Source organism: Ischnura elegans, chromosome 12 (genome assembly GCF_921293095.1).
Source record: "Ischnura elegans chromosome 12, ioIscEleg1.1, whole genome shotgun sequence".
NCBI classification, from domain to species: domain Eukaryota; kingdom Metazoa; phylum Arthropoda; class Insecta; order Odonata; family Coenagrionidae; genus Ischnura; species Ischnura elegans.
Window position 1 is genome coordinate 74645314 of NC_060257.1, and position 72089 is coordinate 74717402.

Below are 72089 nucleotides of genomic sequence, written 5' to 3' on the forward strand. Positions count from 1 at the left end.
CTTGCTTGGCTATAGAGGAAACAATTTGTATTGAATTCCACATGATATATATTGCGTTTATGATGTACATAAATATTCCATTAAACGTTTGTGGTGAATCATGTTTGTTCGGAAACTTTATTGGTGTTCGGAGAAATCCTTTGTTTTCAAGCAAGTAATGCAAGTCGACTGCCCCTGTTATAATTTAGTAAATTTTAAGTTTTAATTGCAGAAGGTAGCGAATAGTGGGGGAAATAATTTCGACTCGTTGCATGTATTTGTATATACTGTCCAATTGAGGAAATGAACGGCTGATCAAAGTATATGGTAATATATGGTTTTCATTGATAGCTATAACTATTATTATATTTGGCGAGTTAGTGTGTTAACACAAGCATAAAATTTTTCAAGAATCGACCTCATAGCCTACATTGAGGATATTTTTAGTAGCAAGTCAAGTGATGAAATAAAATTATGAGTTGTAAATATGAATAAAACACGGAAAATTTGGGCTTATCGTAGTAATTCTTTGCATTAATTGTTATTGTTTTCGTACTGTCGATGAAGCAAGCTTGTGCTTCATATATTAAGCTCGCATGTTAATTTCTAACCAATTCACCTAACTAGTTCAATATTCATCACTTATGCTTATATTATTTAATTAAAATAAAGCAGGTATCATTTTATTTTTGGCTATTATTCCATTTTCCAATACTTGATTATGCTACTTTAGCCTCAGAAAAACAATTCGACATCGCAATGCGCACGTTTTCAGGGTTGCAATACCGAATAGCTCGGCCTCAAAGACCGCGTAATATTATAGCAAGCCTACCGGTTGCAATTCGCCGTTCAGAATAGTGAATTGCTACGGGCCTATGCTATTCTGAGAATTACGTCTTCCGGTGTAGTAAAAACACGAATTGCAACCGTTCTGAATACCAAATAGCATAGGCGTTGCAATACGCTATATTATAGCAACATCGGTTGCAATAACGGAGAATAGCATAATGCTATTCCATCCAGAATAGCAGCCGTTATGTACACTGCATTCACAAACTGACATCCAATATATATTAAAACCAGTTGAAATATTATTTTCCGAAGATATTATTTCTGCCCCAATTCCAACTTCTACTGAAATTGCCAGCAAATTGTGAAAATTGATAACATTAAAACTCTTTATGACTTTCATTGCAATTTAGGCATTCGTAAAAAATGTACTGAAACACAAATCAATACCTAAATGATAATGATCGGAGAGAGTTAAATTGATGGCTATGTTTTGAACAGCTTATTAATTATTATAATTCTTCGACGTATTTCCAATGGTTATACATTTTCAAGAAAAAACTCTTCGTATACGATTTAATTGAGATTGAGACTGATACTTTAATGCCATAACTAACTGCTAACAAAGTGGATTCTTCTGCTAGAGCCCTGATATTTCCACTTCGGTCTGAATGGATTGTATTTTTACTATGGCCGCGAAAGCAAAGATCATGCTAAATTGTAATTAAACTGTGAACATAGTAATTAATAATCTTAAATACTTATTGGACAGGAATTAGCGGTTCATTAATCGTATTAGTACATACGAAAGATTACATGCACAACCTCGGTGATTTACTAACGAATAGAAAAAATGTTCCATTTTATACTTACATTTACATGGTCAGCTCAGCAGATATGTGTTGATGCTGACAAGGATATATTCTTATATCTCTCTTCGTGCCGCTAGGATCCACTTTACCCGGTAATTCAGTACACAGAAACAGACAGGAACTTAAAACGGCGTCGATTTAAAAAGTCCCTGAAATAGTATTCTACCAATTCCTTTTTGCCAGTCTTCATTGCGAAACACGGATTATTTACTTCTTCCATTGCGTACTTCAACGTAAATTTGCTTGTAAAATAAGATTATACAGCATAGCTTAATTCGCAAAGTCACAAAATACAGTAGCTGCGAATGTTTCAGCGCGACGGCTGTTGGGACATGGTATGCAAGATGGCCGCCGGTCGCTTTGGCGCAAGTTTCAAAATACGATATTTAATCCTTTATATTAAAAAATAATAATTACATAATATAATGGTATCGCGACACAGTGGTAAAACTGTAATGACATTTGTGTCCCCAAAAATAGTGATTGATGTGTTTATATTGAGTACAATTCTGGTGCATGAATAGACTGGTAACTTAGTGGTACAATCTGTGTAACATCTGATGCATCACATTGAGTACGGCTGTGGTATCAATGAAGTACAGGATGTACAGACTGTACGATTTGTGTAACTTTGTGAGTAGAAAAGTGTAGTAAATGTGTAATTTTACATAATGTACCATATTTTTACACATATTTGTTACACAGATTTTTCACCAGGGCCACCATGGTGGAGTTTATTTTTGTCAGGGTATTAAACAATAGTATTCACTAATCATTGATAAAAATAATAAAACAAAATATTTTTATAACAAATCTAATGCAATTAAGCATAGATTAACGTATTTACGCTGAAAATATGTATTTTGAGCAATCCCATGTGAGATTGGAGGGAGGGGGTGGAGGCAAATCTCACGATATCTCTCCAAGCAGGTAGGGGGGACCAAAAATCGTCAAAATCACCTCAGGTAATAAATGGATGTCCCCTTATGCTACTAAGAGCTCTGCCCGGCATGAATTTAAAGCCTGTCGGTGAAATTCAGTCAGTCTTCATAACAGCTGAACAAATGATAACAGACTTTCCTGTTAATAGAAAAAATGTTGACAACTCCAAGTGACTTGCTGGTGGAGATGCAAAGCATGGTATGCAAACCATTATCTTATTGTGGAAAGAATAAAAATAATAACTCTGAAGAGAATGGAACTTGTAACATTGACTATGACAGCCGGCCACACTGTCCACCATGCCACCACTCCAGATACAAGATGGAGGTGTAGGTACCAATTTCAAGTGCACTTATAGTAAAACTATTCACAGTAAGTGCTGTGTGCATGAAATAAACTTACTTCATTCAAGGTCCACACAATCTGACAATTATTAATTATTATTAGTTTTGTTCAAGGAACTCATTAAATAAATTATTGATAATAGAGATTCCTTTCCGGGATTTTTACATCATATGTCACCATTCCTGTGAAAACATGTTTATCTTTTACTACTGTGGTGTCGCCATCTTTTGTAAATGTGAATTACTTTCAAATTATGCCCTTATGTTATTTCTCATCGTTATATAGAAGCATCAAGAATAAAAACATTATTCTTAAACATAATGGCCATCATGAATACTCTGATGATGATAGAATAACAAAAACTCTGGGTAGGTGATGAACGGTAGACTTCCATTTTGTCATCACTCTGGATGTTTGTCTGCGTTGTTATAAGAGACCCATAACAAAAGGCTGAACTGCTTTCTTATGAGAACCTTCCTTGTTTTTTCCTTCCAGCAAATCTCAGTAACCTATACATAATGAGCTGCCTGGCTATGGATTTAGGACTGTGACCACAGCCCGCCCAACCAGACCATACTCTAGTGGTGGCACTTCAAACTAGAAGCTCCGCCAGAGTCTATACCTTGGTGAAACAGAGATTAAAAATCTAGGGGAAAGACTGCAAAATCTACCCAGGAGCAGATGTCAGCATTGACAATCATTTTGTGATGAAACACCAACTAACATTCAAGAAGCTGAAGAGAACTGTGAAGAATATGAGGCAAGTAGAAAAGCTGATGGAGGCTCAACATCAGATGCCATTTCAAGAAGCTGTGCAGTACATATAAAATAAAAGTGAATTTTACCCAGAAATCAGTGTGAGCCCTATTGTAAATCCCTACAGGGAAATTCCCTACGGGGAATTGGCAATGGGGATTTTCCCCGCAGGGAATCATTCCCCGCAGGGAATCAATCTCCGCAGGGAATCAATCCCCGCAGGGAATCATTCCCCATAGGGAATAGGAAATCCTGGGTACATTGTGTACAAATTGTATTCTAAATTTTCATTGCAGATATAACCGAGAGCAATGGATAAATACCCAATACAAGTATAACATTTCACTGACTTCATTGGAAGTTAATTTCCCTTAACATTCAATCACTCAAGCTTTTTTACATTAGAGGCAACACATACCTTAAAGTATGACTAATAGTTGAATAATTACTCCAAAATTAATGGGCCAGAACCTGCAGGGAATCATTGAATTTTATTAATTTTAGGCATATCATTAGATGCCTAGTAAATACAAAAATACAATCAAATAATGAGGGAATTATACTGTAACCTAAACATGGAATCCTCAAAAACAGAGTAGGATTTATTATAATGTAAAATATTGTGTGCTTTACACTGATTTCCTTCACTTCATTTTCTTAATGCTCTGAACAGTCTGAGGAATAACTACAGGCACTCTCTCAAAATGATAAATCCAAGTTTTCACTGGAGGTACTATCACAAACGTCACATTCAAAATTATTGGCAAGGATGGGTAAAGCAAAACACTTATTTTCAACTTTTATTGGAGAAGTTGCAATTGATCGAGAACAACCACTTCTTTTTTCGTGTTTGATCTTATACTTCATCTAAGTTTGTACCCTCTTTTCTGTAAAAGTGGGAGCCTCACTTGTGTTAGGAATAATGTGGTCCTCTAGCATCAATGGATACGAATTTTCTTCATCAGCCTTCTCGTTACCATTTCCGGGGAAAGCATGTTCCTTTTGCACCTCCTTGGGCTCTTCATGCTCCAGCAGGAGAATTTTTCTCTTCCTAATTACGGGACAGTCTGGAGAGACTGGGATGCTCTCATCCGGGCAATCTTATACATGAGGCGTCACTGTTTTCTTTATCATCAAAGGACCTTACATCATTTTCCAGTGCATGTAGTTTTCTGCATTCTCTTCCAACTGTAAGGCATTAGTGAAAATTTTACTAAAGACACAAATCAATACCTAAATGATAATGTTCAGTGAGAATAATACATGGCTATGGTTTGAACTGCTTATTATTAACTATAAGGCTTCGACATATTCTCCATGGCTATTCATTTTCAAGAAAACCCTTCGTGTACGAGTTGAGACTAATTCTTTATTGTCATAAAGAACTGCTAACAAAGAGGATTCTACTGCGAGAACCCTGCTATTTCAACTCAATCGGCCTGAATTGATTGTGCTTTTACTATGCCAGCGAAAGCAATGATAACGCTCAATTGTAATTACAGTGAGAACGTAATAATCAATTCGTAATCTTAAATAATTATTGTATTGAAATTAGTGATTCATTAATCGTATTATTCGTGAAAGAGTACATACACAAATTTGGTGATTTCTATCGAATAAAGAAAATGTTCCATTTACTTACATCTAAACGGTCAGCACTACTATGCTGAAAAAGGCACCTTCCTCAAATCTCATCGTGCTTCTTAGAGCCACTTTTTCCGGCGTTGATTTCATGGTGAATGAGACAGTAATCTTCCAATCCCTTTTCCTAGTCTCCACTGCGAAACACGTATTATTTTCCTCTTCCACAGCGTAATTCGATGTAAATTTGCTTGTAAAAAACAAGATTTTCCAGCACAGATAGTTTCACAAAGTCACAAAATACAGTAACAACGAATGTAAACACAGTTTCGATAGTTTCGATTTTGTTTCGATAGCGATGGCTAGTAAGATGGCCGCCGGCCGTTCTGGCGGAAGTTTCGAAATTCGAATTTTAATCCGTCATATTTAAATAAGTACGTGATATAATAGGCAAAAATTTGTAAATTAGGTGTATTATACGCCAAATATATATTTTCCGTAGTTATCAAAAGTTGTGAAAATACTTGGTTGTCCCTGTTTGCACATTTTGTAGCCTAGAATGATATATGGGTGACCACATACATACGATACATACCATTTTTCGAGTAATTTAATTCAATAATATAAAAATTATACATAAATTACCCATCGTTAAAATTTAAACGGAAAACTCCTTTGACATAGGTAACATTACATCATGGAATATGGATTGAATCCAAATGAATTCCATGGTACATTTCCTTGGTAGTTATGATGGAAACTTCTACATGAAATCCATCTATGATCCATGTGGATTCCATTCCTTATATCCATCATGGATACATCCATCACTTTTCCACCATGGATTCCATGAACGAGTGTTGTCTGGGCAGTAAGGAATTATAATTCCCTGCAGGGATTTCTAATTCCCTGTAGGGAATTCTATTTCCCTGTAGGGAATTCTAATTCCCTGTAGGGAATTCTAATTCCCTATAGGGATTCCACTATATCATACAGGGAATCGATATTCCCTGCAGGGAATTATAATTCCCCATAGGGAACCTCAATTCCCTATAAGGAAAAATAGATCCCTATGGGGAACTAAGAATCCCTGCGGGGAACTACAGGGAATTTCAATTCCCTGCGGGGATCAATGGGGCATTTTCAATAGGGAGATGGTGGGAAAAACGCTAATAGAGGATAACAAAAGGCCACGAAAGAAGTCCTGGAAGAAGAAGAAAAAGTCCATAAATAATGGTTGAAGTCCTAAAACTCATTGAAGAAAGAAGGAAGCACAAAAAAACAAAAACTGAATAAAGGCAAATGAACTTACAAGACATGCGGGGGCGAAGGATAAGTGATCCTAGGGCAGGCTAGCGGGCCTTTGGACTTGCTGCCTGCCAAGACCGTCATGCGTGGTGTAGAGCCACATCCTCCACGAGGTGCCCCTGGTTTTCGAAGAACATGACGGATCTAGACCTGGCTGGTCAATAAACTGCTCCCTTCACTACGGTGGGCCCCTGTGCCAAGGTGACCACGTGAGGTGGGGCGGAGGGTGAGAAGTCTCTAGCAGGGGCGACTCCGGAAACCAGGCGACCTCCGGTTTTATTTAGCCTTACTCATACATGCGGGGCTCTGTATGGGCAGGACCTTTATTTCCCTAGCTACTCGTGGGATTTTCATGGACATCAAACAAAAATCTAAAACCTCATCGGAGGCTGCCGCAAGGCGGTCTCTGTCTCTATCTGGGCAGGAGAAGGAGGCCCTGTTGATGAGCCCCTGTGGGGATCGAGACGGGAGCAACTCAACCGCCCTGACAAAAGGGGGCCCTTCGGGGATCCCCACCAAAGTTGGCCCTACTTCCAACCCCTCGGGGGAGGAGGAGGGCTTATTATCAGACTCCTCGGAGTCAACACTGAAAGAGATGCCTCATACTCCCATGACAGTGGAGTCCGACTCCGGTGCTTCCACCTTAGGGAGTGTGGCCTCTGACATGAGAAGGCTCTTCACAGAGAGCAAGATTTCCGCCAAGAGGAATAAGAGGTTGCGGAAGAGGGAGAGGCAAAGGGCTGCTAAGGCTGCTGGAGGATCTGCGCCCCCCCCTGCGAAAGGGTGTACTGCTGGGGACAATGTACCCAGCAGGGGCCCCGAGCGGGGTGCGGTTGGTGCGGAGACCCCGAAGGCCACGGCAAAACGGAGCCGAACCCCTGGCGACACTCCTTCCGGCGAGGCGAGAGACAATAAGAGGGTTAAACCCTCATATGCTGAGGTCACCAAGGACCTCAAGAGGATGGCCATCGTTCCTCATAACTACCCGACAGGGGTGGTGACGGAGGAATGGATTGCGGAGATCGAGGGGCGACTGGAAAAACTCTGGGACGCTGTCCCAGAGGGCCAGGAGCTCCCGATTTTTATGGGCACCAGGCTCATCAATGGTGCCATGGAGGTTGCCTGCTGCAACGATCTTTCAGCGTCGTGGCTGGTGACCGCCACGGAACAGATGGGACCTGTAGAAGGGATCGTCTGTAAATGTGTTGAGGCGGACACCCTCATAAAGAGGAGGAGACTGATGGTCTGGGTCCCAGGACACAGCAGGCCAGAGGTCAAGCCTCTTCAAGAGCAACTTAAACGCGTCAATCCTGGGCTTAACATCAACCTTTGGAGGACGTATGACAGGCAGGTGCTTGCAAAGGGCACCCGATTCATTTTGGGTGTCGATGAGCCATCTGCTGACATCATATCGGGTCCCAACTTTCAAAGGCATATCGGCCTTAGCAAAGTTGAGGTTGCTTTCCTGGGGGCTGCAGGGGGGACGGATAAACCGAAACCCCCTGATGAAGAAGCTGCCTCAACCAGCAAGGAGGGAGTGGAGAAGTAGTCATGGCAGGCATCACTATGCTCCAGGCCAATCTCCAACACTCCAAGGCCGCCTCAGGGGTCCTGCAAAGGATCCTTTATGAAGGTAAGGTCAATGTTGCTCTGATCCAAGAACCATGGGCTTTCCAAGGGAGGGTCAGAGACTTGAGTACAACATCTGGTAAAATGTCTCATTGTACCAATGCTGATAGACCAAGGACATGTGTCTTTGTTAATGGGTTGAGAGCATGCTCTTACCACAATTTACCTCCAGGGACCAGACGGCAGTCCTGCTGACTCTGGGGACTGGTGCCAACATGAGGAGGATTGTTACCTGTTCCTCCTACCTACCATATGACTCTCCGGAGCTGCCGCCGACTGCGGATTTGGAGAGGTTGGTAAGTTATTGCAGATCTAATGGTCTAGAATTACTAGTGGGGTGTGATGCTAACTCACATCATTTTGTGTGGGGGAGCAGTGACTCCAACGATAGAGGCAGAGCCCTAGTGGAGTACCTCATGACAACTAACCTCCAGGTGCTCAACAGGGGCTCCTTACCCACATTCTCAAACAGTTTGAGGGAGGAGGTGCTAGACATTACTTTTTGCACCAATACACTGGTAAGCTCAGTGGGTGAATGGAGAGTATCCAACGAGGTCTCACTGTCAGACCACAGGCATATTCTCTTCACACTTATGCTCGCCGCTGAAAAGCGAACCACATACCGGAATCCTAGGAGCACGAACTGGGTAATGTACCGAGACTATTTAAGGGATAGCCTGTCACAGACTATTCCTAACAAATTCAACAAAGTGGAGGAGATTGATGCTGCTGCGGAACATCTGCAGAAGTGCATCATCACCTCTTACGAGGTCAGCTGCCCGTTAAGAACCAGGAAAGAGAGTGGTAATCCACCCTGGTGGGGAGCAGAGTTAGAAAGTCTCCGAAAGGAGACAAGAAAACTCTTTAATAAAGCAAAGAGAACCAGGTTGCCGCAAGATTGGGAAACCTTTAAGGACACCCAACGTAGGTACAAATCAGCGATCAAAAGCTCAAAAAAGAAGTCTTGGAGGAGCTTTTGCGAGAATGTGGAGTCAGTTCCACAACTCTCAAGATTTCATAAAGTCATTGCAAAAGACCCGGAAGCCGGAGTAGGGTCTCTTTTGCTTCCCTCGGGAGAATATACGTCTTCTGACAAGGAAGCATTAAAACTTCTGTTGGAGACTCACTTTCCAGGCTCCAAAGAGTCGGAGGAGATGCAACAATGGAAGCCTCCCACCCGTCCGGCTGTGACGGACTGGAGACTGGCCTCCAGCATCGTTATATATGATGTAACAAGATGGGCTATAATGAGTTTTAGCCCTTACAAATCGGCCGGCGAAGATGGAATTTTCCCGGCACTTCTACAAGAGGGACAGGAGCTGGTATTACTCCCCATGGTAAGGATATTCCGCTCCTGTCTTGCATATGGGTATATCCCAAAGAAGTGGAGAGCTACCAAAGTTGTCTTTATCCCAAAACCAGGGAAGACGGACTACACTTTGGCCAGCTCATTTAGGGGCATTAGCCTAATGTCTTTCCTGCTGAAAACGCTGGAGAAGATAGTTGACAGATACATCAGAGATGGTCCCCTTAGGGACCATCCTCTGCATCCGCATCAGCACGCCTACCAGAAGGGCAGGTCTGTGGAAACTGCACTCCACCACCTAGTCTGTAGGATAGAGAACGTACTGGAACATGGTTTGTATGGGTTTGGAGCGTTTCTAGATATAGAAGGAGCCTTCAACAATACATCCTTTGAACAAATCTGCCTGGCAGCGGACAGGCATGGAATCCATACACATATTGTGAGATGGATTAGATACATGCTTGAGCAAAGAACTGTTACCGCCCGTCTTGGAGGGAGTTCGCTGACGGTGACTGTGACAAGAGGGTGTCCACAGGGTGGGGTGTTGTCCCCATTACTATGGAATATGGTAGTCGACAGTCTGCTGTCAAACCTCCACAATACCGGTGTATTCACACAAGGATACGCTGATGATATCGTGATCTTGGTTTCAGGCAGATTCCTAGACACAGTATGTGAGCTTTTGCAGAAAGCCCTGGACAAAACAGCCCAGTGGTGTTCCGAAACAGGACTCTCTGTTAATCCAGAGAAGACCAATCTTGTTCTCTTCACTAAGAAAAGGAAGAGAGAGGGATTCACTTCCCCCTACCTCTTGGGAAAGAGACTAACACCGTCCTCATCGGTCAAATATCTTGGAGTCACTCTAGATTCCACAAGGATACGCTGATGATATCGTGATCTTGGTTTCAGGCAGATTCCTAGACACAGTATGTGAGCTTTTGCAGAAAGCCCTGGACAAAACAGCCCAGTGGTGTTCCGAAACAGGACTCTCTGTTAATCCAGAGAAGACCAATCTTGTTCTCTTCACTAAGAAAAGGAAGAGAGAGGGATTCACTTCCCCCTACCTCTTGGGAAAGAGACTAACACCGTCCTCATCGGTCAAATATCTTGGAGTCACTCTAGATTCCAAGCTCAACTGGAGAGAGCACATGGATAGCAAACTCAAAAAAGCATGTGCCTCATTATGGACATGTAGAAGAGCCCTTGGTAAATCATGGGGCCTTCAACCCAGAGCCATTAGCTGGCTATACAATGTAGTGGTGAAACCTAGTTTCCTCCACTGTTCAATTGTATGGTGGAAAAAGACCAAACAAATTACTGTTAGGAACAAGCTTAACCACCTACAAAGAATGGCCTGTATGGGCATTACAGGAGCAATGAGGACGACTCCAACCTTGGCGATGGAAACTCTGCTGAACCTTCCCCCACTTTATGTGGAAGTAGAGGTTCATGCAAGAGCCACGTTATACAGATTGAGAAATCTAGGTATGTGGTACGACAGAGGAAATTTCTCTGGACACAGACAACTGTGGACGGGACTGAGGGAGTCTAGCACCATTTTTGAGATGGGGTCGGATTCCATGATGGCAACGTTCAATTCTTCACCGCCTCTTTTTAAAACCCATTTCCCAAACAGGGAATGCTGGGCAAAAGAAGAGGGGAAAGCCCTTCATAATGGAGCCCAAGTGTGGTTCACCGATGGCTCCATGAAAGAAGGGAAAGCAGGGGCAGGCGTTTACAGCCAATCCCCCCCTAGGAGCATACATGTTCCCCTAGGAAGATATGCCACAGTGTTTCAGGCAGAAATCTTTGCTATCCTAACCTGTGTGCACGCTATTGAGGAGACAGGTCTCTACAAGAGACCAATCCATATATGCACTGACAGTCAGGCTGCTCTAAAAGCCCTGAACTCACCTTGGTGCAGATCTAAACTATTGGCTGAATGCTACAAGGCTCTCAATATTCTGGGCAGCCGTTGCAAAATAGAACTTTTCTGGGTACCGGGACATTCAGGTATCACCGGAAACGAGAAGGCAGATGAACTGGCAAAGGCCGGCGCTGAACAGAATCCAATTGGCCCAGAACCAATTGTGCCAGTTGCCCCATCAATTGGGATGGCTGCAATCAAAGTGTGGGGAGCAACCCAACACCTAAAGATCTGGCGGGAAACACCGGGTTTACGTCAGGCAAAAACCCTTATAGGAGAGATCTCTCCTAGACTCGAGAGAAGACTTCTTCTTATGAACAGAAGTCAAGTGCGGACGGTAGTAGGCCTGCTTACGGGTCACTATCACGTAATGAGACATATGCACCTGCTGGGGATAACAGACTCAGATAGGTGTAGATGGTGTGAGATGGAAGAAGAAACAACAACTCATCTAATATGCGAGTGTCCCGCAATCATGAGGACTCGATATAGACACCTGGGCTCACCTTTTATAGAGCCCAAGGAAGTAAGAGATCTTCCCATTGGGGACCTTTTGTCCTTCGTTAAGGACATTGGCCTCTATGGGTGATCCATTATCGGTGGTTAGCACAATGGACCTATAGGTCTAAGTGCCCTGGGAGCTGATCCCCCACCGCATAAACTAATCTAATCTAATCTAATCTACAAGACATGCAAAATAAGTCACACAGCAAAGAAAGACAAAGAAATGTGGGTGAAGAATACCTGAAGAGATGTGAAAAATAACCTTTCGGGTAAAGAAGTGGGAGTGGAGACAGTCTGGCCAGATAAGCTGTTCAGCAATCTCTGAGGGCCCCAAGCTTTGGAGGCCCTCCACTATGCTCACATCCATCATGAAACGTATAATAAAAATATGTGTAATAAAAAAAGAGTTAGATTACTTGGACCAAGTTTTTTTCAATTATAAAATTCTAGGTTTTCATTAGTAGCTTTATTTACATTATACTCGTCGCAAAAAGATTAGGTATGTAAAAAATTAATAAATAAAGGTGTCAGAAGATATAGAGAATGGATTATTTGAATAAGCTATATTAGAGGTTTCACAGATTTAAGTGCAGTTTCAAGGAACATATTCACTAAATACATAATAGAACCGTAATGCCTTATTAAATTTTATAAGCTGTGAAATTCTCACTTTTCATTGTATTTTTTCTAACAAAATAGTTATGTACTTTTTTATAAACGTTTACCTAGTTTTTAAGAAACAGAATACCATCAAAATCCATTTCTAGGCAAGAATTTCCTAAAATTTTCCTGCAGAGCACCCCCAAATCCCCCATAAAATTCCCTCCGAAAGCCCCATTCTAAGCCCCAGGTGAGGGCCCCCCATCACCCCAGAACACCCCTGAGTGGAAGCCACTAATCAGATCATGAGGGACCATTCCCAGAAGCAGAGAGCAAGATATAAAGATAAAATAAAGAAATGTTTATTGTAAGATTTCACTTTTTCCCGGCGTATGATGGCGGTGAATTCTTCTCGGGTTTCCATCCGGGTGAGCTCCATCTCCATCGCTGCCGACGTTTCGATAGAATCCTTTTCTATCGTCATCAGGGCCGAGAAATAAATATGATAAAATGTTTATTGTTCTTGGACTCTTGGTCCACTAAGAACATACAAAGGTATTTATTTTATTTTTATTTTATTTTAATAAAGAGATACACATACAGCAATACTGCCAATTTAAAGTGCACTTATAACAACAAATATTAAATAATTTAATAATAATGATTTGATTACAAATTTAAATAGAAATAAAAAGAAAAACAAACATTTATCCGGCTATCTAGTCATTTATGCGATAAATATGTTAATGCCCGATGAGTAAAATTTTTAAGTGTCAGACCAAACGGATCAATATCACTGGGCAGAGTATTTATTAAAAGGGAAAGCCTATGGAAAAGAGAGCGCTTAATTACAGATAGCCTGGGTGTAGGAATGTGGAGTAAAGAAGTAGATCAGGTGTGGCGGGAAGGTACTCTAATGTTGAGGAAGGAAACAATGTCAGGACTGTCGAAGTGGGAGTTAAGGGTATTATAAATGAATTTGATGTCTGATTGAAGTCGGAGAAGGGATAAACTAGGGACGGATAAAGAGGATAAAACTGCACTAGTAGGTGACTCGCGGAGATTTGGGTTTCTAAATTTTACAATTTTTGCAAAAAAAGTTGTAACACTGTTAAGGGTGGCAAGATTAGTGGGGGCAGACATTGACCAAATTGGGGAGCAATAGTTGATCACCGGAAGAACTATGGTTGAGAAGTAGGATTGGAGGGCCTTAGTACTGGAGATATCCGTGAACCGGTAGAGTAGTCCTAAGAGTGACATGGCTTTAGATTTGATCGCATGAATGTGTTCAGAGAACAGAAGTTTTTGGTCCACAATAATTCCAAGATCTTTCATGGATGACACAAGATTAAGAGGCAAGGAGTTAATTGCATAATCAAAAAGGATAGGAGTTTTCTTCGCAGATATTGTCATTGTGGTGCACTTTTTAAAGTTCAATTGCAGCCTCCAGAGAATGCACCACTCTGTGGTCTTTTTTACGGCATCCTGTAGCATATTACAGTCTGCGAGATTATTTATCTTTTTAAATAGTTTGCAGTCATCAGCATAGAGTAATGTGTTGACTTGGGAAGAACGGACAATGGGGGCAAGGTCATCAATAAATAGGTTGAAGAGGTAAGGTCCAAGAACGCTACCTTGAGGCACTCCGGAGGTAACGTTAGACCAGGAAGATGAGATACCAGCGAGTATTACTCTTTGGGATCTGTCACGGAGGAAACTGGACAGGAGACTGAGGAAGTTGCCATGGATATTAAAGCGGGAGGCGAGTTTATACAGGAGAAGTTTATGGTTAAGGGTGTCGAAGGCTTTGGAAAAGTCAAGAAAGATGGCGTCAAGCTGGGACTTTTCGGCCATCGATTGTACGGCATGTTGCTGAAATATGGATAGGTTTGTAAGACAAGAGCGACCCGGAAGAAAGCCGTGCTGATCAGGGGAGAGAAAGGGAGAAGTAAAGTAGTAAAGTCGGCTAAGGATGATCCTTTCACAGACAGAGGAAAGAACAGGAAGTATTGAGATGGGCCGATAATTAGAGACGTCATTTTTAGGGCCAGTTTTATGGATAGGAATAATATTCGCTATTTTCCATTGTGAGGGAAATATGCCATAGTGGAAGCAGCGATTTAAAAGGAGGGCAATGGGAATTGAGAGAGTCTGAGCACAGTTGCGAACGAATATAGGACTGAGACCATCAGGGCCAGGTGAGCGGCAGAGGGGAATCTTCGATAGATATTTTGCAACTTCCTTGGGATCTGTCCGAATTTCTGAGAGGCAGTGGCTGTTGACAGGGGAGAGGGAAAAGTCGTCTGTAAGTGTGAAATTTGACGTCGGTGCTTGACTTCCGGTGAAATATTCAAGGAAGAAGTTTGGTCTGTCTGTTCCTACGGCACAGGAATTTTTGAGTGACACAGCATCAGGAATTCGAGGGATATTACGGCGTTTATTGAGAAAGGTCCAGGATTTTTTTGGATCTGAGGTTATGGAGGAAGACAGTTCAGAGATATTCTCCTTATAGTCACGGCGTATTAGGGATTTAGACAGGCGACGAAGGTCCGAGAACACTTTGTAGGTGTTTTAACTGGGGTACTCTCTATATAGATACCAAGCTCGATTTTTGTTCCCAAGGGTATGAATTGTGTCGGGCTTGAACCACGAAGGGAATCTTTTAGTCCTTGGGGTCACAAAAGGATATACATTAGTACAGTGGCGGCTCGTGAGTCAAGTGCTGGGAGGGGCACACTCCACCGGGGGATCAACATTTCTGAATATTTTGTGTATTTTAGTTAGTTTTTCAGGCAATCTAGAGACCACTAATACACAAAACAATCACTAACACTAAAACACTAACAATCACTAACTCGATTAACTCAACTACAACTTGGCCTATTTACGTTAAAACAAATTACGCATAATAAGTCAACTGGTCACCAAAACAAGGTATTCTGCAACACTGCAACACCAAGATTATACGGCCGACCTATTTTAACTATTAAGTATGTAGTGTTTTTGTCATCAAATGGAAGATTGCAAGAATTATCCATAAATTACACTAAAGAGCTTCCTTCCAATAATTTTTCCTTTGATTAGAGCTATAAATAGTGCCTTTTGTTGATGTAAATCAATCTGTCATTTATGTTTCAAAAAATATCTCATATTATGTAAAGAAAAATTAAATCCATTCTTATGATACAAGGCTAAAATATGATATGCATATGTAATTCATCCTGCTCCGCTAAACATCTTAAGAGTCCTAGAAATATGTACATGAAACTTCGTAATTACTTAACAGCTGATATGAAACAAGAGGACAGATACACTGTGGTTATAAGAATATCATTTAACTTCCTAATCACCAAATATTATCACAGTGCCAATGACTATTTCATGTTGCAAGTAAAACTCACACCTTACTTCCTATGCCTTCATAGGCGGATCCAGGGGGGGGGGGGGGGAGGCACGGGGGCACGTGCCCCCCCAGACCCTCAAAAATATGCAAGATTTTTATTACGGTCCCATTATCATTGCGTTCGTTTTGTATTACGAGATATCCTTGTGCCCTCTCCTGAACAAAATCCTGGATACGGCCTTGCTTGTGCCTCCCCCAGAAAGAAATCCTGGATCCACCCCTGTATGCCTTATACCTTACTTCTTTCTTATTTTACGTGCGGATCCAGGATTTTTTTCTGGGGGCGGGAAGGGGCACAAGGGAATGATAGGCAAACGATCTTCTCATACTTGAGATTATGAGATTATAAACAAGATACAACAATTACTGTACGAAATTTTCTCTTTATTTTAATATGAAAGTTATTAATATGAAATTAAATGATTGAGGCTCTGTAGTACGCGAAACAAAATAAACCTAATGATAACGGTACAAAAACTGTCTATTTTTTGAGCTTCTGGGGGGAGCACGTGCCCCGGTGCCCCCCTAAATCCACCTATGTCCTATTCCTTACACCTTGTTGCCTCATTCTTTATTTAGAGGTGTCCTCAGGAGCAGTCTGAGGCGATTGGGGGCCCTCGGTTGGGGTTCATGATGGGGCCCTCCTTACTGGGGGATTCGGAGGTCCTCCCCTGGAAAACTTTAGGAAATTGCATGCCTTAAAATGGATTTTAACTAGCTCTTAAAAACTAGATTAAAGTTAATACAATATAAAAATTTTGTAAGAAAAAGGCTACGAAAAGAGAGAATTTCGTAGCTTATAAAATTTAAAAATGTTCTATGGCTCTATTATCTATTTAGTGAATTTGTCCCTTAAAATTATACTGAAATCGCAAAAAAACCTCTAAAACAAGAGTCTTCAACCCACCGGCTGATTTCTTGTGGCCCCTTGAGGCTAAATAAAATATAGTATCGCAAACCAAATATCGGTACACAAGTCAAAAATAAACAATGTCAAAAATCACAATGTTTGATTGAACTTTTTAAGCAATAAAGATTATTGCTCTTTGAAATTATGTGTTATTTTAATTTCATGGATGTGGTGGTAAAATGACAAGGAGCATTGTAGCCCTCTGGACAATGATAAATCGATATTTGGCCACTGCATTAAAAAAGATTGATGACCCCTGCTTTAAAATAACCTTTTCAAATAACCCTTTCAAAAAAATTATTCGGTTATCTTTTATCTTCCGACATCTTTATCTTATTTATCATTTTATATAATCTTTTTACACAGAGTATTTTGTATATGAAGCAACTAATGAAAATGTAGAATTTGATAATTGCAGAAAAAACCTTGGTTCAAGTAATCTGAGTCGCTTTTATTGTACCGTTCATATAACGTCTATGATAGAGGTGAGCGTTGTGTGGGCTCCCTAAGTTTGGGACCCTCAGTGATTACCAACCAGGCAAACTGGCCAGACCATCCCTGCATGTCCTATACACTAACTCGGGGCCGGATTTACCGTAAGGCAAAATAGGCACGTGCCTAGGGGCATAGCAGTCCCAGGGGCGCCTTCTGTTAGGCAACCAACAATGATCTGTACTGGAAGCACCTCGAAGTGCACCGCCATCAGCAGGCTTATTATGAGGGTTCCGTCTGCCTGCAGGTACCCTCTTTGCTAGCGCTTTATATGTGCTACGTTAGGATTATAGCAGAACTTGAACTGTGATGCCATACTTAATGAATTAGCCAAAAAAAAGACAAGAAGGAAACTTTTGAAGTAGTTCTCGTTGTGCTTGAGGCAGACCCCATTATGTCTTCATTCATGTTTTTAATCTGCACTTTAATTTCTCTAGAAGATATTGCAGTAAGATATGCAGTTGGTCATATTTGTATTTTACAGGCTTTGTTCAGTTGAAAATGTTGTTCGTACCACTGCTCTTCATCCATTTTAAAATTAGTTAATTTATATTATATTTCGTGCTACCGCAGTTCATTCAGTTACAGTAGCACGTAATGTTTTTATTTTTGAAGTCTACTCTTCTTTTTTGTTGTATGAATTAAGGCTAGGCTTTATTTTTGGAAAGGTTATTCATAAAGTGTTTTAGTTGCATAAAAGTTAAACTGTTTCATATACATAGTTTTACTCCAAGCTGTTTCTTAAAATAGAATTTTATATGTTTTCCCTGCGTTAAAATTCAAGCATAAACTTACGCTAACAGCCATATATCTGTTTATTCCTTTTTTTCAGTACCTTACCTCATGCGAGTAGCTATGTCATATCAAAAAAATCGGGAAGGGGAGCTCAAGTGAGGATGGGTGCTCAAAGGAGAGGTGCCTGTAGGCCAACGGGTAACTTTGGGTAAATCCGGCCCTGCACTTACTTTATACTTATATTTTGTGCAGTGTCTTTTGGAAAAATAAATTATTAATATCATTCCTCCTCCTATGATATTCAATCTTAAGATTGGTTGGCAGCAATTGTTTATTATTATGAAATATAAATTTAATTCATTTTCATAAGTTCATTCAAACATTCACATGATACATATATTTTGATAATTTTGTCTTCACCAAACCACTTTGATCACACAAGCCAGCAGAATTTATTGGTACTGGGATGATAACATCCATGGGCCAGTTCAAAGGGCATAATAGGACATCAATACAGGTCACTGTGTCATGATCATACCCCACTTCTAAAAAAAGATAAGGCATTAAAATGTCACATTTAGAGATATGGCTAGCACATATAAAATCAACTGAGCTCTTAAAGACAAGTTATATAATTTCAAATCATTCGTGCATGCTCATCCAGTTTTCAAATTCTAAACAAAGATACACAAAAATGAAAATTTGGCCTTTCCTTCTGATCTTTTCATTAGCATTCTTGGCAGGCTTTCTGGATGGAATTCAAGTTGTGGAAGGCAAGAACTATGCAGCTACCAACAGAACATTGAAAATTTCTCTGGAAAACAAGAAGAACCAAACGGGACATTCCGTATCTCATTTAACAGTGGACAAGTCATCGATGAACTTACCAGACAATTGGAAAGTGGACATTGAAAACCAATTTACTGAGTATGGCGGAATTAAATCAATTCATCTGTCAGCTATCATCACAGGTAAATATATCAATCACTTCTGGCATGTACCATAGAAACCGATTAGGTAATGATCAGAAGAAGTATTTTGGTGAACAGGAAAGGTCACCATTTATAATTCATACATATTATCAGTAACTGTCATCCTTTGAAATTCTGCGCATGTTCCATTTTCATAACATTGGTAAATGGCCTTGTTCCCGGCAGGTTTTACAATTCTTCTGCCCTTAACCCTACTTGCTACTAGTGGTGGTTCATCATTCACCAAGTCATTGTGTTCAAGAACATTTTGATGGTTAACTCTTTTATAGCGGCTGGTCAATATGTTGACTTTTGCCACTCAGGTGAAAAGTGCTGAGGGCCAATATATCTGCTCTTACATAGTTCATTATTTAGTTTGTTATAGTTTATTACATTGCCATAACTTATTTCCTTAAATGTAAAAATATCTTGTCAATACTAACCAGTTTAACCACATCAATTTTTAAAAATGCATATGGATATGCAAAAAAATAGCTTTGTATTGTTTTTTTTTCCTAGTTGCTACATTTTATGAAAATACCCTCTGCATTTCTCTTAAGTACCCCAGGAAATAGGATAGCTCTAAGAGGGTTAAAAATATATTCAATATCCACATTCTCACATGGTGTGAAGGATTAACACAAATGTTTTGTTGTACATCTTATCGTTGTTCCTTTCCCATCTTGAACTAAATGAGCTTTGGGTGTACAATGCTTCCTTAGAATTATTCCCTTAATCCACTTTTCATGAGGGAGTCATGCTATGTTACTGCTACACTCTCACCTGAACTGTAATCCATTTCCCTCCTTTTACAGCAAATAGTATACCTTTTTTATGTTTTATTTTGTTGCTCTACCAACTATTCATTTGCCTCCTTCTTCACCTTGGGCTATAATGATTCTATTAACCTTTTCCCACCGGATGTCGGGTGGAGCTGATAAGCATTTTCTTACATGGAAGACCTGACATTGGGTATAGCTATCGCAGATTTTTCAACACAAACCACCAAACGTTGGCTATAGCCGACGTGAGGGAAAGGAAGTGACTGCTGAGGTAGCAGTTGTCGGATTCATTCAGGCCTGACCTGAAACCCAGCTTAGCGAGACCTTAGGGCCACTCCTCAGCAATTAAGCCCGACCCTCCCACTCATTTATGATCATCCTCACCGCAAGAGTACGTAATAGGAAGTGGTTATAGAGTCAATAGTTTTTTCAATGATATATTTTGTTGCATACTACAATTTTTTTATATGTACTCTGAAGTGAATTTTTCGTTTTGTTCTGTGCATAAGTAATATTTAAAAGAAATTTTAGTGGTAAAAATAATGGATTTCTGGAAATACAACCTTTTTACCTTGTATTTACTAGCTTTGTTGTTATTAACACTAGAAACCCGTTTAAATTTCCAAAATGATTTAAAAATGCTAGTAGGTCTATTAGAAGAGTAAATAATTGAAAATCAAATCAAATGCAATGTTTTGGTTGAAAAAAGCAATGGTTATGCAATACGTTGACCATGGATTCGTGCTATGATAGGGTTAGAGGATGTAGTCTAGTAGCCTGGGCAAGGTACGGGCACCCTGTTGAGCTGGGTCCCAAATCTGAGGAACAAAAATACCAGGGTAACTCCTCCCCAAAAAAGACCTCCGTACAGAGAGGTTTAAAATATCCTTCTGCTACTTGTAGCACGGAAAACGTTTCCCAATTGTGGGTGCCGAAGGGAAAGGGTTTACAAAGGGAGTTTTCACCATATTTTCCTACCGCTAAGAATCTCTGATGGTTAAGCCCCCATGCTTGGAACAGCAATGTTCCCATACTCCTTTAACCCATGGGCTGCGGGAGTTCAAGCTAGTGCAGAAGAGACTTCAGTGCAGGAGGCACCCCCTGCTATGAGGGCTGGTCTGGTAGAATTAAGCCCCTTAGAAATCCTAGGAATAGGGATAGCGATAGGGAAGGTGCCCAAGTGCAAGACATCCAGGTAGCAATAACAATTTTGCGTAAATGCCACAGTCAACGTGCCAAACATATAAAAAACATTCCCACATTGGATCAGGTTGGTATGGCGGCTAGTGTGTTGGTTTCCTACTTGGTGGACTTGGGTTCAAATCCCGGTGGTGGCAGAGAATTTTCAGAGAATACCCAATCCCTGCTTGAATGTTGTGTGGAGGGCATTTCAAGCGCAATGCTCCATCGGTTGGATGAGACGCTGAGCCGTGGTCCCTTTGGCGCCTCGCGTTTAGAGCCGGGTTTCTCTCCACCCTTCCTTCCATACCCTTCCCTCATGGTGCGAATGACCTTAGCTGTCGGTCGCCTCCTCGAAATACCGTACCATACATTCCCTCTCTCTAAGGGTAAATGCTAGGTGATGGTGTTTTTAATCCATCCATGACTTTTTCAAATTTCTTTTTGTTATGCCTACCCCCTTTCCTGCTGGCCTATTGCTTTGACCGTATCTAGGGCAAGATATTAAAACTTCAGAATACCATACTCTATCTGCATAGCAGGTATATTCATATGAATTTAGTGGCTTAACTATGGGATGAGGGGATAGATATGCCTCAGAAAAAAAATATTTGAAACTATTGTCTAGTTTTGACATTTAATAACTGCATCTACTTAAAGTTAAATTTTTAGCTCTAAAGTTATGTAAAATATTTTTCCACGCATGTCATTTTTCAAATATTTTCTCAGACCCTCCCCCATTGCCTGGGGGGAGGGTCTGAGCCCAGGCCATCCAAACCCCACCCCCCAGAGCATATTCCTAGTTATGTCACTATAAATTTAAAAGGATATTCTCATGAATTATTTGGCATGGAGTACCACAAGATGGAAAAGCAATATCACAAGCCTTAGGTGGTGGGAACGTTTTCGAACGGTCTGCAAACGTTTTTCGACATTTGACCAGATTTTCATACCATTGGCAGCCTTTCCTTAAGGTTTTATTGCCATCCTTTCTGTGGTTGCTTGAACTCTGCCAAACCTAATGGCAGAGAGCACAAAGGCGTCTTTCGAGGACTGGGCACCCTCACCACGAGGATCCCTATCTGGATTATTCCTTCTCCGAGAGAGAGCTTCCTGCTCTCTGTCGGGCATTCATGATGAAAACAACCCACGAATCCCTGTATTTCCTAGGAATTTATTAATCTTGCTGTAGTCCATTAGCCAGGGAAACTTATCTCTCTTTCTTATACTATCGGTGGTGGGTCTTCCATTCCTGCATAATTACCAAGGACATTACATTACATTCATGGTCGTTCGTCAGGGGATAGGGTGGGTAGTCCCAGACAGTGGCGTAGCCAGGGGGGGGGTCCGGGGAGTCCGGACCCTCCCCGAAATATAAAAATACAATTAATTTTTTCCATAAAACATAACAAAATATTGAAAAATCATGAATTTACAAAATATTTTTTTAACAAATGAAGTTTTTTTGATTATGAAAAGCATTAAAATTTGTTTAAAACCCTCTACTTAGTACCCTGTTTTTCAAAACTTTTCCCCCTAATTTTGGACCCCCCTGAACCTAATTCCTGGCTACACCACTAGTTCCGGATTTTGAGGGCCCAGTACCTACAAGACACACGCCTGGGGTCGATGGAAAAATGTCTTCTCAGCTCATGTCCTGCACACAATGGCAGCAATAGTTTGATGCTTCCGCAGCTAAAGGGTTATATAATACCTTTAATGACACAGTTTTTCACTTATTTCATAGAGATGTGATAATGCTCATGCCTTATATCCATATTCAAATCAGATGGGCAATGCAGAGTCTTAACTTGCCATTCAGTTAATAATTAATGACCACATTACTTACCCACAAATTCAGGGTGCTATACCTCAACTCTCACAAAAATCTTGTGTTTTTTCTTATTTATTAAGTGTTGATTTCAATTTTACATTTATTGAATTTGATTTTCTGAGGGCTGGGTGGCATACCTGCTGAGCACCTGGTTAAATATGAATAGAATTGGTGCCAGGGACCTTTGCTACACCAGCATTTTTATTAGCATTTATATTTCAAGTATACCGGGACTAGCCACGGTGATAACTTTACGGGAGTCATCCGCAATGCACAAATTGTGCGAAAAATCCACAGAGAAAAAAATCATTCGCCTTGACCTGGATTCGAACCCGGATCTTTGGACTATACTTTTGGAATTTGTGCCAACTAAACTTGGTACCCGAATTTGTGGACTATACCGGACTGTCCGGTATAGTCCACAAATTTCCACAGGGAAGAATGACGCCTTGGTAGCTTAACTGGCTAAAGCACTCGGCCGGAAATCGAGGGATCCGGGTTCAAATCCTGGTCAAGGCGAATGATTTTTTCTCTGTGGATTTTTCGCACAATTTAGCATTTATATATTCATATTTAGCCACTACACTGTCAACACAAGGCTCACCGACACAACAAATATCAACATTGCTCTCATCGATATCAAATCTAGTCACCAGTCCAAGTTCTTCACATGTAGTAAGATCAAGATAGGATTATCAATATCTTTGGTGATTATAAAAGACAATAGTTTCAAATAGTGGCGTAGCCAGGAATTTCGTTCGGGGGGTAGTGAGGGGGGGGGTCCAAAACCAGGGGGGAAAATTTTTGGAAAACAGGGTACTAAGTAATGGCAAAGAAGCAGGAGCAATTTCCACATTTTTATATTTATTGTACGACCAGTTTCACTTACAGTTAGAGAATCATGAGGTACCTACATATAACAAGGAGTGAAAAGGCTTAAATAGGCTTAAATAAATATTAATAGGCCAATTTAAGCATTTGCACACCTTATTATATGTACCTGATGATGCTTAAAGCGAAACCGGCCATATAATAAATATAAAATTGTGGAAATTGCTCCAGCTTCTTTGTCATGTACCGTTTCCACTCCATCTCACCTAAAACCTCAGCAATTGCATTACTAAGTAATGCATTTTAAACTAATTTTACCTCTTCAAAATCGAAAAAACTTCATTTGTTAGAGAAATATTTTGTAAATTCATGATTTTTCAATATTTTGTTTTCTTTTAACAAGGAAAATTATTGTGTTTTTATATTTTGCGGGAGTCCAGACCCACTGGACCCCCCTTGGCTACGCCACTGGTTTCAGAATTTCACCAATTTTACCATCAACCACAACTTCTTATTCTTTTATGAGACATTGTTTACTCAATGGCTCAAAAGTAGAATCATAGGAGAGAGAGAGAGAGAAAAATAAATGAGACTGCAATGAAAAAACTTTTTTTATTAAACTAAATTTTCAGTTCCACCGGCCATTCCGGTCGACTTCGAGTTATTCCCAGGAATTGGCTACTACAAATTTCACCAAGAAGGTGCTCCAAATTTTGACAGCGCAAATGCAGCATGCTTCAAGGAAGGCGGCCATTTGATAATCATAAATTCAAAAGAAGAGTCACAAGTGACACATCAGTTGTGGAGTCGTTACCCGCACACAGCTAATTTTAAACATAATTTTGCTTATATTGGAATTCATGATAGGTTCAAAGAAGGTGAATTCATTACAATATTTGGTAAGTTATATGATGTTCATTTTTTATATTTCATTTAATTCATATTTATTCATTGTCTCTTTAATGCATAATCAGATTCAAACTAATGCCATTTTAGCAACCATTTCCAATAGCTTCAAAACATACATCTGACCAATTTAGGGGTGTCCATTGATTACCTGAGGCGATTTTCGAGACTTTTGCACCCCTCTTGCCCTTAGTGAGATATTGTGAGATTTGGATTGACACCCTCCCTCTAATCTCACATGAGGTTGTTCGAAATGTATATTTTTGAAATACGATAATCTATGCTTCATTGCAATAGATTTGTAATATAAACATTTTATTTAATTATTTTTATTTATGATTAGCTAGGACTAGTATTCAAGGGCATACCAAGAATCAAAACTAAGGCCCCTATTAGCCGAGGCAACCAGACGCGCCACCGGTGGCACGTCCGGTGGAACTGGTCAGTCGTGGGGCATAGAATCAAATGAGTCCTATTAGCCGAGGCAACCAGACGCGCCACCAGACTTTCCACCGAAACCAGTCCCCTTAGCCCCGCAACCGCACCTTCCACCTTGGGTTGCTCAGGCCCATATTAGCCGAGGCAACCAGACGCGCCACCGGACACGCCACCGGTGGCGCGTCTGGTAGCCTCGGCTAATAGCCGGGGGCAAGCCATGGTTGTTCAAGTTGTAGGTAAGATTTAAGCGTGGAAAAGATGAATGAAATCAACATTTTAAGGTAACTGCGACAGCTCTTTATTACCTAGTTTTCAAACTTATTTGCTTGAAAAAATATTTTTTTTCCTTAAAGAAATTTGCAATTTTTCGCTTCAGGGGGGGAGGCTGCCCTCTCCTGGCCCTCGCTGGGTACGTCCATGCTTGCATTCAATATTACTAAGATTGTACGTTAGAATCACAGTGAAAAAATTGAACAATAATTTTTAAATGAAAACTAATGAAATTGGTTTAAGAATATTTATCCTAATTCAGTCCATGGGGACTCATGCATGGTCTCAAGACTGACTACAGGAACCCAGAGGTGCAACTAGGAATTAAGGCTGAGGGGGGTTTTGGGTGCAACTAATAGTAGGGGCCTGGGGGGTATGGAATACCTGCCAGGGTAAGCAGGAGGTGCGGGGGTCCGCCCCACGAAAATTTTAAGATAAATGGTTCAAAATGGTGAGTTTTATGGCTTCTGAGGGATATTTCATTCATCCTTACACTTTTCTATAAGAAATATAAATCCAATTAAGCAAAATGTATTAAATTTAAAAATTTCTCGGAGCTCTGGAGTGTGTATTATCCCCCATAACCAACCCTTGCTGCGCCATTGCTGGAACCAACATGTCAATGTGACTTTCAATAACTGTTTCCAGTGGAACCTATTACTTCACTGTTTCTTGAGGACAAAATTTATGTGATAGTAGCCAGGACCCTCCCTCTCCTCCACATGAGATTGGTTGAGAATCAGCTTAATCCTATTCCCGCAAACGCCTCACATAATTAATGGATGCCCCATTCGAATTTGGAGCCTATGAGGTGGTGGAAGTGCTCCATAATAGCATGAAGGGACTTTGTGACCTCCACAGGTTATTTAGCGTAGAATGACCGGATTTGACTGTGAAACCATTTTCAAGTACATAAATATATATGTTAAGTATGCCCAGGGGTGGATCCAGGATTTTTTTCTGGGGGGGCTAAGGGTCTGGCAGGCAAGCGATCTTCTCATACTTGAGATAAAAAACAAGATACAATTACAGTACGAAATATTCTCTTTATTTTAATATGAAATTAAATGATTGAGGCACAATAAGTCCGTAATACACAAAGCAAAACTAACATAATGATAACTGTAAAAAAAATTTTGTCTATTTTTGAGCTTCTGGGGGGGGGGGTGCACGTGCCCCCGTGTCCTCCCCCCTCTAAATCTGCCTATGAGTACACCCATTAATGGGGGGCATAAATATACAGACAATTATGAGGTAGGTTAAGCTCAAAAAATAAATAGTATTACAGGAAATGAATGATGGGAGAAAGATATGATGACATTCAGTAACGTGAAATGGATTAGAATTGAGGACTTTCAGTGATATGAAAACAGCATACTATGCAGTGGTGGAAACAAATGCATGTTCTTGAAAATGGATTGACAGCTGATGCCAGTCTTTCCATGATAATAAACTGTGGAAGTCACAAAGTCTCTTCATTGCTGTTATCATTACACCTAGAAAATTTTGAACAAGGTATAAGCTGTAATTCATGGTAGAACAAAAAACACACCACAGTTCCACAAACTTTATAAACCACTTTGAACTGATGACTACTTTTGGATGGCCACAGCGTCAGTGAGTGACTGGGTATCAAGCTGCACTGGCAGGAGTAATCTTTAATTACTCCCCCTTGGGCCACCAATACCAGATAGGTCATAGAGTTGGATCCAGGCAAAAGTTAGACCACATGACAATTTCATGTGTAAAACAAAGCTGAAATGGACATGGGAAATCTCATCGACTATGTACCTATTTTTACCCTAAAGAGAAAATTCAGATTCAAAGAAGCCTCCAGAAACTCATCCAACAAGATTCTTGAAAGTGGGTAACATTTTAGGCATAGAACGAATGCCCTCAAAGCATCTTTCGTGTAAAATCCTGGCAAGTACATATTTGTCTACAATGCCCAAGAAAGAAAATTAGAAGGTAGAGATGAAGCATGCCAATTAATAAGAGACATAAATACATAGACAATAATGAGGTAGATTTCACTAAAAAATATAATAAAGGAAATGAATAATCAAAGATTGATATGATGACATTCAGTGAGGTGGAATGGAAAAGGATTGGAGATTACCTTTGCTTAGAATATAGCGTAATACATAATGTTGGAGACAAAAGCCAACATAGCTTCCATTTTCATTGGAACTGGGTTATAAAATGGCATTCATTATACAGGCAATTGCCTTACTAATGCTATCCAAATTAAGCAACTCTCCATAAGTCATGGCTATGGGTAGAGGGTACCCTTGAACCTATGTGCAATTCATCTATGTGATAAAGTACATAAATAGGTATAAATTGTAACTCTTTTTGAAAAAACTAATGGACATTAAAAATTGACTAGTCCATAGCCCAGGATTCCTAATTCCATTTAAAATCAATGACTAAAATATACTCTATTCATTGAATCGCTAAAAATAAATTTGATAGCAATTGCATATGACCTAATAAAATATTAGAGCTCATGTCATATCAGAATCCAGACCTGTTGACCGTTGGCTTCTCAATATGCACAATGGGACTGAATGATTAAAGGAAGATGCATTAATATAGCAAATACTTTTAACAGGGATAAGGATGCTTCATTTTGTCAATAATTACAGGATCAATATGTCATTACTGGCAAAAGTCAGCAAATCATTTTGATAATATAATTATGGTTATTCATGAAATTAATTCATAATTATCTTAGCAACTGACTGAATAGAGTTTCTCAATTATTTAAATTCTTGTCCTTAAAATGCTCTGAATTTTTCAGAAGCTTGATTGTGCCCTGCCAATAAATTCATGATAAGAAAGCAACAGCAGCATTTAACCCTCTCGCTACTAATGACAAAAAAATGTGGCAGGACATTTCTTGACCTGGGAAACAAAAGCCACAAATTTTCGTCAGAGACTTTTCTATGCAAGAGAACGAATGACCGCTAAAAATATACGTTTCCTTACCTTTTATGACGTTTGCGGGTTTGCGAAGTCTTGGTTTCAGGACCCATCAAAGCGGGACTTAGGCCATACCATCAAAATCCGAGAGCAGGTAACTGGACCCATTGTCTTATATTACCCCTTTGTAATAAGGGACCACAGTCATTCAATTGTTCTTTTAGTCAATTTTCGAAATAAATATTTGTTCCTTTCTCAAAAAATATAAACTAAGATTTGAAGTCTCTGTCTTTTGAGTAGCGTTTACAATTTTTTAACAAAATTCTACAATAAATATTAACTTATATCTTAATTTCAGTATAAGCATTAACACGTGAATTGTTGCTGCATTAAATACGTTAATATTGACAGTAGAGCTTTGTTCAAAATTTGACTATTATGAGAATAAAACAAGGAATGATAGCAATTTTGATAGCAATTGCATATGACCTAATAAAATATTAGAGCTCATGTCATATCAGAATCCAGACCTGTTGACCGTTGGCTTCTCAATACGCACAATGGGACTGAATGATTAAAGGAAGATGCATTAATATAGCAAATACTTTTAACAGGGATAAGAATTTCTCAGAATAAAACGAGGAATTCAATTGGAAGTCTGCAATTTACGTGCAAGCAACAATTATCCATATAGCTAATGCATGTAAACAAAGCATGATTAACTGTGAAGCGATGCCACCGGTAGGGTTATAAACCCCGAAAGGAGGGAGCCCAACTACCCTCGGAGTCCGAGATAATGCGGAGTTCCCACTAGGAAGGGTCAACGCTCCATACAGGGGAGACGGATGAGTCTATTTGGACTCAGGACAGCAGTCAAGCTAAGGAGAGAACTCCACCATATCAAAAGGGTTAATGAATAGGGTGGTTTCCTATTATTTTTTTATTGCCTGAATCAAAATAATATTACTCCTGGATTATGTATTTCACGCTTTCAGATTTTTAAATGAGGATATCTATTTTTGGCAATTACATAAATGAAGTGAAAATTTTCATGCACAGGAAAACGCGACGGCTAAGTATGAATGCTTGGAAAACACCGTGTGACGTCATTCTGGTTTCCGCTGTCGGCGTGTGAGGTGACCTTGGGGCGAGGCTTTGAGCGCTGATATGATGCAAGCTGCTAGCAGGTAGCAGAGTACCCTGCTAGCAGCTTGCATCGTAGCAGTAGTAGTGCTTGGCTTAAATAAGGATTAATGATACCCTATCAAATGAAGGAAACTTTCCGGCCTTAGGCAGTTTTAATAAGTGATTACTAAGACATGTTTCCCTGAGCTCTGTGCCTCATGCATGCATTGGTAATCTCAGACGATATAAAACTCCTATCTGCTCATATAGAAACTATACCTATAGGTCCCTGGGACATCATGTGGAGTGGCATCACATGGGTGCCAATCTGGCCTTTTTCAAATGAGGTTAAAATTGACCATTGCCATTCGTCTGAACTGGCATTTCTAAAACCAAATAATTAGTATATTATGAATACACTAATGGTGGGTAACGGATCGCAATCAATGCCTTTCGTTTTCTTTGATGAAGGAAACTACCCTGTTCAGGCTAAATATTGAAGGGCTGTTTACCAATGCAGTCCACCCAAACTTTAATATCAATCTTCATTTATTACCAAGAAATGCTACTATACATTGTATTTAGATTTCATTTCCTTGTAAAGCACCATTGGGAATCATTGACAGGATATTTATTGCCATACCTATTGAAAATATTTAATTATCTTGACATTACACTTCTCCTTTCCCTACAGGTGAGCCATTAAGTAAAACTGGATATGTAAAATGGGTAACAAATAATCCAGACAACTCTAATGAGGAAGACTGTGGATCTGTTAACCGTGATGGTGAAATGAATGACGTCAGCTGTCAAATATCATTACCCTTCATTTGTGAATATGACCTATAAACATCAAAATTTTATTTGATAAATACATATAAAGGTTGTTTCTCTACCTCACTGTTTCTGTTACTCTACCAAAATCTCACCAAGATTTTGTTCTTGGGGGCACAAGGATACTTCATAATACAAAACGAACGAAATGATAATGGGACCATATTAAAAACCTTTCATATTTTTTAAGGGTCTGGTGGGGCATGTTCCCCCCGTGCCCTCCTCCTCCCCCCTATGATTTGATAAGCATAAATACCCACATAGCTACAAACCTCTCAGAGACGTCTAACTATGGTCTCGAATATGGCATATGTCTCAGAGATGTAATCATGAGACATTCAGGAATTTAAAAAAAACCTGTTCAAACGCCATCAATGCCTTCCATTTATATTTTTCGGTGCAATTCTACGGTTTTGATTATTAAAATCACGACTTTTAGTATGGGTTTCTTATTTTCAAAAGGTCATCCATCACAAAATTTGTCACTAAAAATGATCAAGAAAAGTAGACCATAACTGTATAATTTGCATTTAATTATTTTTTTGCCAAAATTTTAAGCATAACATAGTATTAAGTCTCATGAGACATCTCAGAGACTTATCTGAGACGTCTCATGAGACATCTCAGAGACTTATCTGAGACATCTCATGAGACATCTCAGAGACCATTTTTTTTGGACATAGTGACATCTCAGAGAAGTCTCAGAGATGCCTCTGAAGCTCTCAGAATGTCTCTGAGTCGTAACATGTGATATTCGAGACGCCTCAGAGACGTATCCGAGACGTATTTCTGCTGTGTAGGTAATGAGGGTTAAGGGTGAGGATAGTCATTTGACGTAGCAATGGAATCTGTTCATAATTTTACAATAATTATTCAATTAACAGTTCAAGGTTTTCAACTAACTATTTAAAAAAAATACTTTCCAATCTATTTTTCTACTACTTTTATTTTCAGCAGCTCCAATTTATTAATACCCCAGATGGATAAAGTATGTAATATTCTACAGAGCAATTGAATATTTATATATTTAGGAATTTGTATACAGCAAAAGAGGGAGACACCAGGAAAAATGTTAAACTAGGAATACAAAGACTTGGAGAAGTGAAAGAGCTTGCTAGTAGTGAAAGAGCTTATATGTTATTATGAATATGGGTAATCCGCAATGGATGAAGCAAGAAAGAAATAGCAAGTAGAATAACACACGAAAAGATGGTCTTCCAGGAAAAGAAGAAACCTCTAACTGCTGAGAATACAGTAATTGAAGTTAGGAAGTAATTAAGCATATGATATGTAAATAGCATGTTACTTAATGGGAGCAAGGTATGGATATTGATAGCCGCAGAAAGTCAAAAGTGGAATCCTTGAAAATGATGAGCAACCAAAGAATGATGAAGGTGAAATGGATTGACTGTTTATAAATCAAATGAGGAAGTGCTACAAAGAGTGGGAGAGAAGAGAACCTTCATGACAACCTTATGAAGATGGACCAATGTAATTAGCCACATAATGTGGTATCCAGTGGCATAGCCAGGGGGGTGTCTGGGGGGTGTCTGGGGAAACCCCCCCCTGAAATATGAAAACACAATTATTGTCCTTCATAAAAGAAAACAAAATATTGAAAAATCAGGAATTTACAAAATGTTTCTTTAACAAATTAAGTTTTTTTTATTGTGAAAATTGTAAAAATTAGTTTAAAACCCATTGCATAGTGCCCGGATTTTCAAAAATATTCCCCCCTGGTTTTGGACCCCCTTGAACTAAATTCCTGGCTATGCCAACTGGTGGTATCATGGCCTGATGAAGGCAATCATCAAAGGACAAGTTGACCCTTTCGAGACAGTGGAGTTGTCTCCAGGATCATGACTGCTGGACTGAGCCCCCAAGAGACTCTTCCGTACCCTCTGTATGGACAAGTAAACTCGTTTATTTTGCAGCTAATCTATATACCTAGAGGTTAACCCACCATCTACGACCTGGTGTGCACACTTGATAGCTTTAAGCTAAGCTATGAGAATGTCAGGCCATGAGCTAATGACGGCATAGGGCTGACAAACACCAAATGCAGTTTTGCTGCTTGGGTATGAAATCTTTTAGCTATGATGATGGTGCAAAGAATGTATTCTAATGTGCCTGTGTGTCTGATATAGGTTTTCTGAACACAGCATGTCATGTGTCTCAGCATTAAGATGCCTCAGATTTCTCTCTATGGCATTAATAATCCATGGCCAAATGGGAAAATTAGGTATCTTCTTACAAATATGCAAGGTTATCTTTTTAAATTCTTTATGAAAAAGTCCGGAAAATATCCGGATAATAGTGACACCATAGTTGCCTCCTCCAGGTACTCATAATGGCAGGAGAGCTGGTGATACTGCTGAGTAAACCAATATATTGAAAAATGATTTTCAAGGGAAGTATTTCCCCGAAGCAATTATGAGGAGTAAGATCAACCGATCAGTTTTTTGGAAACAAATTGAGAGCATGCGCATTTAAATGAAAGGTAGTTGCACTTGTTATTTTTCCATGATTATGTAATCCAACAGCTGCCAGTGATTTGTATTGTGTATCTCTAGTTTAACAGTTTTTTGCTTGTCATCATTTCCCCTGTAAGACTCCCTAACAGCACTATCCCACAATTACTTATGCCTTTTGCCACCTGATGGCTCTGGGGCCCAAATGCAAGGCAAGCTGAGACCTCTTGGTCTTCTTTCCGTCTCGACGTCTAGAAGTCAAGCTCCAGAAGAAGTATACAGGTTGCAGATCATCATGATTGGCGTGGCATCTTAATGGGAACAGGTGAGTACCTTTTTTGGCAGGTGGTATATTATACTAAGGGCTGTTATCGGACTTTCACATTACATAATAGTGAGTTGTTTTGGAGATTATTTTAAAAAAATTAATTATGTCATATTTGGCCAGAGTCCCAAAAGACATATTGTGTGAAATCGCATTCAAAGTAGGAGCTGACCTGGGGAGGGAAGCTAGAGCTCTGGAGTATAATCAGGCAAGAGTAAAAAGTAAAGATTATGATGAGGAATTTGTTAACAAGATGCAAAAATTTTTTATAGAAGAGAGAAGATTAGAACATGAACGGTAGGCAGAAGAGAGATGATTGGAACAATAGAATAGAGAAGATTAGAATGGGAAGTCATTGAAAAACAGAGGAGTTTTCAATTAGAAATGGAGAATGTAACATTTTCCCAAATCAACTCAAACTGTGAGTTTGATGGTTTGGAAACAGAGAGCACTCAGAGAATATTTTCAAAAATAGGTTTAATGAATATATGAATAAATTTCACCCTCCCATGGAAAACTTTATTTTAAACCTTGAGCGTTATGAAAGGCAGGCTGATAGAGTGGGTATCCCGGAACATCAATAAGTATTTTATTTGACCCAGGTACTACCAAACAAGATCAATGACATCATATCTCAAGAATCAAAAGATAAAGCTGATATTTATGATTTCGTGATAAATTTACAGCTAAAGAAATAAAAATTGAGTTCAGAAATGTTCAGACAGTTATTTTACAAACAGTGTAAATCAAATGGTATGGCAAGGAGTGATATGGTATATAAATTGACAAATTATTTCCAAGGATTGATTGAATGCATGAATGTGAATTCTTTTATGGAGTATTATGTAATGTATAATAAGTATGATGGTGACTGATCAAATGCAAAGAAAAGTATGTACCTATAGAGGTGCTATTGGATGATTGGGCAAATTTCAAGGATCCGAATTTGTTGGCTGAGAAATTGGATAGCTTTGATGCTATTAGAGAAAGTATGGGACAGAAAACCATGGATCATTAGATTAATGATCAACAAGTTCACAATAAGTTCACAAAGCCAAAGACTGTTTCTATAAATTCTGATGAAGAAAGAAACGAATTGGGTATGGAAAAAACTTCTTAACCTTCATTTTCAGGACTTAATTTCAAAAAAAGGTTTCAACCTAAGTGCTACCAGTGTGGTACCACTCAACGTTTTATTGCAAATTGCCCCAAGAAGAAAACGAAGTGAAAGTGAAGAAAAAGTTCTTTTTTTTATTAAATTATGATAGCAATGAAAAGGTGCTTGGAAAATATGTAGGTACTTGACAAAAGGAATGGTAAATAGATATCTATTCAAGATACTACAAGATACAGGTGCAACAACTGATGCCATGGCTCAGAAATATGTTGCTGCTCCATACATTGTATGGGAGCAGTGGCACAGCAAAGGGGGGGGGGGGGGTTTGGGTAATAAACCCCCCCGAGAGCTCAGAGAAATTTTGAAGTTTAATCCATTTTCTTAATTGTATTGATATTACTAATAGAAAAGTGTAAGGATTAATATAGTATCCCTCAGAAAGCCGTAAAACTCACCATTTTGAACCTTTTATCTTAAAATTCCACAAGTTATTAATCTTGCACCTACCGCTTATCCTGGTGGGTATTCCATACCCACACACCCCGGTATTAGCTGCACCTAAACCCCCCCCCCCCCCCGGCCTTAATTCCTAGCTGCGCCCCTGTTACTTATAGAATAGTGTGAATATCAATAAAACATCCCTCAGAGGGCTGCAAAACTCACCATTTTGAACCATTTATATGAAAATTTTTTTCTAGGGGAGGGCTCCCCCACCTCCTGCCTACCCTGGTGGGTATTCCACACCCTCAGGCACCCCAGAGTTTTGCACCTAAAACCCCCCCTAGCCTTAATTTGTTGCTGCCCCCCTGTATGGGAGAAACTGCGAGGATACAGCAAACTTTAGAAGTACGCAACCATTACCTTCCTGTAGCAGAAGGTAATACAGAATGAGTGTGGTTGTGGTGTATGTATACATTTTGGGAAATAAAACCGCAAGTTTAATTGAAAAATGTTAATTGGATGAAAAAGAAAAACATTGGATAAATACGGTGCAGGCTAGAGCAACAAAGAGAAGAGACGAATTAGAAGCTTTGACGAAAGGCCAGAAGAAGGGCACAAGGAAGATGCCAGAAAATTCATCCAACTGACAGGACGAAGACAGTGAAACAGCTGACCAATGCAGGTCAAAAATCTAAGAGAAAAGCTAGCGGCCACCATCATGAAAATGTTAAAAGAGCAAAATCAATGTCAGGTGCTCTAACTAGATTTGAAATTGGCGGATAAGATTTGTGCCAGTGAAGTAGGGGATGGCACGAAATTGGAGAGTATCAAAGCAACCACGTAAATTTTAACTTCATCTGTAAGTTGTGCTGCACCTCAGGGAGGTAGAGCACAAGAAATGACAGGGAACAAAGGAAAGACATCTGAGCTGCAGAAAAAGTTGAAGAGGGGAGGAGCGATGAGTCTTACCGGTATAAACAGTGTAAGTAATTTTTATGAGCTAGATTGCATGAAGAGGGACTGAAGAAAAGGATGGCTGAAGTAGAAAAGCAAGAGGGTTTTGTTTCAGGAGTCAAAGAAACGGACCAATGAGTGGAAAAGTAAAGCAGAAGTGAGAAGGGCAAGATTAGCATCTAAGCAGACTGTAATAGAGGTTCTCAAAAGTCGTTTGTCCAAACTAATGGCCAAGGGGGAGCATGATGACCGTTTAAATCTATCTTTTAATGAGTGCTTTAAATACATTGCAGGTGACTCCCATAAAGTAATCACCATAAGTGGTGCAACGACGGGGGGGTTTTGGGGGATAAAACCCCCCCCAGAGCTCACAGAAATTTTTAATTTAAAACTATTTTACTTAATTGGATTAATATTACTTATAGAAAGTGTGAGGATTAATAAAATATCCCCAAAAAAGCCGTAAAAATCACCATTTTGAACCATTTATCTTCATTTTTTTTCGGTCGAAGGCCCTCGCACCTCCCGCTTACCCTGGTGGGTATGCAATACCCCAAGCACCCCAGTATTAGTTGCCCCTGAAACCCAACCCTTAATTCCAAGCTGCACCCCTGATCACCGTTGCTAGTCCCGGTATACATAAACTAGTCAAGAGCAAACACCATTATGTGTTCTGAGTGCTTGAAAATCAAATATAGTATTTTTAAGGAGAAAGAATTAGACATAGGCAATGGCAAAGGAACGCAGATGCACTAAGCGTGGCAACAGCTGACACAAGATAGTTTGGAAGTTGGGAACCGTGCTCAACAGTGGTGCTATCAAGCAGAGGGCACTCCAATGGTATGTCAGGGAGATTTTGTCTGATGATGTAAACATCCCTGGACAAAATTCTTCGGAGGGTGGTGGAATACAAAAAGTGGGTTCAAAAGGTCTTTGTCCGCAGAATCAGACACTTTTTCCTTCCACAGCCTATTTTATTTCTTTTCAAATACAATTTATCTCCTCGCCTCCTTCCCTCCAGACAGTGCTGTAGTTGGGAAAAAAATTTTTGGCGGTACTCACAAAAATTTGCTTACAGCTGAACATGTATGATACATTCGGCCACAATTGAAATGTCAAACACAAACTCTTATATTAATTTCAAGTTGTACCATGAGATAACTCTGAACAAGTAAATTATCATTTCCGATTTTTTCTTTTTGAAATCCATTGGACAATTTACAGTAGGGCTACTATTTACAGATTTAAAAAGGCAGTTTAACTGATATGCTTATAATGTCGAGTTTGGATTTTAGGGGGTATGCCGTACTGGCCCAACTACAGCACTGCTTCCAAATCTTTTCTCAATGGCTTTTCTCACAGCAATCCTTCTCTATCTTCTCCCATAACAACCCTTGGCAACCTCCCATCCCTCTTCATTCAACTTAACAACTTCTATTCAGGTATTTACAACTTTTCTTTCCTATTTGTTCAATTTTTTCAGTTGTATTTCCCCACAAAGCCTTCAAATTGAATGACTAAGTACTACCATAAAGTAAGTATGTATACTTACTTTATGGTAGTACTTAGTCATATCTATATACTAGTACATAATATATATACACCAGTCAGGCCGCATTTTTACCCTCTGATTTCTGGCTTTTTCCATCTACCACAGCACCGTTGTCCTTGTCCTTTTTCTATTCCATGTTCCTTTCTTTCCTTACCTGTGGATTTATATGCATAATATACTACTATAATATATAGTAATATATATTATAGTACTTAGCTTAGTATGGTACTACACAATGGATGATTGAGTAATGCCGATAAGCGCCATGTTCTGTAAAGTTAAAAAGGTCAAGAGTGTACTAAAAGCAGCATCCTGGCAGGAAGGATAGTTGCCCAGAAGTAGTGGGAAACTTGGAATTCATGGTCACATGGCAGGATTATTAGGTAAATGAACAAAGCAGGTATGATGATGGTATGCATATGTAACAGCAAACAATGGAAAAAAATGGTTTCCATATGCCGTGCACGGAATCAGCTTATACCCTGCTCCACAACAATGATCATTATATTTGTCCATACGTGTGCAGATCAAAAACGTCGTGTGAACGCATACCCTAGCAAAAGGTTTGCACCAAGAGGATTAACCCTTTTACTGCCAGCCCATTTCACGTGGGATGTACAAGGACTGTCAAGGCTATTTTCCTAAAAATAAGCAACATTTCAGATTTAAAAATTTTTCAGCTAAGTACTTAATTTTATTTAATACGTCTAGATTTTTTTCCCAACTCTTAAGATATATTTACATCTTATAACCATAGATAGATTATGGGGGTGTACATAAATTACAGCCGTTGAAAAGGCCACAATCACGAAAAAATAGTGAAATAATTCGGGCCGAAAAATGGGACCCTGGCAGTTTTCACTCAACCAGCGAGGGCCGATACATCAACCCGGTGGCATTAAAAGGGGTAATATGAAGTTAAGTGCAGAATCCTTTGAGTTATGTTTTCCCTTTGAGCGTGTCAAGAGAAATGCCTATCCGGTAGGATTTCCAAGTACGCATAGGATGCATCGGACATAATCGAAAGTAGTACTATGGGGTTTGGAAGCATGAGACGCAAGGGCGTACCCAGGATCATAACTAGGGGGGGGCAAGCCATGGCCTAGGGGGGAGGGGGCAAGCCATGGCCTAGGGGAGGGCAAGCCAAGTTGTGACATTTTAGCATGGAAAAGATGAATGATACCAACATTTTAAGAAAATTATAACTGCGCTTTATTAGTTTATGAGTTTAGAGAAAATTTGTTTAATACTTTCGTTTCAATTCAGTACTGATTTTGCTTAAGACTTTTGCGATTTCTGCTTGCAGGGGGGGAGCAGCTGCCCCCCCCCTGCCCCTCGCTGGGTACGCCCATGAAGAGATGCACCTAAGTTCTAACTTTAGTCACAATCCTTGCAGCCGTACGGAAACATACCGCTGATAATCAATAGATAGATTAAACAATAACATCAACAATCTTCTTCGTAATAGCAAACGTTCATTTGCTAATGAAAAGTTCTCGGGATCGCCACTGGGTCAGGAACTGCATATCAGCCAGCCAAAGAAGTCCATACGCTGGGAAAGCACTAAATCTTTATTAATTTGTTTAATTGCAATTACTGCATCTCAAAAAACTAGCTTACAGATTTTTTTCTATTTTATGGGTGGGGAGGGGGAGAAAACTGATCTTTGCTCTCCCTAATAAAACTCCTAGTTCCAGCCCTAAGCGGTCGTATTGAGAAAATTAAATGTTGATGAAAAATAAAATGCTGCCAAGCAATGTCAATCTGTCTGTTCCACAACCAGGTCGACTCTGCTGCGCTAGTGGTCGTTGCCTTATCGCCCAGTGGCGCAGCGAGGGGGGTTTGGGGGATAAACCCCCCCCCAGAGCTCAGAAAAATTTTCAGTTTAATCCATTTTACTTAATTGGATTAATATTACCAATACAATAGGGTAAGGATTAATAAAATATCCCTCAGAAAGACGTAAAACTCACCATTTTTAACCATTTATCTTAAAATTCCGCAATTTATTAATCTCGCGACTACCGCTTATCCTGGAAGGTATTCCATACCCCACACAACCCATGCACCTAAACCCGCCCCCCCCCCCAGCCTTAATTCCTAGCTGCGCCCCTTTTGTCGCCTATCACGCGCTGTTGCCTTTCATAGCGCTGCAAACGAAAATCACAAAATTACCCTTGGTGTTGCACCAGTTCATGGTTGCTAGAGTTTAGAATAGGAGAACCACTGCAGTGATGAGACAGGAATTAATTGTAGCTTGCCACCGCTTCTCTCCCGTTTCGTAGGCAGGCTGATTTTGGTCTGTTTTTGTAAGTTTTTTCTTGCCCGCAAATTTACGCAATGTCGAGCTACAACGCTGGGACCAAGTTCAAACCGTGCGTGCAGAGATTCTGTATCGAACGCACCAAACCCCTTCCCAGTAGCCATTGGCACTAATGTAATAGACCCTAAGGTGTGGCTGCGCAAAATACATACAGGTTGACACGCTACAAACTTAATATGTATAGATAATTTTTACATGAGCATAGAAAAATGCATGAAGGAAAAAAGGTAACAGTATAATTTTATCGAATCGCCAATTTTCATCGGATCTTCACCTAAATTATTACATATAACTTATTTCACATTCTAAACAATCCTAGGGGAGGGCGAAAGCGCTTCGAGTACAAATAAAAATTCACTCATACGGTACTTATCCTGGTGTCGGATGGATAACATATACTTTGCAGGAGAGAAAAGACGATCGCATACAATGCCAGATTTTGACGAGGTGCGTTGGGTTTGGGTTGAGATGGGGCATGATGTGTTTTGTAAAGGATGCTAATTCCTTCAAAATGTTGTATAATCCCAGCGAATGAATGGCTTATTCGCAGTGTATGGTCGTCGGACCTCGAGGGGTTAAGGGGGTCGGGAAATGCACGACGGAAGCCGCGCCGAAGGTGCGACTTACTTCTTATTTAAGTGTAGATAGACTCCGAAAGACGGGCTTATGACGGCATTTGCGAAATTATGCTTGCGGGTTTGATTCTGCCGGGGTAGGTTGGGGCATGGTTTTTGTATTAAGGACATTAATTCGTCCTTCGGCATTATATCAAATCCCTCCTAGTTGCCAGAATTGATTCAAACTAAGCGGACAGGCCCGTAACTTTGTTGACCTTGGCAACATTTTGTTTTCGATCGTCTTTTCTCATCTATGATGGCTCCTGCAAAGTATATGTCATCCATCCGACACCAAGATGAATACCGAATTAGGAAATATTTATTTGTACCACTACGATTGTTTAGAGTGCCAAATATGTTATTTATACTAAGTTTGGTGAAGATATGAAGAAAATTGGCGATTCGTTAAAACTATAAGTAGTGTCACCGGAAAAGAGGTGCTCGGATGCACAAAAAAATTACATAAAAATAATCATCTATTTTAGCTGATATCGCTGATATTATTACTCACCCTCTCATCTGGAAATGTAGTTCCACATGTGGTCGCGTGACATTTGAGAGCTTCATCCTACTTGCTCCCAAGGAACTCTAGGCCAAATCCGCAGCTTGTAGACAACCACTCAACGACGTGATGCATGGGATTCCGGCTCGCTAAATCACAGTGGCAATCTGAAGGCGAAAGGCAAAACATTCACCGATTCCGCCCGTTGAATATGTGTAATTTAGCCCACACATCACTGCATCCTGTCCGTCCAAACGTGAAAGGCAAGAAGGGCAAGGGAAGGCCCCAAATGAGTTACATAGGGCAGGTTATTAAGGATGAAAAAGAGGGGGATACCGCCTCCATGAAAAGGCTAGCGGATAGGAGTGCGGAATGGAGAACTGTGTCAAACCAATTCTTCGGTGAAACTTTCGCGGGTGCTCGTCATTATGATTAAAAACTTTTGGGCTATGTCGCCGCGTCAATGCTTTGGGTGGCCCCAACGTTTCCCGACCGATGCTGGTCGCTTTTTCAAGGGATTATGGAGAGATGGGGCCACCCAAAGCATTGACGCGGCGACATAGCCCAAAAGTTTTTAATCATAATGTGTCAAACCAATCTTAGGATTTTTAACTTGTCATGATGATCACTACATCACACTTAGTCACTAGGAAAACTCAGTGCCACCATGAACACAATTTTTCTTATAAATATGAAAGAGTTAACACAAATTGAACTAGGATGTTTTAAGAACAGTATATCGAGTAACAACACTACAATTTGCTTATCTGCGCCACAATTAACACACACAACTTAGGAGATGCCATAAATCCGAAACCTGATTACCACCGTTCCTCACTCAAGCGTTCCGTGTTCACGACTGGCCGGCGACAAGTTTCGCAGGAACTTGTCCAATGAATATACTCCATCGCTAGACTGAGAATATAATGGGGCCAAATAACGAGGGAGGAAGAACGAGACCAGAACCCTATTCGACCGATATTTTGGAATACCTGACGCAAGCCTATCGCTGTGAATTTCACGCCCACTCGCACAAAATATCCTTGAAGGCAGTCTGCTTTCACACGCAAGGATGACATATTTCCGTTGATAACACTAGGGAACGGCAATTTTGTTGTCTTATATCTTTTGTTTGTTTTGTTCTCGACTAACTTTTGGCCTCAGAGTAGTAAAATTACATCAGTTTTTTTCTATCACGTCAACTTTTGAAGCTACAGGATACCTTATTTTCGTCTCTTGCGTCACACAAAATTTGAAAATGAAGGGATTATTTAACAAAATTACGATTAGCGTTTACTAAGGTTATTTTTGGTTCGAAGGAAAAACAAATGCACATATCTAAATTCGGCAAAATATTTCTCTTATTTCATCGCTTCTGTCAGACCTGGAAATAAATTGGGGCTCTTGGTGATGTTCTACGTGTCGCTCTCAAAGATATTTATTCTGCATTATTCAAGCAATCTAAGCCTAGCGCGCAGCCTCCGAGTCTCTAGTGGCTCCCAACCTAATTCGATTAACATCTGGGTAACGCTTTCTGTACGACCATAGATTTTTTTTACGAATACCTCAGCAATCCTTTGTATTTTATTCAGTCACAATTCTCCCACAATTCTCTCACACTCCCACAATTCGCTTGACTAATCATAACTTCTTTAGGGCTTTGCCACACACATTCCTTATATGCGCTCCCCACGATAGGTTCGAAGCTATCGTAGCTCCCAAGTCATTGGAACTTCCAATTAATGAAGCGATTCTTAAAAACTCAGAATCAGCGCTCACGATAATTTCTAGTTCTCACTTAAGAGCAATCGATACACCCTTAGCATCCCAACACAGGGCTATCATAAAAGAACGGTGCTCTTTTGAGCATAGGTTAATTGAAAACAGAGTTAATTACAGATTATGTTTGTTTATTTTTCGAAATTTTCTTCTCAAGCAGTTTTTAGTACAGGAAATAATTAATAAACTTCAATATCTGCGCCCTCAGTCGCTAGACAAGAGAGAAACCCGGCGTCGACATCATTCCACTACTAACAAGGTGCCAAGGCTTAGCTTAACGTCCTATCCGACGGATGGATTGCTGCACATGAAGTGCCCTCCTCAAGGCATTCAAGCAGGGATCGGGCAGACCGGAAAATCTCAGCAACCCTATCCCAACTAACTTCCCATGAATAGGGTAGTTTCCTTCATCAAAGAAAACGTAAGGCATTGATTGCGATTCCTTACCCACCATTAGTGTATTCATAATATACAAATTATTTGGTTTTAGAAATACCGGTTTAGACGAATGGTAAGGGTCAATTTTATCCTCATTTGAAAAAGGCCAGATTGGCGCCCATGCGATGCCACTCCACGTGACGTCACAAGAACCTAGTTTCTATGCGATAGATAGGAGTTTTACATCGTCTGAGGTTACCAATGCATGCATGAGGCACAGAGCTCAGGGACACATGTCTTAATAATCACCTATTAAAACTGGCTAAGATCGGAAAGTTTTCTTCGTTTGATAAGGTATTAATAATCCTTACTTAAGCCAAGCACTACCAGCCAGCATGGTACTCTGCTACCTGCTAGCATCCTGCGTCGTATCAGCGCTCAGAGCCTCGCCCCAAGGTCACCTCAGTTGTGGCAGCGGGAACCAGAACGACGTCACACGGAGTTTTTCCCGGCATTCATACTTACCCGTAGCGTTTTCGCGCGCTTGAAAATTTTCACATTTCATTTAATCGCGAAAAATAGATATCGTCATTTAAAAATCTAAAAGCGTGAAATACGTGCTCCAGGAGTAATAATCTTTCGATTTAGGCAATAAAAAAATATTAGGAAACCACCCTATTCCTGAAACCACACCATTTATTTATGACTAGCGGGCCAAACGGCGTTGTTCGGGAATGACAATGCCCAGAGAATTGGGAAACTTGTGACTTAGAATTCACGATCACATGGCAGGATTTTTAAGTATAGGAACAAGGCAGGTATAATGATTTTCTTGATTGAAGCTTTCGCGGCTCATGATGATTAAAAATAAGTCACATACGGGTGTACTATGCCGCCTGTCGTGATGGAGATTGCCCCGACGTTTCGCGACCGACTGCTGGTCACTTTTTAGGGAATAATGCTGGGATTGGTTTTTGCTGTCTTTTTACATTTCGGGTGGGAGGGGTGAGGAGTTAGGACTGGAGGGGGAAGATAACGAAATGTTGCGGATGGCTGGGTTCCAAGTGCTGCTGATTCTTAATCCGGTATCTCTATTATAGTTGTTCTTGTTCTTAATTTCTATGGCCTCGCGGATGAGTCGGGCTTTAAAATGTTTTATCCTCGCGATGATTCTTGATTTTTCGAAGCCGATCGCATGTCCGGTGGCTTCGTGCTCCGCTACGGCTGACTTTGAAGAGTAACCCAGTCGAATAGCCCCCTTGTGCTCTTCTATACGAGTTTTGACCGTTCGTCCCGTTTCCCCGATGTATTTCTTCTCGCACGGTCGGCAGGGGATTTCGTATACTCCTTCAAATTGAAGTGGCGTCCTATCCTTGGCATTTCCCAGGAGGTGGCGTGTGGTTTAAAAATGACTTTAATGCCAAATTTCCGGAGGATGTTGCCGATCTTATCCGTCGTTCCTTTCACGTAGAAGAGGAATGTTTTCTTTTGGCTAATGACGTCTTCTGTGTCTTGGGAATTGTTCCTGTTGTCCTTGTTGATAATCTTTTTAAAATTGCGGTATATAGCTCCGTTGTCGTTACCATTAAGACGTAGGATGGATTTCAGCTTAATAAATCGTCGAAATACTTCAAGGAGTGATGATGGAGGACAACGACGTCATGGTCAGCTTCGACGTTGAATCTCTTTTTACAGACTTGCCCGAAAACGATTCGTTGGAAATAATACGAGGACTACAAACAAAAGGGTTCCCGGAAGACTACGCCGACTTAGTGAAATTCTGCCTAAGAAAAACTTACTTCACCTGGAACGGACAAATATATGAACAAGCGGAGGGGGCAAGCATGGGTTCTCCACTATCACCAGTGGTGGCTAATTTATTTATGGAGAAATTTGAAGCGGAAGCCATGGACAGCTACAGTAAGAAACCTGAACTGTGGCTAAGATATGTGGATGACATCTTTGTTATTTGGCCGCATGGAAAGCAATGCCTACAAGACTACCTCCGACATCTAAACGCCCAACATCCTGCTATCAAGTTTACGATGGAAGTAGAGGACAACAACCAGCTACCATTTTTGGACGCCCTAGTCAAAAAGAAGAAAAAACGGAAAACTGGGACACGCTGTCTTTAGGAAGAAGACGCACACTCATCGCTATCTTCACGCAGCCTCCCATCATCATCCAGCTCAGAAACACTCAGTGATTTTCTCACTAATGCGACGAGCCTACGATATCTCCGACGCCGAGTCCATATCATTGGAGAAAAAACTCCTCTTAAAAACTCAGACGAAATGACTAAAGTGGAAAATAGATATTATCCCAGGCTAATAAAGGAGGCTATCGAAATTTTCAAGACACCTCAAAACATGAATAGAGTAGACGGCTACCCCCTCCACAACTCGTGGAAGAGGGTCATACGAGAAAAAAGGAGGTGGACCAATCAGCATCCAGCATGAAAAATTGGCGCCAAGAATGTACTATCTGGCCAGATGATGATACGCTGTATCGAAACCGGTCGCAATATATTTTATTTTGTGAAACAGCTAAGTGTTTTCTTAACCTTTGTGCATCAATTTTTGGAAAGTTACAAAATTCTATGGGCCTTCATCCCTCTGTCTTGGCTCTTCTTATTTGTGCCTTTTGAGTACAGCAAATGGGTCCAACAAATCCGTGATTTTTTTACTGTGCATCCCGTGCTCTGATTTCATGATGATATAGTCTAGTCTATATAGCTTGCCCTTAGAACTTTCACTGTACCTCTCGTCATTTTTGGCATTATTGGTCGGTGCATTCTTACCCGTCCAATTTTTCTTGACCATTCAGCATCTTTTTAATGGGCTGTGAAAAGATTTACTTCATTGAACAATGATGCAGCAGCATCAATGAAAATGATGATGATGGGATGGAGAATATTACCAGCAAAATCTATGTACGGAAGATTTTGAAGAAGATGCCTAGGCCTCCAGCAAACTCAGACCATCTCTCTGGATCAGATATGTCATGATTGCAATGACCATGGTCATGGTCTTTCTCCATTCCTCTCCACACCCACATCTCAAAAGCCTCCAGTATTCTCTCGTTCTCCTCTCTAAGTGTCCATTTTTCCACTCCGTAAAGAGGTACACTCCAGATCAGACTCTTCAGTAGACATATATCCTTCAACTATTAAGAAAAGAGCTCCTGTCGTAAGCTCCTTTCTGTTCATAAACGTCTCCTTTACTAACGCAATTCCCTAGCTGAGGTACAAGTAAGTATGTACTCGTTCCATTCAAAACTGGCTAAGTACTCGATCAGTCTAAAACTTCTGTCTTCTCCCTACATCATCTGAAAGCTGCTTCACCTCGCCCACCATGTCCAGCACGTCATTGCCCCTCTTCCTCTCCATACACTTCACCTTATCCATTCTTCTCCAGAACTTAATGAACGCCTATACTATTTTCTAATCCTTCTTCCATCATTTCTAGTTTCATATCTATGAACATTAGACTTTGCAACAAAAATGACCGAATTTCTACGCAACAAATCAACAGTAATGATAAAATCAACTAAATAATATGGCATTACCAACTCATGATATGTGGGTGGCACATTTTTCATCGTTTTTTTAAATTGTAAAATTATGAGAAAATGAATGACTACATAATTTATTTTGTTGTAAGAAATATTTCCCATCCACCTAAATATTTTAATGAAATCTGATCTCGGTTCTGAGAAAACGAACCCATAGTCAACCTTTCCCAAATTACCCTGCAGGAATACTTTCTTTAAATTATGGAATACAATGGGTGTGTGGTAAAGAAAATTTTAACTCTTAATCAATTCTTACTGTTAATTATACCATTGCACATAATTTTTATTCCATCTTTATGGTAAAATATAATGTACATAGGTTCTCAATATTTCACCATGTGGCTTGAGGTTTCTTCAGTTATATTTCTTTTTTTTCATTCTTCCGATGGTCTTTATCTCTCTCCCTTGATTCCTCTTATTTGTGTCTTTAGAGTCCAACAAATCCCTGGTTTTTTACTGTGTATCCTGGGCTCTGATTCCATGATACTGCAGTCTACTTTTTGCCCTCAGAACTTCCTTCTGGCTTTGCATCTTTATTGGTTGGTGCCCTGTCATTCGTGACCTCCTCTTGAACTGTGAAAAGGTTTACTCCATTAGTACATGATTCAAGAACATCAATGAAAAAGAAACAACCAACTACTTAATAATAATTTAGCACTAAGGAATATCAATTTCATAAAAGAAAACATTTTCCTAAGATGGGGGTATTTAGTATAAAAAATAATGATTAATTAAAATATAAGATACCATAACATTAAAATATCAAATGCGCCTTTTGAATGCCTGATTCGACCTAGCACTTACTCAGGTCCTTAATTGCGAGATCTATGTCGAAGGACAATTCCTCACTTTTTTAATTTCCCGCTCCCAGTGAAATTTTGAATATAATGTGCCAGCATCGTTATCTTTTGCACCTTGCTCTAGAGCAGCTGTGTCTATCTATGTATTGCAACTTTTCTTTATCAGGCTATTGCTTAATCTGCTCTCTGTGAGAATGGGTATATTCTAGATATTGTGACGAAGAAAGCATGGATTTTTGTACAGCTGTTACCTGTGAATTCTGTTGGTGCAATATCTACTTGATATTTACTTAAATATTTACTTCATATATACTTGACTCAGGAACATTTAAGTAAATGAGGCTACTAATGATAATTCAACAATATGGAATACCAATTTCATTAAATAAATATTGTCCAATGACGCAGGTATTTAAGACAAGAAATAATGATGTAAATAATCATGTATAAGGGAAGAGTTACTTCGACCCAAATTATCCCGGGGCCTAACTCCAAATCAGGGCGACGCGACGTAGCGCAAAGAAACGATTGTCATCACCAAGAAGGATACCACCGCCACGCTTACCGACTCGATCACATCTGAAAATTTGTTGAGAAGTGGATATAGATAATTCGCCATCAGAAACATTGTCGCAAAGCCACGTCTCCGTGAGGGATACCACTTGGTGATTTCGTAGTTCATGAAGAAACGAGTCCATTGCCCCAAGCTTGTTTCTCAAACCACGAACATTTTGGTAATATACACTCAACTTCGTTGCACACATTTTAAGTCGAGAAAGGACGCTAAGAAAGTAACACACCAATAATTATATAACACTAAATTAGAACTTCAGCACTAAATTTTTGGGAGGGACTTGAAGGGACAATGGGAGAACATCGGAAGGGGCGAAAAACGGTTGCCGTGGTGGAGGCAGGCCAAATCCGGGGAGCGACGAGTCACGTCGACCGAGAGTCATTTCTGTAACTCGTCCCAACGAAATAAAGCACTATCTGCGTTGGAGAAACAAACACAAAACATAAACGCACACGTTTGAACCACAGAAATATAATAATACTGTGGAGATACATGCACGTCTGGCTTGCCTCGCCGCCATCTTAACTACACCCAATAGGGTAGTTTTATTCATCAAAAAAACGAAAGGCATTGATTGTGATTTGTTGCCCACCATTAGTGTATTCAAAATATATCAAATATTTGTTTTTAGAAATCCCAGTTTAGATGATTGTTAATGGTCAATTTCAACCACATTTGAAAAAGGCCACATTGGCGCCCATGCGATGCCACTCCACGTGATGTCACAGGGACCTAGATGCTATATAAGAAGTCAGGAGTTTTACATCGTCTGAGATTTCCAATGCATGCATGAGGCACAGAGCTCAGGGAAACATGTCTAAATAATCACCTATTAAAACTGCCTAAGGCCGGAAAGTTTCCTTCGTTTGATAGGGTATTAATAATCCTTATTTAAGCCAAGCGCTTCCTGCTAGCAGGGTACTCTGCTACCTGCTAGCAACTTGCATCGTATCAGCGCTCAAAGCCTCGCTCCAAGGGTACCTTACACGCCGACAGCGGTAATCAGAATGACGTCACGCGGTGTTTTCCAAGCATTCATACTTAGCCGTCGCGTTTTCCCGCGCATGAAAATTTTCACTTTTCATTTATGTAATCGCTAAAAATAGATATCGTCATTTAAAAATCTAAAAGCGTGAAATACTCACTCCAGGAGTAATATTATTTTGATTTAGGCAATAAAAACATAATAGGAAACCACCCTATTCATTAACCCTTTTGATATGGTGGAGTTCTCTCCTTAGCATGACTGCTGTACTGAGCCCAAAGGGACTCTTCCGTCCACATTTCTTAATAATCACCTATTGAAATTGCCTATGTTTGGAAAGTTTCCTCCGTTTGATAGGATATTAATAATCCGTATTTAAGCCAAGCCCTATCTGCTAGCAGGGTACTCTGCTACCTGCAAGCAGCCCGCATCGTAGCGGCGCTTAAAGCCTCGCACCACGGTTGCCTCACATGGCGGCAGCCGGAACCAGAATGACGTCACGCGAGCTTTTCCCAGCATTCGTACTTAGCCGTCACGTTTTCGCGCGATTGAAATTTTTCACTCTTCATTGAATCCCGAAAAATAGAGTAATTTAAAAATCTAAAAGCATAAAATACACACTCCAGGAGTAATAATCTTTCGATTTAGGCAATTTAAAAAAATAGAAAACCACCCTATTATTAGGTCAAAAAATTGGATATAGCCTCCCAGCCTCTAGCAGCTCCTGTAGCAGAAAGTACCTAACCTTGGGTTGGTATCTATGGACTTCCGGACCATGAGAAATGGTGAAAAAACTAAGGTTGGTACCAGTAGTCACTTCCGGTTCCCCATTACGGTAAAGTGATAATGTGTATGAGCTATCAAATAAATACATATGCCTCGTTCACATTACGATTGTCGGAGCGATCGTCCTAACGATAGTTGACCGAAGTAGCCGTGTGAACGCATGTCCTGACAATAGTTGACGTAGTTCCGAACGTTGCCACTCTATGATGGTTAGGCACTGGGAGACCGGAAACGGAAGCGACAAGAGAAAGACGAAAAGCTCGTGAAGCTCTATTTTTTTCATGGATTTGTCCTAGGAAGGAAGAATATGGGCGGAAGAAAAATTATTCGGTAAATACACGTTGGAAACAGTAATATCATGTCCATGCATACCTCAACAGCTTTGCTAACCGTCAATTTCCCGTTCACTTTAGATGTCAGCACTAGAGGGCAGCACAGGTTTTAACAATCGTCGTGTGAATGCACGATAGTTACGACAATGGCTGGAACAATCGTAATGTGAATGAGGCAATACCATCCAGTGCCGACTTGTTCGTTTAATCCGCATCACCCTCCTGGACCAAAAATACAACAGCTCCCAACTGATTTCCGCAAAAGCTGTGCATATATTGCTCTCTCTCGCTCATAACAGCTTTTAACAAATCGTGCAGCTTCCCCTTTTTTTGCCTTGTTCACAGATTAAATATTTTTCCATGGAATGCGATTGTGTGGAGGTGCTGCCTGACAAATGTGAAGCAGCTCACCTAATTTGATGCAATTTCATTCAATTCCCACAATACATAAGAATCCAGACTTCCTGAGGGATCTCTCAAAATCTTTTTTTATGTGTCCACCATTCCTTGGATATATAAACTTCATTAACTTTAAGGACTCCAGAGTATAAACTTAAATAAGAAGGACTGGACACAAGATGGAGAGTCAGTGCTCACCTATTAACTATACTTGACTGTTTCTAGAATCACAGCTAAAATATTACATTTTATTATGCAAGCATGGATTTTGGTACATTTGTTACCTGTGAATCCTGTATGTGCACTACCTGTATGTGCATCACCTGTGGAGCCTTTCTGTGCATTGCTTCTCGTGACCACATTGTTTCCTGTGAAAATATTTACTTCATTAATACATGACTCAGGAACATTTAAGAAAATGAGGCTACTATTGATAATTTAACAATAAGGGATATCAATTTCATTAAATATATATTGTCCAATGATAAAGGTATTTAAGACAAGGGCTGCTATTCTGGATGGAATATCATCATGCTATTCGCCGATATTACACCCGAAGTTGCTATAATATAGCGTATTGCAACTCAGATGCAATACGTTATTCAGAACGGGTGTAATTCGCGTTTTTATTACACCGGAAGACGTAAGTCTCAAAATAGCTATAGCGCCGTTGCAATTCACTATTAAGAACGGTGAATCGCACCCGGTTAGGGTTGCAATAATACGTATTACACCGTCTCCCAGGCCGGGCTATTCGGTATTGCAACCCATAAAACGTGCGCATTGCGATGTTGAATTGTTTTTATGAGGTTAAAGTAGCCTAATCAAGTATTGAAAAATGGAATAATAGCCAAAAATAAAACTATATCTACTTTATTTTGATTAAATAATCGTAGCATAAGTGATGAATATTTAACTAGTTAAGCTAATTGGGCTGAAATTAACACTCGAGGTTAATATGTGGAGCACAAGCTTGCTTCATCGACAGTACGATAACAATAACAATTAATGAAAATAATTACAACGAATAGCCCAAGTTTTCCGTAATGCATTCATATCTACAATGCATAATTTTATTTCAACACTTGACGTGCGACGAGAACATCTTCAATGTGGACTACATGAAAAGTTTCAAGCTTGTGTTAACACACAAACTCGCCAAGCAATAGCTATAGCTTTCAATGAAAACCATATATTTTGATCAGCCGTTCATTTCCTCAATTGGACAGAATATACAAATACATGCTACGAGCCGAAGTTATTTTCCCCACTATTCGCTACCTTCTACAATTAAAACTGAAAATTTATTAAATTATAACACGGGCAGTCGACTTGAATTACTTGCGTGAAAACAAAGGATTTATCCGAACACCAATAAAGTTTCCGAACAAATATGATTCACCACAAACGTTTAATGGAATATCCATGAACAACATTAATGCAATATATATCATGTGGAATTTAATACAAATTGTTGCCTCTATAGGCAAGAAAGTTATTCAAACAATTAAGATTCAGTTTATCGGCACAGTTCAGAGCCTATTAAAAATTTCAGTGAGCAAATTAAAATCTGCTGATACGAATATAATAATAAGTGACACAACAGCACTTTCCACACGATTCACTATTGCTAGATTCACTTTTTCACAGCTGTTCCATCCATCCTCAAATTCACCATCACATCCCTATGCTTTTTCCAAATCTGCAGCTGAAATATCGATACTATTCCATCATAATACATGAAAGCACAGCTGTGACGTTGCCACCTACTTCATTTCCTAAACAGAGAATGAATACTGAAATTAGGGAGTCATATAAAATAAAGCTAGTATTAGAAACGAAAGCTTCTAGTTCATACAGTAAAGCTATATCGTCACGAGCAAAGCAACAAAAGTTGATACATATTTATTTTGACATGCAACGAACAAACAGACTTCGAAGCCTAACACAATTACGAAGAAAATCAAAAATATTTAGCTTTCAATGATTACTTCGCATAGCATATACCTCACGATAAAGGACCGATTGGATATAGGTAATTGATTCAATATATAAATCATCATTATAACCCACCTTTCTGAAGCCATTGTGAAATTATCACAACCACAACAAACAGCTGATTTCCTAAATAAGATTTTCAAAGCGTATTATATACATCCAAGGTTTTAATATAATTTTTAAATCTAAATAAAGCAATAATTTATAATAGCAAGTCAATATTCCGTAAAATACAGAAAAATGTATAAAATATCTTCTCCCTCATTGGTTGCGAAAACTGTTAAGAACGTTTTTCATACGGGAAGAGGCGGAGCTTCGAAATAGCTCGCGCAAGAAATAGCCAGATGCTATTCCGAACAAAATTATTAAACCCCTTCATTCAGAATACGGGGTAGATGAAATAATGACCCGCGGAATAGCATCAGCTATTTATTGCATCGCTTATTCAGAATAGCAGTCAAGAAATAAGGATACATCAAAAATATAATGCACCAGAACATAAAAAAGTAAATATGCCTTACGTCTGCCAGATTCAACCGAGCATTTACTCAGGTCCTCAATTGTTAGATAAAAAAAATAAATTCCTACATTCTCTGTATAATTCTTTCAAATATTTCTTCTAAATTCCTCAAGTAACCTACAGAAAGGACATAAGCCTCTGAGTCTCTAGCAACTCCCAACTTATTTGTGCAAAAGCTGTGTAATGTTCTCTGTTATGGTTCATAACAGCTTTTGACTAATTATACATTTTCTTTTGTATTTCACTTTGCTTACAGATTAAATATTTCCGCACTAAATTCCACTTCTGGTTAGGTGTGATAGGAAGGACTAGGCACTGATAGAAATTTCTATCCATCATATTGTCACTGTGAACAAAATCAACCAGTTGATAGAGAGTTGTTGTTAGCCCATTCATTATATGTAGGTACTTGACCAGTGGCGGCTCGTGGTAATTTATCTAGGGTGTGCATTAGGGCGGATCGGAAAAATCGATTTTTTTCAAATCCATCTGGCCCATTGAAAAAAAGTTGTGGGACCGATCAAAAATAAGGCCTGAAAAATTTGAGACCTGTAGGTGAACCCCTGACCCTCGCTCAAATGCAATTTAGGGGGGGAAGGTCGAAATTCGAAAAATATAGTATTTTATGGTCATTTCCTATAGATTTTGCCGAGTTACTGCCCTTTTAGGGCAAAAATTTCGTGCATTTTGACGTATCTGCCACCGTTTAGCCACAAAATGCCTAATTTGAGTCCGCGCCTGCGGAGATAATATTCCAACGCCCACGCAGCGTCGCGGATACAAGAGCCGCAGGCCGATCCCCTCCCCTCCCCGCTCACTTCTACCCCTCCCACGCCTCCAATACAGCAAAATGCATCCCGCGTATACTGCTAGGAGGTCATTTATCTTTGATAATATAAATCGGAAGATGGTAGAAGGTAATAAAGGAAGCTTAGTGAGACGACTTGTCCCTTATTAGGCGCCTCGTCGGGGTTAAACAAATCGATGTTACCAACTTTTAGAGAAGTGATGAAATATTTTTAGATCCGAGAACGCAGGAAAGGAGCCTACGGTCCATGAAAAGGCCTCTCGAGTGGCTATAAAGGTGTGCTACCTTCGGATATGCTCTCCAATTTCGGTTTTGTCCGACAGATATGATTAAATGGATTTTGGGCGAAAGCCGCTCGCGTCCCCTCCCCGCAAGTTTCTCCCACGCGCCAAATGCACCAAAATTCACACCAAGTGCGTCTTACTTCGTTAGTCTAAATATTTAATGTTTCAGTATCGTCTGTGGATGAACAATCACGAAAGAATTTTTCAATTACCTGCTTTCCAATCTGTATTTCTTATATCAGTGTCATTCCTCGTCTTTTGCTGTTGTCAACAAAGTTTTTGTGAATATCTTCACGAATCTCTCGTCCGTATCTATAACAAAAAGAAATATTTAACTTCAAATCTGAAAGTTCATCAACAGATTTTTGAAAATCCACAGCCCTAAGGTCAGAATTAGCCGGAGGTACTGTGGTCTCTCTCCAATATGTCATCAGCGAGTAGTCCTTAAAGTTGATATTAAAATCCAGCACTTTAAAAAATCTCGGATCGGCCGCCAAACAAATACTTGCAACAACGCAAATTCGGTCCTTAGATTGCCCTCCCAATATTTATGCCGCAAATCTAAGTCAAATTAGTGCAATTAGCAAATAGACCTCTGTAAGGGATGAAATATGATTTGATACTTTCCCGGCGAATGATGTGGGTAAACTCTTCTCGGGATTCAACGAAATTTATCCCTGATGATGAGTCCCGAGTCGGAGCTTGAAACGTTTGCCATTTTGGAAAAATTAACCCGGTGGGAATCCCGAGAAGAGTTTACTCACATAGCAAGGGATGTTGGAATTATGCTTGTAGCATAGGGATGATGCCTCCTTTTTGGGCGGTATTCACCATCGCATTCAAATCCTTTTTATTTTCGTGTATCTAATTTTCACTCGGAAAGGAATCGAGAATCGCAGATTTTATAACTTTTGCTAATCCTACGACTGGGGAGGCGAACCCAAAAGTGGGACCCTGTTTCTTCAACTAACATCACACATTCCCCTCTAAACTTGGATTGATAAGTGCTCTTGCCTTTTTTCATCAGACAAAAGTATAGTCTTTCACTCCATAAAAATGTAGCCCTTTGATGACACCCTTTGATACCTCTCTTTTCGTATTCACAATAATTAGCATCTTTTTCTGTCTACGTAAGTATTTCTTGCAAACTACCTTGGATGTTTCTTACGAAGTTATGATTTTTGCGTCAACTAAAGTTGCGGGGACGATCATTGCTGTTTCTTGGTTCTTGCATATACCTCTATCACATTTGGCAGACGCATTTTCCTCGCAGAAGTTCCAGTTTGAGTTTAGTCCTGAATTTTTATTTGATGAGGAAAGTAGAGATAAAAATCGGATGATATCTCTTCAGTTTAATTTTCTTCGGATGAATTGATGAAGAAAATTTTTGATACTATTTTCCCATACAAGAATTGACGATGTTGACTCAACACTCTCCGGCGATTCTCTTTTTTTTCCTCAGTTGTCGAGTTTCTTTAGGACTCAATTCTGCAGCCATCATCTTTAGTTTCGTCCGCTGGTCTCTCAACATACTTATTCATTGGGGGGAACATTATGCTCCTTCTTGCACTTACACGCAAAAATATCGCATAATTTCAAATGTTCTTTCCAAAGTGCTTCAGGTTTGTACTTAAGCAAAAACCCTTCGTTTGGCCTATTCGCATTTTCCGTAAGTTTTAGTACTTCCTTTTGTACCGCTAAATCATTTAGTCACACACATAATGGAAGGGAAGGGTCACCATAGTTCGCACACCTTTATAGCCACTCGAGAGGCCTTTTCATGGACCGTAGGCTCCTTTCCTGCGTTCTCGGATCTAAAAATATTTCATCACTTCTCTAAAAGTTGGTAACATCGATTTGTTTAACCCCGACGAGGCGCCTAATAAGGGACAAGTCGTCTCACTAAGCTTCCTTTATTACCTTCTACCATCTTCCGATTTATATTATCAAAGATAAATGACCTCCTAGCAGTATACGCGGGATGCATTTTGCTGTATTGGAGGCGTGGGAGGGGTAGAAGTGAGCGGGGAGGGGAGGGGATCGGCCTGCGGCTCTTGTATCCGCGACGCTGCGTGGGCGTTGGAATATTATCTCCGCGGGCGCGGACTCAAATTAGGCATTTTGTGGCTAAACGGTGGCAGATACGTCAAAATGCACGAAATTTTTGCCCTAAAAGGGCAGTAACTCGGCAAAATCTATAGGAAATGACCATAAAATACTATATTTTTCGAATTTCGACCTTCCCCCCCTAAATTGCATTTGAGCGAGGGTCAGGGGTTCACCTACAGGTCTCAAATTTTTCAGGCCTTATTTTTGATCGGTCCCACAACTTTTTTTCAATGGGCCAGATGGATTTGAAAAAAATCGATTTTTCCGATCCGCCCTAGTGTGCATTAGAGTAGATATAGGATGATTTAATTATATTATGTTAATACTAATCCATGAGCATCATGTTTCGTCGTAATAGAATACATAGCTAGCAAAACATATCACTGGTATATTCTACCCTTAAAATTGCATGAACAGAAATAATATTAGCATGCATGAAAATAATTATTCTAAACACACCTTTACAACTGACAGTGGGTGAAATTCATTCTCCTTTCCTTACACCCTATGAGGAAGTAGTGTAGAAAACGGCCATACAGATGACTCTGTAGACGGACTAGGATCCTGGGCGTAGGTAGTGTAGGTTGCGGCTACAGCACTTCACTACCTGCGAGTCACTCACCAAAAATATGCGCGTGCGCACTCGCATCGTTTTGAGTCTGCTCCCATCACCCATTTGAACAGTACATACATACATACTTCGTCCCGCCAGAGCACCCTCAAGCGATCGCATAGACCGAAAATGCGCCCAGCGCGATGCCACGGGATCGCACACTTGTAGAGCGGTGAATTCGAAAAGGAGATAGCTGTAGCGTTCGGAGCTTCATGTTTCTTGCATATGCAGACAGGATTTTTATCCTTCTCATTGCAAAGGAATAGTTTTCTTTTATAATTCATTCATCTTTGGGTGTGCACTTGCTAACATGCGTATACGCACGCGCCGCCACTGTACTTGACTATTCCTAGCGTCAATGCTAAAAATGTTATATTTGATGAAGCAATCATGGACTTTGGTACAGTTGTGCCTTGAATGCACTCTAGTGATTTTGTATAACATGCATTAATTGGGGATAGACAATTGAGAACTCATAGGGAGAGGATGCATGGTTAATGTGGCGGAGAGTTACTAATGAAAAATAATTTTTTAAATCTGATTTTCAACCCAGACTTGAGTAAGGAGTCATTTTCATACTAAACAAGACTGATTGTGATGGTGTAGTAATTTCAGTTTTGCTCTGCACTATGGAAGTTGAAAAAATTCTAAACTTATCACCCTTTAAAGATAGCACTCTCTGCGCCAAGCACCTATTTTAATCAAGGAGGTTAAGGAGGTCGTAAATATACTGGAGGGGGCACCACTGGTTCTGAGCGTTGAGCGCAGTGTGGCAGGAATGGGGGTGCTCGGGTAGGAAAGCCACGCCTACTTTGTCCAAAACGTTGATAATCTCATAAGAGTCAATGCTAACTATTTGGAAAAATATTCAGTCATGATCGCTGTTACGGTAAAAAAAAGTATCGCAAACGAACACAGTAAAACCTTTTTTCTATCATTATTGGAATGCTTCGTGCAAATATGCCTCCAATATGTTTTCCCAAGGAAAAATTATTGCCACGGTTCCGCTGCGCAACTAGCTTACCTGAAAATAACATATTACAAATGTAAAATATCCATTCCCCTACACTTCTACTGGTGATTAATAAGATTACAGCAAATGAAAATCTTACAATAGCGGCCGGTCGCAATAATAATTCGAAAGTATGTTCACGACGATTATCACCATGATATGACTGTATGGACAGTTTAATATACACAGTAGTATGACAAACAATCAGAAAATCCGATGACAATGAAGAAGTAATTATTACATTTTCATTTTATAAATCAGAGGCGATATTAGGAATAGAATACTTGATTATTTACATACACCGTTTGAGACCGTCCGAAAATAGTGAAACCAAGATGGCGGAATTCTGACCACGCGTAAAACTCGAATACAGCGCCTTCAAATATTTACAACCTCCTTGATTTTAATGCATATCATGAGCTGTGATCTACTGGTATGACCACGCACCCTGCCTGTTCAGGTACAACTGCCCTCCCCTCCTCCTCCGCACTCCCCTCACTGCTCCACTGCCCTCTATCTCCGTCTGTTCCCCCACACTTTCCTTCTTTCCATGGTAATGCATTACTCTCCCATTTGAATGATGACAGCTCCATCAAAACTCATTGACTTTGAATCTATATGCAACCCATTTATATATTTGCACGCATAGTGAAATACAGCCTCTTTCATGCTCGATATACCCACTAACATCATTTTGGCATCTCTCTCGATCCAAAATCTTCCTTTTTATATGCCTTAAAAGTGACCTGAAATTAATCTATAACATCCTCAACTCCATCATAGACTGTCCTGAACTCCTTTCTTACATAAGTTTCGGTGTACCCTATTGCAATATGTGCACCAACTCCCTGTTCCACATGCCAGTTCCCAGATATGCACTTATTCAATGCTTATTTTTTTTCTTCCTCCCTTCTCCCTTTGATTACCTTCTTCAGAACGTTAATCTTTCTTTTTTTGTATTCTTGAAGACATTTACAAGTCTGGCCCTTTCTCATCTCTCTAATAATAGGTGGCTACCATTACTTCTTTATTCACTTTTTTATAGAGATTGTCCTAATTCCCTTTTTAATGTTACATATCTGTATTCTTTCATGATTTTTTCTTGCTATTTGTCAGTAAATAGGCAGTACCTCTGCTATATGTTGACATATCCAATAAAATTAAAATAAACGTAAAAAAAATATGACTCACGCAATTGCTTTAACTCTCAGTTGCAGCATATTTACATCTGATAATTCCCCTTAGTCTTATTATTTATGGTTTCCATACTTGTTCTTTGCTATTTTTGAATTTATTCATTTTTGCCATTTGCCCAATGAGAAGACCTTTTGCATTCAGTAAATAAAGAAATAAATGAATACAAACGTTCTATTTGTTGGTAGTGGGCTAGATTAGAAACACGTGTATTGCACGACAGTGACCAATCCTTTGGACCAAAGTCATCCTCATCTGTAAATACCAAAGAAAAAAATGTATTACCATCCTCGAACAGGTAACAATTATTTCTAATAAACACAGATTTTCAATTTTTGCAATGAAAAATAAAAAATACAAGGCAATGATTTCTAATGGACACAACCCAGATATCAAAGAAAAGTTACACCATCGGGTGATTCATCACCAATAAATCCGTATTTATAGAGATGCAGAGGAGGAAATTGGGTAAAGGTGACATTGTTGGCAAGGTGGGCAGGAGGAATATTTGGGGTGTATTGAGTGCAAATGGGAAACAGGAAGGATTGGTGAGGACACATGATCACAGTCGCACACAAGGCACACGTCGTTCCTGAAAAGCTGCATTATTTCAAGCATTTCCAGAGGGATGAGGGAGGGGTCTCCTTCTATTTCTCCCTGATTCGCGGATAATTGCTGTGAAATTATTCTTTGTTTTTCTAATAATCGATTGCACTTCATTCTTAATGTGTAACAATATTTCTATGTTCACTCTGCACTCCTTTCTGTTCTGTCTATGTATCCCATGTGTATATGTATTTGGGATGAACAATGCACAAATGAATAGTTAAAATAAATAATTAAACATGTAGAATTTTAGTTTTCCTAATTGTAATTGCCCCCAACGTTTTAAGGGCTGAGTCTGCCATGATCTTTAGGGATAAAATCTTGAGCCAAATTCGACTTTACGATAATTTGCTTATTTATTTATATCCTTGGTTGCCCTTTTGTTGTTTATATGGGGCCTATTATGTAACATTGACTCGGAGCTAGAGCTATCCGTAATGCCTCATTCACATTACGATGGTTCCAGCCGTCGCACAGTGGGCGGAAATCGGAAAAAGCCGGACAAAATTACAAAATGGCTTTTTTTGAGTTATAAACTTGAAACTTCGCAGGTATACTCAAAAATGATTGCAATTTATGGATATGTACTTCATTTGACATAGATCCTAACCGTTACTGAGATACAGAGGCTCAAACGTGAGCAAATTTCCATAAAAACGCCCGTCTTCAATTTTCTCTGAAAATCTTCCAAAGTAAGTGAATGGTGAAGTTATGGGTGGATTCTTGCCGAATAAAAAAACACACAGTCTGTTAGCATGGTGTTTTTTCTTTAATTTTCCGTAATCTTAAAGAATACAGCCCATAAATTCTTACCGTGCAGTAACAAAATGGCGGATACTGTTTTTCGACGAAGGTTTACATTTAGGTAGAGTTTCAAATAAGTTTTCGGCAAGGTCGCGCAGAGTAACTTATATGAGAGTATTGTTTGAAGATTTCTTGAGGTTTTTATGCAGTTTTCTTTGAAATAAGTTTGCGTCGCCGGAAATTACATTGATTTTTCGATCGCGCGGCAGGGTTCTTCTCCGCGCGTCGGGAGTTGGATTAGCCGCGCCGCGGTAAGGTTATTGAAGCTGTATGGGTTTTAACGCTCAACATTCACCGTTTTTATGTTTTGCTTCAAGACACCGATTCTCAAATGGTCTATGGTGAAGACAGTGAAGGTTTTTCATGCGATGTACTTGCACGTTTCATCGAAGTTCATTTCGTTATCTTTGGATACGATCGAAGACCATGCTTCTATTAAAAGCGTTCAAATCTCGACAAAGTGAGTTGTTTTCCTGGGACTCATACAAAAAGACCTACCAGAAAGATACCAGCTGAAACCCTTATACCTTCTTCAATCACCGATCCCTGACCCTCAGGATTCTAATTTCGAAAACGGTCGTTTTATAACACCCTGGAGTGGAGCCCTTGGCCGTCTTAACGGAGGTATTTCCATGGGAACGAAAAAATGAACGATTTTTGTGTCGCTTCAAAAATTGGCTCGCTGAATCCATAACATTTCCGGAATATGCTTTGCATTACTTTCTCAATACTTCTACGGGAGTTGGTATTTTTGTAAAAATCTATTTCTTTCAAATTTATTAAATAAATATTATTCATTCAAGCAGGGATCGGACTGTCTCTGTAAATTCTCTACCACCGCCGGGATTTGAACCCGAGCCTACGGGGTGGGAAGCCAGCTCTCTAGCCATCACATCAACCCGATCCTATTTCAATTTATTAACGTCAATGTTGACGAGTGCATTTGGACCAAAAAACAATCCAGCTTCACCTCGAGTCAGCTTATACGTGATGTTTTTCCGATATTTTGAGGTTTACCTCTGTATTGGCTGGAGGCTCATGCTTGGTGAGTAGCCCAGGGCCCAGGCCCATTGAGCAGTTGCGCAGGCTGGGTTTTGGGCGATAAAACCCCCGCCCAGAGCTCAGAGAAATTTTAAAGTTCAATCCCTTTTACGCAATGGGATTAATATTACTAATATAATAGTGTAAGGATCATTAAAATATCCCTCAGAAAGCTGTAAAACTCACCACTTTGAACCATTTATCTCAAAAAATTTCTGGGGAAGGGCCCCAGCACCTCCCGCTCACCCTGGCGGATACTCCAAACCTCACAATCCCACAGAGTTAGTAGCGCCTAAAATCCCCCCTGTCCTTAATTCATAGATGCGCCCCTGCCCTTGAGCTCCCCTCTTGAAACAGCCCCGTCGCGATTACTTATAAATGTAGATTCTCCGAGGTTTTCATTCTCCTTTTATTAAGCGGCATAATTATTTAAAGGGATTAAGCAATATTGGCACGACTTGTTTATTTTCAGGACTTTTCAAGGATTTTTTTCAATGATTGATGGTTAATAGACACCAACTTTTCCGATATATTGTATTATAAGTGTATATAATAAGGGCCCTGCAGACCCTAGATAAGAAATCGCAAATAAACAAAACACGGTAGACAGTAGATTGAAAAAATTAACGTCATCTGCAAATTATCTGATCATCCGCGATCCTCACTGATTTTAACATCATTCCTCCCACTTTTACTCCACACACTCTTCCTCCCAAATCACCCGACGCTTCTCTCACCATCTCATCGGGGTACACGTTAAAAAGCAATGGTGATTGTGGACATCCTTGCCTCACCCCTCTGCTAATACTTGCTCACTCATATTCTCCTTCCGCCACCCTCACCTGAGCCAGTTACAGATTAAGAATGAGCCGCCTATCCCTCAAATGTACACCTATTTTCTTTCGAATATCCAATAAATTTATCTAGTTCACTCGATCAAATTCTTTATCAAAATCCACGAAGTAAGCATATACGTCTTGCTCATATTCAATGTTCATATCGACCAGGGACCTCATAATCGCTATTGCATCACGAATTGACTTCCCTTTTCTAAAACCAAACTGAACTTCGGCCGAATACTCGTTACCTCGCCTCAATACATCTGTTGAATAGGTTTCCTCAGTACCACTTTCACTGAAGCGCGGTTATAATTTTCTTGTAATTTTGGTTTCATAACCTTTTTTGTGTTACAACTTGAAGGACCACAGCTTGCCCCCCTCTAGTTTTGATCCCGGGTAAGCCCTTCGGTTGTTATCTAAATCATCATCCGTGGCAGGGAAGCTGCGCGAGTTTTTCACACCATTCCTCAACCTGACTCACCATGGTGTAATCCAAATCAGTAGTGCAGCGAGGGGGGTATGCGGGGATAAAACCTCCCCAGAGCTCAGAAAAATTTTAAACTTTAATCCACTTTATTTTAATTGGATTGGTATTATTAATAGAATAGTGTAAGAATTAATAAAATATCACTCAGAAAGCCGTAAAACTCACCATTTATTTTAAAATTCCGCAATTTATTTACGTCGCACCTACCGCTTATCCTAGTGGGTATTCCATACACCCACACACCCCGGTATTAGTTGCATGTAAACCCCCCCCCCCCCCCAGCCTTAATTGCTAGCCACGCCCCTGGTCCATATGATATCTCCGAGAATCCCTTGGATTCTTGCACGTGTGTCTTGGCCCTTTATGATGATTTAACTATGTCCTTCTGATGAATAACTTGTTCCTCCTGCAATTTTCTACCACTTTCTCTCCGCCGCGGCGGCGGACGGTCACAGATTATTTCTGTGGATGGAGACTCTAAAAGGCTTGATGCAATTACGATGTAAATATCTGAGAGCAACTCGGGGTCCTTCTTTATATATAGCCACACACGGGCAAAAATGTTACTGAAATTAGCGTCCGCCATTTTGTACAGCATCGACGATAAATATTACAAGACAGTAAAGAAATCAGGTTACAACAGAAGCAAAATAAATGTAGTAACAATATATCATAGCTTTTATAAAAAAAATTTGCTTAAAATGATTCACTATCCAACATCCGTCGAGTACGGCAATTCCCGTGGCCAGCAGCCAGCTCCGGGCGGTGCCGCACGTTCGAAAAATCGATCTTAATTTCGGCGTCGCAGGTGGTCGCAGCTGTCATTCCGGTTATCATAATCTACATACTTTGTTGTATATGTGGTGTAAATATCTCGAGGTAACTCGGTGATCCTTTTTTTAAAATCCTACATAAACACAAAAATTCGACGAAAAACAGGGTCCGCCATTTTGTATCGTATTGGTCACAAATACGACAACTAAGTCGTGAAAGTTGATGGTAATCAATGATAACAAACCTTGTAACAATTTTTTAATTTTTGTTGCTATTGAATTACAACTAAAGGTGTGACATTAGTTTAAACATGCTGAATTTCGAAAAAAATTCAAAGCGGGCAATTTGCGCCAAATTTGTTCAACTTTGAGGCTATGTATTTTATATAAATAATTAACCTATGAAAAACATTTTCCGTCAATAAATGCACTAATGTGTTGGCAACAACTGTGCAAAGTTTCAACTTCCATACTAAAAAAAACCATTTTCGAGGTTTTGTCCAGCTTTTTTCGATTTCAGCCCACTGTGCGCCGATTCGTATTCATAAGCAGGGGCGTGCTGGACCCCTTCTTAGGGCGGTGGACGGCCATAGCCAGAGGGCGCCAGCACTAACCAGGTAAAGGACTACCAGTTGTGTGGAATACTACAAATACATTTTGAAATTTTAATCCTTACCCTCTTGAGATTGAATCGAATTTACCAGATTGAATTATATTAATTTTAATGAATATTTTCTTTGCTCAATACCTTGTTACTTATGCTGTTAAATAAGACATCATTGAAATCAAGTTAAATGCTCAATATTGGTATTGTGACTGAAAAGTTTGTCAGTTTCGGAACTGGAGGGCGCCAAAGATTTTCACAATGTTGTTACAATAGGAAGTAAGGAAATAAAATTTATAAATAAGGAAAAAAAGTTATTAGTTATATGTTACAATAGGAGCTCACTAGCAGGTGCAGAATTCGTTTCTGGAGCTCGATAATCCAAGGCAATCCCTCCAAACTAATTACACATACTATATCCCGTTGAATTGATACAGGCATGCAGTGCATGATCTACGAGTGGCTGAGATTATCCGGTTCGAGCCAGATAAACACATGGCTGATATTGATTGGTTTTTGGTTGCTAGGAAGGCATTAGATTGCTGGTAATATCGCTTCTATCAGCCATTCTATCATAGTAGCTCCGCGCCCCATGGTTTCGAAATATAATAATTCGCGTAATAGCAAATAGCGCCATCTTCGTATCGGAGGAAATAAATACCGCTTGTGGCTTTTGTTGATAAGACGGGTTTGATTTATTGAATGGGAATTTCAAATGCGATACCGGTATAAACGTGAGCATCACGTGATTTTGAGATGAGGGTTAACGGATTGAAAATGACCACTAAACCTCCGTCGCCATATCGCTCGCGTGTTTTGTGAGTCATTACTGAAGATAATTAAGTCTGGCATTTAAATGATCGGGCTCAGACTCAGCTCTGCAGTCAGAGTGGAAGGCCAAGGTCAACAGAAAAATTGACATCACGCGTTGGTCAATTGAAATTTTTTTTGCCGAAAACAATATCCCGGGCAATATAATATATGAAAGCGAAGATAAGAGAAATGTAAGGTGATGAAATTATTTCTCGTGTGAAGCCAGGAGAGAACGCTATGTAAAATCCTAATAAATTGGCACTGATGAATACAGAGCGAAATACTTGCTAACTTATCCACAATGTGAAAGGCGTAAATGTAAAGGTTTCGACACAATATACCGCTCGACCTAACAGTAAATGGCTTCTATGGCTTCCGATACTCCGCAACCACAATATATACTAATTACATAGTATTTATGAGTCAAAATTTAACTCCTTATAATTTAATTCCTTATGAAATTGCAGGAAGTAATAGAATATCACTTTTCACCTACTCATTTACATTAACTAGGTAGATAGGTAATGATGTAAAGGAAACTCAAAATACGGTTCAATATAGCAATTATGAAGGTATTTCTTCTCAGATGAAGGGAAGAAAAAAATAAACATACATGCAAGTATTTAATCATTGAAGCCGAAGTCGCTTAAGAGAAAGGGTGCTCATACGAAAATTTTTAACACTAAATAAGGAAATCTGAGCTAAATTATGTAAATTTGCCACAGAACAAATCAATGTATATTTACATCTATGTTGTACCGTTCAAGCCACCACTGGGGTGTGTGGCACGGCGTGATTCTACACAAGGAATGCACCACTCATCCTAGCCTTTAGCGGAAACCCGCTCGCTTGTTGGACACAGGTCAAATACAAAGGACAACGATAAGCGGTCAGACGAGAAATTAAGAGAGTGCTTAGGACACGAACGTGCTACTATGAAAATATAATTATTATAAAAGTAGCAATATAAAATGACAAGTTAGCGTAGTAAGTGATTCATGCATGGGTTACAACATGCCAAGCAGTGGTGCAACCAGAAATATGCATTGGGGGGCAGGGATGACCTGGAGGGAAGGAGGGAAGGCGACCCATTCCCTCCCAGGCAAAATCTGGTAAATTTAGTGGAAAATGACATGAGAGAAAATACATAGTACACCATTTTGGCACTCAAAATTGAACTTTAGGCGGATGTAGTCATTATATGTCAAAACTAGTCAATAGTTTCAAATATATTTTTAAAATTTTTCTAAGGATTTGGGGGGATTCGATTCTACAAACTTTTGGCCCCAAGGGAACTAAATCGAAATTAGAGGCTTGAAGGTGGTGGATGAGCTCCATAATAGCAAGAGCTCCGTATTAGCATAATAGCACTTGGTGACTTCCACAGTTTCTTTAACTCAACCGGTCGTATTTTTTTAAATAAATTGTGGAATTCGAGAAGCGCTATCATGTCCCTAAGGGTCTCAGATTTCGATGAAAATACCTGTACGGTTCGATATTTAAATCAAACTTTATACCCCGACACCGCTTTGTGGAAACAAAATTTGGCATTTTATGCTCATTATATTTGTTTCGCATTGTTCCCAAAATAAAACTTCAATTCCCTGAATCATATAATTCCTTCTTTTTCACCATCAAATTGTTGTAGAGCCATGGATTATTTTAAAGCTATGACTTTATTTACGGTATAACATGTGTCGAAAATTTCACATATAAGCTGCATATACATGCGTTTGACAAAGTTCTAACAGACATTTTAGTCGAAAATGACACTATACGGTGAAATCCATTTTGGAATTTAGTAAGGAACCAACTTTTATTGTGTTCTGGCGGATAATAGAGGAACTAGAAATCTAGTTAATACGTAATGCAAAATTTCACAGATTTGCGTAAAGAGAAAATAAGCTGAAAACGATGGCAGAGATCCCACCGCGAGCGGAAGCAAGTTCCATTATTTAAACACACCCTTCGCACACGCGTTATACACTCTACACGACTATCCGGCCACCCGTCGTTGCGCGGGAAGGATGGCACCGAGAGAAAGGGACACTTAGAACTTGGAATTCATGATCATATAGATCTCTCAATGGGAAAATATGTCAGAACGTAAGATGAAACACGATTTGCCGGAATGCATGGTTAAAAGGACAGCTAGGTTATTCGTCGGGCCATTTACCTTTGAACGGTGAAGTTGCGAGAAAAGGCAGTATTGGAACTGGAAGTCACAAAATTGGCCTTCATCTCGCACACAGTGCGCACAAAGATAAACATACATGGCAGAGAGGATGGGGATGTTATCGGAAGGTGGGATCACGAATACTACAAAAGAGGATCCTCAAGTCGGGCTCTGAAAGTGTTGCCACCTGCCGCGCATTTAAATGGGTTCACAGAAATCGCCACTCGCGTCCGCTGACAAGAAAATTGATCCGAGTCTCACGGGGAAATTAAGTATAATTAGCGGTATTAACCGAAATAAACATACAGGATGATGTGATCTATTAAATCCTTAACATTCCAATGCTATTCCTCGCAATCACAAATATTATACTGCTAAAAATTGGAAAAAAGTAGACCGCATTGCACACATCACCGCGCCGCGGACATTTTGCAAGACCGATTAAAATGCGACCGAAGTGGCCACGGAAACCAGCCATCTCTGGGATGGAATTGGACCTCCTGTATGCAGTCTCCTTGAGTGGGATAATGAGTAGAGGTTAGGGAATGGGTGCTAGGTGGCGCTGAGGGCACTTGCAGGGTTCGGTGATGAGAAAATGATGCAAAGGATGCAAGGGGCGCCACCGAAAGTAGCACTACGGGCTTTAAGAGCATGAGATGCACCTATGTGCTACTTTTGGCCGCAATATATGCAGCCGTATAGAAACTCATAGGGGACATACAACCAGACATCCTCTTCTATACCTGTATATACGAGGGTGGTTTTTTTTCAACCTCTGATCGCTCAGCAAAAACACCATACAAGTGACAGGCGGGTACTGCGCGGGTAGGGCAACTGCGCGTCCTCCGCACAACACGGTCAAGTCATTTCTGATGGTAAGTTGTTAGTTTAAGGTTAGTAGCAATCTCATTAACTACACTGCCATAATTGATTCGCCCGTCAGGTGTGAAAAGGGTTTTAAGTCAGAAAACTTGCCTAATTTCTTCAGCACTTTTATGTCTTGACCTTTCTGCCGATAATGGAGATTTTTTAAATGTACTTTGGCAAGATTAGAGTGAAAAATTACGCCTATTCCCATTCAAAGCAAAAGAAGAGACAAGCTGACCTCTGGAATTGTTGTGATCCATGACGACGCCTGTCATCTCAGTGCTGATGCAGCAATTTCAGTGGGACGTTTTCGATCATCTGCCGAGCAATGCCGACCTAGTGCCGTGTGAATGCCATCTTTACGCTGAAATGAAGATGTGGCTTGGAAGAAAGCGTTTTCAAACGGACGATGAGCTTCATGACTAAGGAATATTTCATTGGAAGTCATTGGTGGCAAACATTCTTTGAAGAAGGAATAGTAAAGCCTGTCCACAGGCAAGACCAATTCCTCAATTGCTGAGGCGATTATGTCGAAAGTACACCACATAAGCAGTGGCTTAACTAGGAATATGCTCTGGGGGGATGAGAAGGGATGGGCGAAGGGGACTTTTAGGAAAATTTTGGGAAAATGACATGCCTGTAAACACATTTTACATAATTTTAGCACTTAAAATTTGGGTTTCAATAAAAGGTTACGTTAAAATTTCCTATAATTCAAAACTAGAAAATAGTTTTGAATATTATTTTTTTATTTATCTAAGGCTTTGGGGGGGATCTATCACCCTAATAACCCCCCCCCCCCCCCATAGTTATGCCACTGACCACAAGTGTGCTCAATATTTAGCAATAAAATAACTTTGAATCAATCGCTTCTTGTTCTGTTCATGACCCATCGGAGGCCTGAAAAAACGCCTTCATAGATGGGATTCCTTCAGTCCACTTTTCTTTGCGACGGCTACCTATTTAACCGGGGTCAGTGGTCGGATTCAATCGTCTGATTCTGCCTGTGCAACCCATGAGGAACGAATACCCTTCACAAGCCGTCACAAAAGAGCATTGTGTAGCTCTACCGAGAGCATCCAACGTTGGAGGCCATCGCGGTTTGATTCAGCGGGGATTAACTCATATACCCTCCATGGGAATCACATTAGAAAACCTTCGGCGGTGAAGGAATTTCATTCACACCATGCACGCGAGAAATAACAATCCCCGTCACGGCCGCTGAGGAAGATATATTGAAATGGAAAGTGCAAATAGCCATTACATCTACATAATACCCTGCGAGCCACCTCTGGGGTGTTTGGCAGGGGGTGATCAATCACCAGCATGCAGCATGCATTGGACTCCCACATGCACACCACACCGTCCAAAAATCGTCACGTATACTAACAAATTATACTACTATATGCTGTTAGAAATAAAAATAAAATTAAGAAACATGCAATATGGCTACACTACAAGTCATGCAATCTATCTATGAGCTCCATCGCTGCCGTTATAACCTCTTATTGATCGTGGAAAAAATGACATTCCGAATCTGTCTGTTCTACAATCTATCTCTCTTATTTTATTTATATGATCTGATCTTCCGTAGTATGTTGGCGTCTGTAAGATATGGTTAACTTCGTTAGAAAAGATACTGGTCTTGAATTTATCTAAAAGGTTTAGTCTATTTTTCAATCTACGGTCCGACAGAGATTCCCATCCGAGTTTATCTAAGAGGTCAGTTACACTAACAAGACTATCGTAACGACCTTTCACATACCTGGCAGCTCTTCTTTGCACGCGTTCTAACTCTGTTATTAAGCCTTTTTCATGAGGGTCCCAAACACTTCATGATGTTATGAGCGTTATGAGTGAACATTAACGTTTATTTTTACATATTGGTGGTAAATTCATCGCAAAAAGGAGTTTTGATTTACTTTTTATAGATTGCCGTCATCATGGCTTTTCTTATGCTTCGTTTTGCTTATTAATATTTTATTCATTAATTACATCTCTGTTTAGACCTTCCTGACTTACTGGTTGGATAGTAGGTACTTCCATGAAGTAGTGGTTACGGGTTCTGAATACATAATCTCAGAATACGCTGCCAGTGTTTGGGACCCTCGTTAAAAAGGTTTAATAACAGAGTTAGAACGCGTGAAAAGAAGAGCTGCCTGGTACGTGAAAGGTCGTTACGATAGTCTTGCTAGTTTAACTGACCTCTTAGATAAACTCGGATGGGAATCTCTGTTAGACCGTAGATTGAAAAATAGACTAAACCTCTTAGATAAATTCAAGAGCATTGTATTTTCTCACGAAGTTAGCCATATCTTACGGACGCCAACATACTACGGAACATCAGATAATATTTATAAAATAAGAGAGATAAACGGTAGAACAGACAGATTCAGAATGTATTTTTTCCACGATCAAAAAGAGATTATAACGGCAGCGATAAAACTCATAAATAGATTAGATGACTTGTAGTGTAGCCTACTAACCTATGTAAAACTAAATGCATGTTTCTTAATTTTATTTTTATTTCTAACAGCATGTGGTAGCGTAATTTATTAGTATGGTTTTTTGTACTTTGTGGTGTGCATTTGGGAGTCCAATTGCATGCTGCATGCTAGTGATTGATCACCCCCTGCCAAACACCTTAGAGGTGGCTCGCAGAGTAATGTGTAGATGTAGATGGCTCAAGCTGACGCTGCCCTAAGAAAGCCATCGACGGGAGCCTGATATTCAGGTGAGCGGTGATTTGGAGAGCGTGGGACTCCAGGCGCATAGATACATACATTCCACTCTAATTCTGTCGTATCAAGCACAGATAGATAACTTTTACTTTTAACCAGGGACGGATTAAGCGGTAAGCCATACGTGGCCGCGTTGGGCGCCAAGCAAGAGGGTGCGCCTAACCGCTATTTTTTAAGCTCTAAGAATATCGCATTCAACTGTAAATAGCAAGCACGTATTACGCAGGGTATTATGTAGATGTAGATGAATCTCTCTCTCAAATTGTATTCACCGCGTGGCAACCATTTCTTAAAGATCCTATCTACTAATTGCGGTTGAAACACGAGATGCTTAATGCAAGGAGCCAAGTCCAGCGATTGATCATGCAGCTTTTCTTTTTAATCGCCTGGAAATTAGCGCTAATCTGGGAGGGCGAACGGCGTCTGGTAACCAACTCGACGCATCTGGTGATTTCCGATGCCGACCATTGGGTGACGCATAGCCCTTCGCGTCGAGCACGTGGTCGGACGATTACAGCATCGATAGCGCGAGGGATATTTCGCCTTGAGCGGTGGTGGCGGGGCAAGGCGGGACTAAAGGACTTCGAACCTCTCTCTTCGGTCGCCAAGGACGCCGCCCGCGGTCAACGGTTGCTTTTTTCGGTTTCACGGTCAAGGAGAGAAAGCCCGTTTCGAGCGGCTATCTTTTCCGTTTGAATGATTTGATGGGGAATTCGATGGCTCAGGAACTTCATATGAGAGCATTGGAGTATTCAGCGAGGTGAAGTAGAATGTTCACCCACGAATATTCATTTATTTATCAACGCCAAAAATAGCACTAAGGCCTATACATTCGGATTTATAAACAAATAAATTAAGTAAATATAATAAAAAACAAGTATAAAAATTATATCATAAATGACAATCATTTTCAATAAATACAACACATAAAAAGGTGGGTAGGTGGGTACCGAACGGAAAGATATGGGAATTCGTTTTTCTCCCGAACAATTAAGGACTTTAATAAACGCTAGTCCCAACTTCATTTTTATGTGTAAACGGCTGGTCTCCTAACACCCCCTGCCACGCGCCTTTTAGGCGGCTTGCGGGGTTTTATGTAGATGCATTGCTCTTCTATGGTGTGAAGGGGGGGAGGGGGTGGTACAGCGTTTGGGTGAGGTTGTGTGTAAAGGATTGGTGTAAAATTTTAAAAACTTTGGAATCCAACGAATTTTTTTGGGGTCAACGGGGGGGACGGTTGGAAATCTAGGGTCCAACTACACATATTTGGAGAAAGGGGGTCGGCAGAGAATGGCTTTCAACGCTTCATGGAGAATTTTGCTATTTTATGCGTTTCTTGATTCTTGAAATTGTATTTTCAGCAATGGTGAGGGAGAATGAAAAAGATTTTCATTCATCGGGGGAGTGTTTAGATTTTTTAGCTTTTGTATTTCCAATATTTTGAGGGCGTCTAATTTTTTCCCCTTTGTATCTAAGTGGAGGATTTCTAAGTCGAAATTATAAATATGACCTGTTCCCATTAGATGTTTGGCCACCATTGACCGATCGTTCCTTTTATTGATATCTCGCTCGTGTTCCTTTACCCTGATGATGAAACTACGGCCTATTTGTCCCACATATGCCGCACTACACATCCACATGAGACTTGGTACACCCCACATTAAAAAATATATTTCTGACTCGTCTTTTTGGTTTTAACAGAATTATTCCTATATTAAT

General features: G+C 40.0%; 1 protein-coding gene and 2 long non-coding RNA genes across 3 annotated transcripts; 1 reads left to right on the top strand and 2 right to left on the bottom strand.

Moving 5' to 3' along the window:
- Positions 1 to 4267: 4267 nt before the first annotated feature.
- On the bottom strand, positions 4268 to 5659 carry LOC124169082. The gene is made up of 2 exons (XR_006867029.1): positions 5326 to 5659; positions 4268 to 4871 (listed from the first exon to the last, which is right to left on the bottom strand). It is a non-coding gene; the product is annotated as an uncharacterized LOC124169082 (long non-coding RNA).
- A 13036-nt stretch (positions 5660 to 18695) lies between these two features.
- LOC124169113 (hemolymph lipopolysaccharide-binding protein-like) lies at positions 18696 to 30234 on the top strand. The gene is made up of 3 exons (XM_046547607.1): positions 18696 to 19049; positions 24308 to 24574; positions 30034 to 30234. Exons 1-3 carry the CDS (start codon positions 18731 to 18733, stop codon positions 30186 to 30188), a joined length of 741 nt encoding a protein of 246 aa, XP_046403563.1. The 5' UTR covers positions 18696 to 18730; the 3' UTR covers positions 30189 to 30234.
- Positions 30235 to 46716: 16482 nt separating this feature from the next.
- Positions 46717 to 58876, bottom strand: LOC124169472. The gene is made up of 3 exons (XR_006867139.1): positions 58791 to 58876; positions 50366 to 50449; positions 46717 to 46778 (listed from the first exon to the last, which is right to left on the bottom strand). It is a non-coding gene; the product is annotated as an uncharacterized LOC124169472 (long non-coding RNA).
- Positions 58877 to 72089: the final 13213 nt, after the last annotated feature.

Bases quoted from the DNA above. Each gene is read 5' to 3' on its own strand.
- LOC124169113 (XM_046547607.1), top strand. From the start codon at position 18,731: ATGCTCATCCAGTTTTCAAATTCTAAACAAAGATACACAAAAATGAAA. The intron at 19,050-24,307 runs GTAAATATATCA...CTAAATTTTCAG, and splicing joins TCTGTCAGCTATCATCACAG to TTCCACCGGCCATTCCGGTC. The intron at 24,575-30,033 runs GTAAGTTATATG...CTTTCCCTACAG, and splicing joins TGAATTCATTACAATATTTG to GTGAGCCATTAAGTAAAACT.